This window comes from Puma concolor, chromosome C2, assembly GCF_028749965.1.
Source record: "Puma concolor isolate L17-30 chromosome C2, mPumCon1.1.hap2, whole genome shotgun sequence".
Lineage (NCBI taxonomy): Eukaryota > Metazoa > Chordata > Mammalia > Carnivora > Felidae > Puma > Puma concolor.
This window is the reverse complement of record NC_141675.1, coordinates 45089560-45161648: the sequence shown is the minus strand read 5'-3', so window position 1 is coordinate 45161648 and position 72089 is coordinate 45089560. Positions and strand designations below refer to the sequence as shown.

Sequence of the window (72089 nt, the reverse complement as noted above, 5' to 3'; positions counted from 1 at the left end):
TTCCTTTGTTCTTGATATTTCCTGGCAACGTGTCCACAAGCACATGTTATTAACAGATGGTGGAAGGCATAATTGGGATTTTTATCATAACATATCCTCTATGCTTCCATCGTGCACCAGAGAAGCAGAGATGTATGGGCTAGTTCAGTCTATCACAGCAGGATTAAAAACATCTACTTCAAACCTCCAAAGGCTCTTATGACAGGCTCAGCCACTCAGTTAGATGTGGTTTTCCATCAGAAGTACAGAGCTCACTTCAGCAGACTCATTCATATCAGATTCCTTTTAAGATCAGCAGTTACTCTGAGAAAGATTGGTTTCTCCAGAGCTGAGTTGACCCGGTAAGTTGAGGCATACATCTGTGCTGCAGAGCTGAAATCTTTGAGATTGGCAGAGAGCCCTGAACTTTGTATGGACAACTGTGCCTCAAAACCTGCACAGATGAAAAGGTCTCCTTTGCTTAAACCCATAGTTATGTGCTGAGCGAGTTAAAAAAAAAAAAAAAAAAAAGGCAGGAGCAAGTATGGAAAAGTACTTACTCAAAGAAGCTGTGAGGATTAATTTCAATTTTTTGTTATTGATGTTTCAATCTAGCATATGCCTTCTCAGTTAAAAAATCAAGATTGTTGAGGTCTGCTTCATAGAAGCATATATACAGTGCTTGTTTTCTGAGAGAAAGTTAATTCCTTGATGATTTATGGGTCTCTAAAGAAAGTACTGTCCATAATGTTCATAAGACTCTGGTGCATTTATGTGGCTTGCATCATCCAAGGAATTTGAGGGGTTTTGTTAAAAGTGTCTGCTGGTTGGGAATATTCCACATTTCATCCAAGATGATTAAAATTGCAAGACTGTCCTCTGGCAGATGCCTGAGCATTGCAATCAGTGAAGTTTATATTTGGAGGTCAGTAGCATAGCGAAAGAAGTACCTCCGAAAGATTGAAATCTAAGATGGCAGCGGTTACAGCTGGTGGTTAGGAACTGGAACTCTCTCTGGTATCAGGATGGTTTGTTCAAATCTGATTCTTTCTCCTATTTGCTAAATGACTTTGTTCAAGACACTCGACTTTTCAAATGTTGATTTCCTGATTTCTAAGTGGGCAGGAAAATATTACCTATCTCACAGGGTTGTTGTGAAAATTAAATAATATATGAAAAGTACTTAGCACAGTGTGTAGAATGTGCTCAATAAACGTTAGCTATTATTATTCATACAGTGATACATAGGTACATAATTGTCAGGCACCAAGGCAAAGTGAAAATGTTGGGCCCCTTACTCAAAAAGCAGGGGAAAATGCCATTAAAGGCATTAAAGTATATAGCTTTTTCTTTTATTCCATGCCCTCTCTCTCAACTTGTCATGTTGTTGTTGTCATGTTTAATAAAGATGTTATTTTTTATAGACATTAGGCTTACAGAAAAATCAAGCAGAAAGTACAGAGTTTCTATATACCCCTTGTCCCAATCCCTCGCTTCCCCTTTTATTAACGTCTTCCATTAGTGTGATACATTTATTTCAATTGGCAAACCAATACTGATACATAATTCTAAGTCCGTAATTTATATTACATTTTACGCCCATAATTTACATAAATTACATCCGCTCATTTGGATAATTATGTAGGAGTGCAACTGCTGGATCATTTTGTAAGACTATGTTTACCTTCATAAGAAACTGTCAAACTGTCTTTGCGAGTGGCTGAACCATTTTGTATTTCCATCAGCGGTGAATGGTTCCTGTCGCTCTTACACACTTGCCAGCATTTCATGTTGTTAGTGTTTTGGATACCTACATACCAACAGGTATGTGGTAGTATCTCACTGCTTTAATTTGCAATTCACTAATGAGACAGGATATTGAGCATTTTTTTACATGCCTATTTGCCATTTGTAGGTCTTTGGTGAGGTGTCTGTTCAGATCCTATACCTGCTTCTTAATTAGGCTGTTTTCTTATTGTTGAGTTTTAAAAGCTCTTTGTATATTTTGGACACAAGTCCTTTCTCAGCTATGTCTTTTACAAATATTACCTCCTAGTCTCTGGCTTATCTTTTCATTCTCTTAATGGTGTCTTTTGCAAAGCGGAAGTTTCTAATTTTAATGAAATCTAACTTATCCATTTTTTTTTAATGGATCATGCTTCTGGTGTTGTTTCTTAAAAACTCATTGCAAAACCCAAGGTCACCTAGTGTGAAAAAATAGAATATCCATGTATTGGTATCTGTCCCCATTCCTGGCACAGAGCTCCTAACACCCATGTAAGTTACAAGAAAGAACACTAGAAGCGTCTTTTGTCCTAATATTTGGTCTTTCATTACAGCTCCTGTATCCCTTGGAATTTCCTGGATAATAGGAGTGTCTTCTGTTCTAATGATGCAATTCTCGGTTGCCTTCTGCATAGCTTCAGGATGGAGGCCAGTCACCAGAAAGACCAACCCATCATTAGAAGTTTGGGACTGTCAGGCCCACACCTCATCCAGGAAGCAGAGAGGGGCTAGAGATAGAGTTAACAATTAATCATACCTACATACTAAAGCCTCTAGAATAATCCTCAAAGTGTGGGGTTCGGAGGGCTTCTGGGTTGGTGAATACATCCATGTGTTGGGAGGGTACTGCACCCTACCTCCATGAGGACAGAAGCTCTGTGCTCAGGGCCCTTTCACATAACTTGCCTTGTGCTTCTCTTCCACCTGGGCATACACTTCTATCCTTTATTGTATCCTTTTATAATAAATGAGAGAATGTAAGTAGTTCCCTGAGTTCTGTGAGCCATTCTAGCAAATTATTGAATCCAGGATAGGATTATAGAAACCCCAATTTATGGCTGGTCAATCAGAAACACAGGGGACAAGATGGGGCTTCCGATTAGCATCTGAAGTTGGCGGGGGAAGGCAGTTTAGTGGGACTGCTGTCTTCAGGTAAATAGTGTCAAAACTGAGTTAACATGTAGGGCACCCAGCTGCTGTCCGAGAACTGCTTGAGGTGTGGAAAACTCACACCTGGGATCAGGTGTGAAGTGCGTTGCAGTAGGAGCATGAGGGTAAAGGAGAAACTAAGGGAGATTTTCCATACACCTAGATTTTCTACTACATTATCTTCTAGAAGTTTTGCAGTTTTGTATTTTGCATTTAGGTCTATGAAGCACTTTGAGTTAATTTTTGTGAAAGGTATAAGGTCAAAGTCTAGATTCTTTTTTTTTTTTTTTTTTTTTTTTTTTGCATATGGATGTCCAGTTGTTCTAGTAACATTTATTGAAAAGACTATCTTTTATCCAGTGAATTGCTTTAGTTTCGTCAAGGATCAGTTCACCATATTTGTGGGGGATTATTTATGCTCTCCTTACTCTGTTCCATTTTTCTGTTTGTCTGTTCTTTTGCCAATACCTTACTGTCTTGACAATGTAGCTTTCTAGCAACTCTTGAAGTAGAGTGCCAGTTCTCTGACTTTGTTCTTCTTCAGTGTTATGTTGGTTACTCTAGGTCTTTTGCCTCTCTGTATAAACTTAAGAATCAGTTTGTCGATCCCCACTAAATAACTTGCTAGGACTTTTACGGGGAGTGCATTGAATCTATAGATCAAGTTAGGAAAAACTGACCTGTTAACAACAGTGAGCTGCTCATCCATGAACATGGAATATCCTCTCTTTACTTAGAGCGACTTTGATTTCTTTCATTAGAGTTTTATAGTTCCTCTCGTTCCTTCTATATATTTTGTTAGATTTATACCTAAACATTTCATGTCATGGTGGTTTTTATTTGCTATTTAATGTTGTTCTAAGAAAAATTAAAATTTTATTATGAGTTTTAACATTTAATATCATGCAATGACAGTTTAAAGGGCAAATATAAAGAACATTTAACTCATATGGAGAATCACCAAAATTATACAATTTGTATTTCATATCTTGTGCCTGCCTATGTATTTTGTTCTTGCCAGAACAATGGAAAAGTTGTACAAAATTAGTTCAACTGATTTAATTTCACTTTTGTTTTTTTAATGTTTTCTATTTCTTTTGAGAGAGAGTTTGGGGCTCAAACTCATGAACTAGGAGATCAGGACCTGAGCCAAAATCAAGAATCTGACATTTAACCAACTGAGCCATCCAGGCGTTCCTAATTTCACTTCTTGATACTCACACCTTCTACTAACACTTTCTGCCTTCAGCAAGAAAGGACTGCAAAGAAAAGACTTATAGGTTGCCCTATCTTTCCCTTTCCTTTTCTGTCATCATTTTCAACATATGTCGTTGGCTAGCAGAGAAATGATATGAGTAACAAAGACCACATTAGCATCCCTTGATGGTTCATGTATCTTAGAGTGTCACTGTCTTCTTTCTGAGTTTGAATCAAGTTCTAGTTTGAATAGAAAGCTTGGCCTTTCAGAGCTGTCGGCACTCCTGCTTACTCAGTCATACACATAATGTACTTGCTTTGTACTCACATGGGTCTTGCTGTACTCCTGTGTATTGTGGGTTCCCTGGGATTCTGTACCAGTGGGCATCTTGAATGCAATGGAAATAAGGTGACAAGGGACAGCAGTGGACATGCATATTCCATGTAATTCTTCTACTGATGTGCACCCATTGGACTTCATTTACAAAATAAAAATTCAAATATGAAATTATTAAGAATTTTAATGTGGTGACAGCACAGCATTAAACCAATTACAGGGCCTTCTGAAAGTGGGGCCGACTATATGCACAGGGTATAGGTCTATGGATCCAGCTCTGCTGCTAACTAAGAAGCAGTGGGGATAGAAGGCAGAGCAGCTGGTCATAGAGAGAGGTTAACTAATTAGAGAGTAAAGAAGGCTTCAGCTGGAAGGGACATAACGCTTATATCTGGTTTAAAAAACTAGGCCCCAAAAATGTAAAGTGACTGGCCAGGGGTCACACAGGTATAGAGTAGGATGGGGACCCCTCTTTCCATGTAAGTAGCATTGTTGAAATTCATTATGTGATATTATTTCAGACTTCCTATTCACTGCATTTCAGATCTCCCGGCTTCCAAATTTTATTGAGCTTGACTTGATGCTTCTGGAAACATCTAGATATACATACTGGGAGTCCAAGCTGAAACCCAAAGAAGCTATGACTGTCATAGATAAAGCAATACCTAAGTCAGGATTATTTGTAGTGATAGTTTTTTAGTATTAGACGTCAGTCTGCTAGAAAGTAGAAAAAGAAGCATATTTCTTCATGGAAGAGAAAAGTGACTGGTCTGTATATGTCCTTGGAAGCAGTTTTAGCCACCTGACCCAAGCTCAGATGCAGAGAGAATATGGAATTCAAAAGAGACCTCAGAGATAAACTTATCCAGTGGATTTTAAACTGTGCCCTGTGCAAACCAAGGATCCCACAAAAGCGCTTTAGTGCCACAGACATTTGGCTGAATTTATTTTTAGTTATTCTAAAAACTAAGTTAGAAAATTATCCTCTCAGATGTGTTCTAGATCAAAGTTTGAAGCAATAGAGATCTCAGACTGTGATCTCTTTAATTGTCTCATGAAGAAATGCTATACAGGGGTGCCTGGGTGGCTCAGTCGGTTAAGTGTCCAGCTCTTGGTTTTGGCCCAGGTCATAACTTCATGGTTTCATGAGTTTGAGCCCCGCATTGAGCTCTGCACTGGTGTTGTGGAGGCTGTTTGGGATTCTCTCTCTCTCCCTCTCTCTCTGTCCCTTCCCCACTCACTCTCTCTCAAAATAAATAAATGAAATTTAAAAGAAATGCTGTACATTTCAATTTATGCATAAATTAGGTATACCCCTTTATCTGCTGTTTGTACTGGGGAGTCATGTGAGACTAGCTTATTGAACGGTTCCCTCGCATAAAAGTAAAGTGTGAAAAACATTGATCTGGCCATTCTCTTCCAATGTAAACCCATTAGAACAGTGGCTGAATTCATAATATTCATTCAACAAATATGAGCCATTATTATTTCCTACAGATGGACAGATTGAGTCCTATGTTGGCCAAGTGACTTATGCAACATATCCAGATATTTAGCAGCAAAGCCAGAATTCCAGCCTGTGTCTTAACTCCTGGATCATTTTTTTTTTCACTCTATTGCAATTGCCTCCAGATCCAATCCCATCCCCAACATTGCAGCTAAAATTTTAAGTCTCGCAGGCATAAACTGTCTTTACTATTTTTTTATTCTACCCTCTTCTTGGTGTTGGGCCAAGCTTGAGAAATAGAGGAAGAGAAGAGGAGGAGGAGGAAAGAAGGAAAAGAGGAAGAAGCAGAAAAAGGAGGAGAAGAAAGGGAGAACAGGGGAGGAGAGAGGTCTTCTCTAAAATCTGTTTGCTTATCCCAAAGCCCTTCTAGGCAAGAGGTTAAAGGATGAGTTAAAGGGGTGCCTGGGTGCCTCAATTGGTTAAGTGTCTGACTTCAGCTCAGGTCATGATCTCACGGTTCGTGGGTCGAGCCCCACGTTGGGCTCTGTGCTGACAGCTCAGAGCCTGGAGCCTGCTTTGGATTCTGTGTCTCCCTCTCTCTCTGCCCCTCCCCTGCTCATGCTCTGTTTCTCTCTCTCTCAAAAATAAATAAACATTTAAAAAAAAAAAAAAAAAAAAAGAATGAGTTAAAAAAGTCCCAGATCCCAATCAAAATCCTAGCAAGTTGTTTTCTGGGTATTGGCAAATTGATTCTAAAGTTTGTATGGAGGGGTAAGAGACCCAGAGTGGCCAACATCATACTGAGGGAGAAGAACACAGCTGGGGGACTGATACTACCTACTTCAAGACTTACTGTAAAGCAACAGTAATCAAGACAGTGTGGTGTTTGCAAAAGAATTAAGTAAATCAGTGGCACAGAATAGACAGCCTAGAATTAGGCCCATATCAGTATAGTCAGCTGACCTTTGACAAAGGAGCAAAGACAATGCAATGAGGCAAAGACAATCTTTTCAACAAATGGTGCTGGAACAGCTAGACATCCACATGCAAAAAACGAAAAAGAATATAGACACAAACCTTACACCCTTCACAAGAATGTAAAATGGAGCACAGATGTAAATGGAAAATGGAAAACTATAAAACTCCTAGGTGATAGCATAGCAGAGAACCTAGATGGCTTTGGGTTTGACAGTGAGTTTTTAGGTACAACACCAAAGACACAGTCGATGAAAGAAATAACTGATAAGCTGGACTTCATTCAATTAAAAACCTCTGCTCTGTGAGAGACATCGTTAAGAGAATGGAAAGGCGAGCCATAAACTAGGAGAAAAAAATTGCGGAAGACACATCTGAAAAGCACTAGTATCCGAAATATACAAATAACTCTTAAAATGCAACAATAAGAAAACAGACAACCTGGTTTAAAAAAGGGCCAAAGACCTTAACAGATACCTCACCAAAGAGTATATGCAGATGGCAAGAAGCCTCTGAAAGGACACAGCATATCACATGTCACCAGGGAAATGTAAATTAAAGCAACAGTGAGACTATTGAAATAATCTATTAGAATAACCTAAATGCTGGCAAAGATGTGAAGCAACCATAACTGACACATTGCTGGTAAGAATGCAAAATGGTACAGCCACCCTGGAAGACAGTCTGGAGGTCTCTTACAATACCAAACATACTCTTTCCATATAATCCAGCAAACACACCCCTTAGTAGTTACCCAAAGGAGCTGAAAGCTTACATTTATATGAAAACCTACATAAAGATGTTTACAGCAGCTTTCTTCATAATTGCCAAAACTTGGAAGCAATCAAGATGTCCTTCAATAAGTGAGTGGATAAATGAACTGTGGTACTTTCAAACAATGGAGTATTACTCAGCAATAAAAAGAAATGAGCAGGGCGCCTGGTTGGCTCAGTGAGTTAAGTGTCCAACTTCGGCTCAGGTCATCATCTCGCCTTCCGGGAGTTGGAGCCCTGCGTCGGGCTCTGCGCTGACAGCTCAGAGCCTGGAGCCTGCTTCGGATTCTGTGTCACCCTCTCTCTCTCTCTGCCCCTCCCTTGCTTACAAGCTCTCTCTCTCTCTCAAAAATAAATAAAATGTTAAAAAAAAAAAAGAGCTATTAAGCCATGAAAAGACATGGAGAAATCTTAAATGCATGTTACTAAGCAAAAGAAGCCAATCTGAAAAGGCTATGTGCCTTAAGATTCCAACTCTATGATATTTTAGAAAAGGTAAAACCACAGAGGCAATAAAAAGATCAGTGGTTGCTGAAAGGGGTGGTGGGGTGAGATGGGGAGATGATCAGGCAAAGTACAGAGGACATTTAGGGCAGTGAAAATGCACGCATGAAATCATAAGGATAGACATATGTCATACATTTGTGCAAACCCATAGAATATATAACACCAAGAGTGAAACCATGAACTCTGGGTGATTATGTTGTGTCCATGTAGTTCATCTTTGGTAAAAAACGTACCATTCTGATGAGTGGTGTGGTACGTTTTGATAATATATAATGGGGGATATAGGCTTGTGTGCGAGTATGTGGAAAATCTCTGTGCCTCCTTCTCAATTTTCTTCTAAACGTATCAGTGCTCTAAAAAAAAAAAAAAAGTTGTCCTTAAAAAATGATTTTTTTTTTTTTTTAATTTTTTTTTTTTTTTCAACGTTTATTTATTTTTGGGACAGAGAGAGACAGAGCATGAACGGGGGAGGGGCAGAGAGAGAGGGAGACACAGAATCGGAAACAGGCTCCAGGCTCTGAGCTGTCAGCACAGAACCCGACGCGGGGCTCAAACTCACAGACCGCGACATCATGACCTGAGCCGAAGTTGGCCGCTTAACCGACTGAGCCACCCAGGCGCCCCAAAAGATGATTTTTAAAAATACTTTTTAAAAATGCCCCAGGCAGGACAGGAGAGACATAGAAGGTTGCAACGGAATTCTGCTCTCAGAATCTCAGCAACGAAGCCCTGAACACTTACTATATGAAGGATACTATTGTAGGTTCTATAGGTTCTATAGGGGCACCTGGGTGGCTCAGTTAGTTAAGCATCTGACTGCAGTTGAGGTCATGATTTCATGGCTTGTGAGTTCGGGCCCTACATGTGGCTCTGTGCTGACAATTCAGAGCCTGGGGCCTGCTTTGGATTCTGTGTCTCCCTCTCTCTCAGCCCCTCCCCCACTCACGCTCTATCTCAAAAATAAACATTAAAACATGTTTTTTCATAAAACAAAGTTGTCTTCAGAGCTTAAAGGCTTGTTGCAAAGATAAGACAAAAACGTATAAAAGGTTAAGTGAAAAGAAAAGAGTAACATCCCAAACTAGGAGTTAAGTAAATGGCATTAAATGAAAATCATTTACAAAAGAATTAAAACACTGTCTTCTCAAGTTCGATAACATCTCAAGACTAATAATGCTACACCAAAAATATACAAAACATACTCTCTGTCCCCCATCCAATTCCTGATGTGGGGAGGCAGCAAAAGTAGAGTAACGGGCAAAAGCATGAACTCTGGGGTAAAACTGCCTTGAATTAAATACCGACGCTCTAGCCTGCTGTCTGGGTGAGCCCGAGCTAGTTGCCCAAATTCTCTGTGCCTTGATCACCTCAGCTGTTAATGAGTAATAACATCCCTACCCCAAGAGTTGCAACGATTAAATGAGAGGTACTTTGAACTATGCCGCACACACAGTAAGGCTTCAATAAGTTTTAGCAATTATTATTTTCTTTACTCTTTTGTTTCTGTCATGAGAATTCAGAGTCAAAGAAATTCTTAGAGGCTTCTGGTGTTCCATCCCTGGGGTCACCTAGTCTGTCATTTTTCTCTCTAGTACAGTTGCTGTACTAGCTCCTAACTTTGAGCTACTATGGACTGAGACAAGGAAAAATATTTCCTGTATAGGTAAAGACACTTCCAAGAAATCAGTCGGGGACATCACTGAATCTGGCCTTTGAAGATGATGGCCTGTGATGTTAAGCAAGAGAGGAGGGGTAGGAAAGACTGTTACGGTTTTGGGGTGCTGTGAGAAAACCGATGGCAGTTATTGAGAACGCCAGGCTGTGGGAATGTGCCTGGAAGGAAATCAGGCCTGGCTGCAGACCCTGAGAGAAAGGTTACATTTTTTGTCATCACTCAAGGACCTTGGCTGACAGAGCAGCTGCCATCTTGAACATAGCTGACCTCTGTGCCAGAGAGAACAGAGCGCTTTGAAGACTCTCAAGACAGCAATTAAATGCTCTGATTTATTTCATTTTCTTCAACTTGTTTGTCAGAAATATTCACATGGCCTGAGTCAACCAAAAAGGGCTGGGAAAATGTAATCTGACCATGTGTTAGATTGGGGAGAATTAGAAATACCAGTGAAGAGTTCTTTTGGAAAAGCTGGTAAAATATACATGTTTGTAGACTTGGGGTAGAGAAAAGCAAAAAAACACCTTCTAGATTTTCTAGCAACCAGAGCTCTTTGGTAGATCTTCATACTATATTCTTAATGTGGGACCCATGGACAGTAGAAGTTTTCGGGACTCAGATGAAGCTAATGAATATAGCTGACAGAGAAGGAGTTTGAACTAGGCTAGAAGTGATTGATTCACTATTTGCTGCTTATCCCATTAATCTTCAGGTCAAAGGACTTCCTTATCCATGAGAGATGATTCCCCAGCCCCCCCCCAGGAAGCCCACAGAATTTTGCTGGTGATGGCAACAATATACCCTGAATTTTCTGTGGCAATACTGATTTTAAACGTTCACCTCATTTTCCCCAGAATGACATTTACATTTATCGGACCATGGGTCCTAAATCTGGGTCAGAAACGTGGTCTCTCTTCCAGAGGTCCAGAAGATTGCCAGTTGTTTAGAGCCTGGAAAGCAGGGAAGATCCCACAGCCTCCATGAAAGAATGAATGACCTTCTGACATCACCCTCCAAGTCTACACACTGTGGCACTACATATAAATTTAATATATCCAGAAATTCCACTTTGATAGCTTTGAGTCATTTATACAGCCTGTTGGGAGAGTGTTTTCCAACCACTCTTTTTTTTTTTTAAATATTTATTTTTGAGAGAGAGACAGAGTGCAAGCAGGGGAGAGGCAGGGAGAAAGGGAGACACAGAATCCAAAGTAGACTCCAGGCTCTGAGCTGTTAGCACAGAGCCCGATGTGGTGTTCAAACCCACAGACCACAAGATCATGACCTGAGCTGAAGTTGGGCACTCAACCAACTGAGCCAACCAGACACCCCTCCAACCACTCTTTTTTTTTTTTTTTTTTAATTTTTTTTTCAACGTTTATTTATTTTTGGGACAGAGAGAGACAGAGCATGAACGGGCGAGGGGCAGAGAGAGAGGGAGACACAGAATCGGAAACAAGCTCCAGGCTCTGAGCCATCAGCCCAGAGCCCGACGTGGGGCTCGAACTCATGGACTGCACTGCGAGATCGTGACCTGGCTGAAGTCGGATGCTTAACCGACTGCGCCACCCAGGCGCCCCATCCAACCACTCTTTTTATCTTCCTTCAACAGGCATTTGGTTTATTAGTCCCCTTCATTCAGTGGGCTCCATCTTGTATATACTGATTAAGCCTTGTCTATAAGGTAGTTGTAATTTTCACAGTATCACACTGGAGTTTTTCTTTATGTAATTGTCTTTCTACACCGAACACCTTCAAAGGAGGGTGATAAATAAATGAGAAGAAACTAAAGACCAAAACCACTTTTAAAACATTTAAAATTAGGATTAAAATGTCATTTAAAAATCTACACGACAAACAACAAGAACTCAAGAAATGCTCAAACGAATGAATTTGTGTTTTACTTATTCTTTTTTTGAAGATTTTCTATTTTCTACCTGCATGTTAAAGTGATTATTGCAAAGAACACAGACTGATGAAATCAGCCAGCAGATGAAGCCATCTTTAAGGGCGGGTTTTGCCCCTGCCCCGCAACACCAGGTTTCTTGCTGGTGGTTTTTAGTGATAGTGGGCAGTGATTTGCCCAAATTCAGCCGTCTCTAACCTGCTCCCCCTTGTGGTTAGTGTGAGACATTTTTAAGGTGGCTGCTTTGGGTTTCTTTCCCTTTGTGGTTTTCACACCTTTAGGACCACACTCTCTGACTTAGAGACACAATCATTCACTGATAAAAACAAAACACAAAACTAAATATTTGATTTAAACTCAAATATTTTAACAGTAGACTTAGTCTAATGTGAACACAGGAAGAGCTAAGGAACCAGTCCCTTTTCTTCTGCTTACTAAGGAGTCATCCCCAAGACTGTGAACACTTTGAGGTAGGGGTGAGGGCACAGGAACTGTCTCCTGCATCCCTTCATCCCAAAACACCTTTAGCACCAGCAATGAAATAGTTGTTCAATAAACGTTTGTTGGAATCAACAAGTGGTTCTTGCCACTGAAAGCTTTAGGCAAATGAGAAGTCTAGACCTGAGGTATTATATAATTTATAAATTTAGGAACTTTGAACTTTAAGTCCCTAAGGGGTCTGTGAGTCTGGCATTATTTTAACATCATAATATTCTGTAATAATTGGTCCCCTTTTGACTCTCAGGTTCTTCTCTGTGGGAGCTTCTGAATACCTTTTAGGCTATATAGGATTGTATGCTGTATGTCAAGGTATGTTAATATTAGAGATGGAAAATAGCCCTGTAATTATTAGCAAAGATGGAACTGAAGAGGTTTCTTTATGGTATAAGTATACACGAATAATTCTTTTTCAAGAAAACACATCTATTCCATGAAAAACCAAAGAAGATCATATTTACACATTTTTCCATTTGAAGACATATCAACTCATGGAAAGTTCTAGAAGTATTTCTTCCCCTTGATTTGGAGCTCTATTTTTTTAAAAAAACTTTTTAATGGTTTATTTTATTTTATTTTTTTTTTTTTGAGAGAAAGAGGGAGAGCAATCTGGGGAGGGGCAGAGAGAGAGGGAGACATAGAATCCGAAGCAGGCTGCAGGCTCTGAGCTGTCAGCACAGAGCCTGACGCGGGGCTGGAACTCACAAACCGTGAGATCATGACCTGAGCCGAGGTCAGACGCTTAACTGACTGACCCACCCAGGTGCCCCACTTTGGAGCTCTCTTTAGTCAATTTTCTCAACATATCAAGTTTTAACAACATTTAACTCAAGGACCACAAGGCATTATTTAGTAAATATTCAGTTTATGTTCAAGACATTAGAGAATAATCAAAATGTGAAGAAAAGATGACTAAGGTTCCTCCACCAAGTGTTAAATTTCTGCATTGGCACAATGAATGAACAGTGAAAGAAGTGTGCGATTGTGAATCTAAGCACATTAACAGTTTATACAGACTCTGCCATAAAAGAAAACTATCCAAACTGTCCAAGATCGAGAAGACACGAGAAAGGGTATAAAACCAGTTTGACAGTGAGACCAAATGACAATTCATGGTCTTATTCATCTCTGTTTTGATTCTGTGAGAATCTAGGTCTGTCTGTGGCAGACTAAGTGATGTGCTCTGAGAGTCCTGGAATTTGTGTTCTCCTGAACCCAGGAAGTCTTCAGAAGAGAGAATCTTTGGGAGAGCCAGTCTTTTCAGAATGGAGGTAAAAAAAAAATCTTTTCAAGTTAAACTAAGTTTGGAGGCCTTTGGATAGAAATGGGTAGTTCTGATGAACTAATTTAGGACAGGAGGAATCTCCGATTAGTCACAACATAGGATTTTGAGTAAAGAGAAGGAAAAATACTTTTTTTTAGATAAGCGGATCTTTGTTGTTAAGCAAGGGTTTGCTTTGTTTGGTATTAGAAGAAGCCTCACTGCTAGCTTGTAAAGGTAGGCTGTTAAGTTATAAAGAACTGCAGTTTGAAATGTAAATTGGCACCATCATAAGGCCTGTATTTCCCTTTACTGCAGTCTTTCCAGGAAAATGTGGGTACATGTAAATCCGTGTGGACAAGATTACATTTGCTTCTGGCAGGCGAGCTGGGAAAGGGTAACACCATTAAAAACATGAGGGTCTTATCTTCTGAGAGTATTTTATTTTTGCTAGGTAAAAAATGTAGGAAAAAAAACCAAACACCCTTACCAAAAATCTAAGGATGATACAAGGAATGATCTCAGATCTATTTATCCTTGGAAATTTCTAATAAATTGAATTCATATTGTGTTGGAGCTCTAATAAATAAAAGTTTATTAACTTTCTGATAACAAAGATCTATTTCTTTAGTAACTTTTTTTTTTTCCAGTCTGTTCCTGGGAAAATAGCTGTATATTTATATAGCAGAGCCATTAGTTGTTTTTAAAGGCTTTGTGATCTAACAGAGCCTGGCACCCACGAGACATTCAACAAATATTTATTGACTGACTGACAGTTAACAGATATCAATTTTGGGGATAGAATAAAAATTCCACTTGAGTTACAACAAATTTATATAATTCATCTGAATAGCAGTTTTACCTAAAGTTTTCATTTTTCTTCATTTAGATTTTCTGACCTCTGAAAAATGAAAGATAATTGTAAAAGTCATCCGAAAAAGTTACCTCTAAAACCTTTAGAATATGGTGCTGCATGGGATTTGCTTCAAAACACGCTGGAAGAAGGCAGGGAGGGGGAAGGATGGAGGCGAATGAGACTGGCCACGAGTTGACAATTGAAGTTGAGTGACACTATTCTTTCTACTTTTGAATGTATATGAAAACCTTTCAATATAGAATGTTTTAAAATCAAGACTGGGAAGATGAAGATAAGGACCTCTGTAATACAGTTCCTATGTCTTTCCCAAGTGTTTTTTCCCCTTCTGGGTACCTCCCTTCAAAGACAAATGGGGATGGGAGGGGCATCTCTAGGATCCAACCATTTGATAGCATTGTTTATGTTCCTGGCCCTAGGCCTCCTTTTGAGGAGTTTCTGAACAGAAAGGAAGCCTTCTGGAATGTTCCCAAGATTTATGACTGAGAAGCCTACTTTTTAGTTCCCTTCACCTTCTTTCCTGGACTGGAGGGAAATGACCTTTAGGTTCCACATGGGGTGTTGGCAGAGGAGGTGGTTCTCCATTTGGAATAAGATAATGGTTCCTCTCCTTTCTGAGGAATGGGCTGCAAGGATGTTTTCCTATTGCCTCAAGGTACACTCTAAACGACTCAAGTCAGCTCCTACTGACTGGGCTGCAGTTTTCATTATTTTGGTAGCCCAAGTTGGCCACTTGTCTTTTCTCAGCCTTTGGAAAAAGCAAACACATCTAACTGTTAATATAGCTACTGGAAGAAAGGTGACAGTCTCAGTAACTGAACTGGTATACCTTGACCAAATTGTATTGTGTCCTGTCGGTGTGGGCTGCCACTGTCTTGACCATCTAATTTGTGAGTCTTTTTGGATCCTATTATGCACTTTATTGGTAATATATTTCAACAAAAGAGAGAAGAAATTCAAAGCCTGTCTTTGCTGTTGCCTTGTGAGATCTCACACCCCTCCAACCTGTTCACTTGACTTGTATAATAATTGAACCAGTGTTAGCTTTAATCTTTTTCTCCCATTCACAAATGCTCAAATTTACATATAATACAATGAAATCCAACGTATTTCTAAGAAGTCCACTCTAGGCAGTGTAAAAGGAAACTAACACATTTGTAACATTATAATAACGTAAAAGTTGGTTTTGTTCAACTTGAAATGATGAAATATTGGTTAACAGAATCAAAGAATTTTTAGAGCTAGAAAGATTTAAAAAAGGAAAAAAAAAGCCCCTGGAGATTATTCTAGCTGAACTGTCCTACTTGATACAATAGTTACTGAGGCCCCCCAAAAGCAAAGGAACTTGTTCACCATCACAGTCCCTTCCAAGAGAACTCAAGTTGCTTTTGCTTTCTCAAGAGCAGTTTCTTTCACGGGGCTGGACAAGAGATGCACTGAGCACATCCATGTTCAAAAGTTAGTGCCCCGGGACACCTCGATTGCTTAGTCGTGTAGGGATCCTGACTCTTGGTCTCAGCTCAGGTCATGATCTCATGGGTTCATGAGTTCGAGCCCTGTGTCGGGTTCCTCACACTGACAGTGCAGAGCCTGCTTGGAGTTCTCTCTCTCTCTCCCTCTCTCTCTGCCCCTCCTGTGTACATTCTCTCTCTCAGAATAAATGGATAAACTTAAAATACATACATACATACATATATACATAGAGTTAGTGCCCTATAGGAGCTACAGCAAAGTAAAAAAATGAAGTTGATACTATCCTTGGTTTAGCTCATGCAAGACACATGCAATGGAGTCTTTAGAGGTCTCTGGGAGACAACGTCATGTTTCTATTACAGAAAAAAATAAAGAAGAGTCAGCCATGAAGGGATCCATTTCAAGAATTCAGTTAATGTGTATTTGGGAAATCAAAATATCCTTCTCATATTCAAAGAGGATAATTAGTGTTAAAGTCCATTTTTGTAGAAGTCTGCTTTTAATAATACTTTCTTTAGAGAATAGTCACTCAAAAAAAATTGAGAAAATAGACTTAGCCTCAAGTCAAATATTCTGTATGCACCATTCTGATAAGGTAGAAATGGGGGTAGGGGAGGTTTTTTTGAAAAGAACCAGTAAATGGAAATGGAAAATATATTATCAAGTGAAATGCATTCAACATTTTAGTTCTGTTGAAAGAATATTTGTAAGCATCAACTATATTCTTCTTATGAAGTGTATTATTATTTATAGTTACTGAAGGAAAATAGAAAAAGGCAATTCAAAACTGTTCACATTCACTTATTTTTTTTTATTTTAACTTATTCCAACCACTGTCACCACTTTAAAGGAGACCACTACTTTAAAGGAGACAGAGACCACTTTGAACAACAAGAGTGGCTTTAAACACTTACCTTGTGGTTTGGGGGTAAGTGGGAGAAAAAGGAGGGAAAATAAGGTAGAGGAAAGAGCTCCTTTCTAACAACCTCTCAAAACTGAGATTCTTAGAAATACTTAATTCTTATAAACTTTGCCTCACATGTTTGCCTCGTGCTAAGAAAAAGAGCAAAGGAAACTCTAACAGTGGGCTCTCAAGATGGAAAGGAGAACGGCGATGAAGCTAAATCCAGGAGAAAAATGATGGCTGCACATAGACCCCGGACAAGGAAGCAGGTCATAAGTGTGGGGACCCTTGGAGCTCGTGAAGCACCTGACCTTCAGTTCATCTGAGGATGGTGTAAAATAAATTAACATCCTATATTTCTTATTTGAATTCCAGTTGGCTCAAGTGCACAAACTTTGAGAACTGGGTCATCTGTTCTTCTTACTGCTGATAAGAAATTTCGAACTGAAAAATTTCACTAGGCATAAGCCTGACTATCAATCTTCTAAGAAAATTAAACTAGTGACAAACTATGGTCATTATTATAAGGGCCCTGGAGCATCCTGTACACCAATATTTTCAAAACTTTTTTTTATACATTATCCACTGTAAGAAATACAGACACACATTAATCGAAGTTGCTGAAATAAGAGCTTCATGAGAAAAATATTTTTCCTAAGTATGATGTATTCTGATATTTTCTGTTTCACACTAGTCATTTTTCTTTTAAATTTTGGTTTGCAACCCATTAAATTGATTTTATCACCATCTGAAGAATTGAGACTCAAAGTGTGAAACACAGAGCTGAACAAATCAGGGTACTGGTCGGACTCTAGAATGATAGGAGATTCAAGTATATTCTATATGAAGCAAACAAGTATTGTAGAATCCAGAAGTTAACAAAGTTGTCGTTATTTGCTATAATGTGAAACTTCAAAGTTTTTGTAATCAAGTCTTTTTTGCAATCAGTATGTGGCTCATTCTGGTACGAGATGATTTGGCAGTATGGCTCTTTGAAATATTACACATTGTGCAATAAAAAGAATGATTTCTTACTTCCAGGACATCCAAGTATGAAGTTGGTGCCTGAAATTAGGAAGAAAGTAGTCTAAGGAGAGAATTGCAGGAAGGAATTGACAACAATCTAGAGGTAGTCAAGAGTTGTAAAAAATTGCAAAACATTCACTATGACATCGCACCTTTACCACTGAATTTGCTTTTCCACAGGACAATGAACTTTTCCAAGAATTTCACAATTAAGATATCTTAAATTTTCTCTGTCTAATGTCCCACTCAATGAATGCAGGGTCCCCCTGTGTTATTCTTTCATTCATAAAAATGTATTTATTGAATATCTTCAGTGTGTCCAGAAATCCAAAAACAAGACAAAGTAAAACAAAACAAAAAACCTGGCCTCAGCATGACTACAGTGCATTGAAGGAGATAAAAGTTGACATAATTAGTCATATTAGTCACCCCAATAAGCTGTGAGAGCCTTCTCTTGACTGTCTCTCTTCACAGGGACCTCAATTCCTCCAAATGGCAGGCTATTTTTTTTTTTTTTTTTTTAACTTGAACAGCTCTGATTGTTAGGAAGTTCTTCGTATTGAATTGTTTTCTCAGTGACATTTATCACCAATCCTATTTCTGTCCTCGGTAGACACTTAGTTTAATTTAAAAAAAAAAAAAAAAAACAAAAAACGAATTTGGAGTAAACTTTGATTTACTGGATTGACATCAAGAAAGGATACACATTCCTCAGACACCACAGAATGGGGCCCATTCACTGGCATGGCAGTTTGTGGGAGGGCACCTCCTGGACTGAATCCTAAAATAGAATCAGAAACATTGACTATTTTAGTTGACAGAGACCCTGCAATGGCCAGCCAGCCAGCTTTTATAATTCTTCAAATAGGAAAATAAGTCTGAGAATGAATCCACTGGAATATTTTCTAGGAAACAGGATTCGGATTTCATTAAGGCCATCAGTGGGAAAATAGAATTCACTTTTCAGAAGTTTAACTCAGTCCACTTTGCTGCAACAATTTTTTTTTTTATTCCCTAAGGCTGACATTTGATATGGTTCAGCCCCTAAAATTACCTTAGACATAAAGTTCCTTGCTTTTATGGTGAAGAACGTGTGTCAGGTAGTATCCCAAACTGAGCTAAAGTTAGAAAGAATTAGTAGAAACAACTAATAAATTGTAGTGCAGACTTTTTTAAGGTACGGATCATTATTAATATACTATATCCACAAATTTACAAAGTAGGTTCACAAACCTACTCATTTAAAGCCGCACAATAATCTTGGAAGAAGGTGCTTTACTTCCTTATTTCACACAAGGAAACAAAGGAAGGATACTTTTACCACCGATTAGAACTGGAAGAGGTGTAATGATTTTCTAGTCTCCCTCCTTGATTTTACAAAACTATGAAAGAGTTAAGTAATATGGTAGAGTCGAGACTAGAATTTAGGAAACAGACTCTTCAGGAGCTCTCTCGGCCCAAGGATCTGCACATGTTTATCAGAATCTGTCATGGCATTTTCTAAGTCTCTTTAGTCTCCTTTAAACATTTATAAACGGAATCATGCTATCCATAGTGTTAAACATTTTTCTTTTTCTCACTGAGCGATGACTTGGACAACTTTCCATGTTGATACCTATGTTGTAATCTCATTATTTCTGGAGGGGGTGGAGATTGGTGTTCAGTAGGGACACTCCAGTGCAGCCATACCTATAATTTGTGGCCAGGATCAGTCTTGTCCTTGCCCATGCCATACCGACTCTAACATATTTTGAAGATTTATTCTTAGTCCTTTCTCTGTATTTCAAAACCAGGGCAGCTGAATCTTTCGAGTCTTGAATGTAGGCAATCATCTTTCTCAATGAATCTAGAACTCAAAAACGGCTCGAACTATGTGGTAAGCATACAGATCTTCACAAAGCAAGGCAGACAATCTGGTGTTTTAAGAGCAAGACTGTGGTCTGCCTACAACTGTCTAGGTCAAATGTGGATGTTAATACTTGGTAACAACAGGTTACCTTGATTTTCAACAAGAATTCTGACTTGGACCACCTTCCAAGAGCACTGTAATCATTTTTATTCATTTGAACTAATTCAAAGAAACTATAAGCCTTACCAATAGTCTCCAATATTTAACAAAATAGAATTTCTCCCTCCACAACATCATTGATCACATGAGCAAACAGTTGACCGGAACATCATTTTGGTGGAGCCACCAAAATGGCTGAAAGGGCAATGACTTGATTGATGGCAACAGTGATGTTTGCCATTTGATGGCAGGAAATGGATGAGGAAATATTTTGGAATTTTTTTCTTAATTTTCTCCCCAAGTGTAATTTTAGAAGAGTGCAGAATATAAAGTGGTGGGGTTTTCCGTTTTGTTTTGTTTTTACTCCTAACTTCAAGATAGAAAACTTTCACCACCCTGTGAATTCTTGATGTTTTAATACTTTTCAGTTTCATGTGTTGCCCACACTTGTGACATGCAGAAAAAAAACAAGTCTGTAGCATTTTAAATTAGATTTGAATGATTTTGACTCATATGTCCCCTGAAGATGACAGTCACATAGTGTTACTGTTGAGTGTTTGGGGATTTGTAACACATTGGGAATGTGAATCTCTTCTTTTGCAATAAATGAGAAACCATGATTAACATTTGTTTCTTTTATTCCTGCTATCACCAATCACCCTACCTCCAAATAATCATAATAATGTAAAACTGATGAGTGTTAAAGGGAACGGGTGATGGGTGGTAAAGTTGTTTTATCCAGGGACTGAGTTTTTCAGGATTTCCAATAAATGGAATTTTTATTTACTTTCCGTTGACACATTTGCTCATAGTATAATACCTGCCACCATTTGATGGTGCCCATTATGAAATCTAAACAAATTCACTTAGATAATTCCCACTTATTTCTTGCAACTTTCTCAATTGATGGGTTGGAAGAAATAGAACTAGAAACAGAAATACATTTTGAGGGCCTGAAAGTCCTTTTCTGGGACTGTATTGAGGCAAACTTTAAACAAAATTTATACTCATCTTAAGACAGAAAGCATTCTGCTTACATTATGACAGAGAAGAAGTATATATTGCACCACAAAGAAGTCTATATTGATGGGTGAGGCATCACAAGTAGCTAATAAATACATCCTTCCCTGAATTGTAGGACCAACTCTGAATACTTCTCATTTTCATATCAGCCCACCAGATCAGTCAATGTAGTTTGGTTTAGGCCTTTTTTTTTTCTTTTTTAATTTGAGAGAGAGAGACAGAGAGACAGAGAGAACAGGGAAAAGGGGCAGAGTGAGAGAGAGAGAGAGAGAGAGAGAGAGAGAATCTTAAACAGGCTCTGTGCTGAGAGTGAAGGGGCTAGATCTCATGACCCTGGAATCATGACCTGAGCCGAAATCAAGAGGTGGACACTCAACCGACTGAGCCACCCAGGTGTGCCTTAGGTTTTCTCATTGTAAGTACTTTTATAAAATCAACAGGTTTGCTTTTGATTCTCCCCCTGCTCCCAACAGAACATACTCACAATCATATTATAAAACTGTTCATGGTTTTCAAATGACAGCATAGCCCTCCCTGGAGGTTCTGTTGTACTACCTTCAATTTTCTCCTGTACCAACAAGCTTATTGATAAGATCTCATATTTGCTCTAAAGAGATTACTCTCTTTGATCTAAGGAACTGAATCTTGTTTAAATGAAAGTAAACACCCTTAAGAAGGGTAATGTATAAAGATGGTATCAGTCATTAACACCATAGCATAAATTGTTGTGTTCATGCAATTAACATTTATTGATGGGCCTCTGAGGGCCTATGTCAGGCTCAGTGACAGTAAAGACACGCCCCTGAGGGGCACTGGACCCATGTCATCATTTCATTAGATAATGTTAGACAAGTTGATTCAATTTTGGGCTCAAGTTTGTCATTTGTGAATTGAAGGAATTGAATTAGATTGATATTTTTCTAAGGCTCTGCAGATTTCAAGTTCCCCCTCTGAAAAGGGAAAGGGCTCTGATCAGAGCAGTTCTCGATTATCTTATTTATATACTGGACTTAAAAAAAAATTTTTTTTGAAGAAAGAGTTTTACAGCTAAAATATAGGGAATTAACAATTTTGAAAATAACCCTACTAGATGACTTTTAGGATTTTTAAAACTGGAACTTCCAAGACTTTCAATATTCTGTAATTTGACCCTATTTTTTCTGTTTACAATGGGATAGCCTCCTGAGAGGACATATTCACAGAGGAGGGAGAAGGAAGCAAAGTCTAGGGCACAGGACACTCGCCAGGCGGGTTTCTAGACATTGGTCAGACTAGGGTTCAAGGTGTTTAGTATCTGCCTGGGCCAAGTGTGGGTGTGTGGGAGGTTGCAGCAAAGTCTGATTTTGCCAGTTATTCAGTTTTGGCAAAGGCCAGCCCCAGGGCTCAGTAGAGCATGGACCACCTACTTTGTGGTTGATCCTTCTGAGTGAGAAAAAAAATCCCCCGGAGAAACAGAAGTCTTTACAAATAGCTCCACTTTGCAAAGGTCATCTCTCTCTAGGAAGTGCACTTTCTTCCCCCTTTAAGAAAGAAGTTTGAGCTCATTAATTCCACTGGCCCCATTTCAGCAAGTAACATGTAGTTTTAAAAGTAAGCATAAGAAAAAGGAATTTTCTGTAAAATAATCTTATCTGATATAGAGAAACTCTAAATATAAAACATATTCTGCCTTTAGGTCTTTTCTCCCACCCCCAACTTGGAATCTCTTCTGGAGTTGTTTCAAAACAACTTTTAACAATGTCAAAAGAAATTTTAGGGGGCACCTGACTGGCTCAGTCTGTACAGCGTGCAACTCTTGATCTCAGGATTGTAAATTCTAGCCCCACGATGAGCGTGGAGACTACTTAAAAATAAAATCTTTAATTAAAAAGACACTTTAGGACACTCATTCAAATATTAAAGGACAGTTTCTTAAAATATTAGGAAGTGCAAAATCATTAAATAACTGATTTGAACTAACCAAAACAGAAAGTCTATTAATATATATATTTTTTTAATGTTTATTTATTTTTGAGAGAGAGACACACACACAGCGTGAGCAGGGGAGGGGCAGAGAGAGAGGGAGACAGAGAATCTGAAGCAGGCTCCAGGCTCTGAGCTGTCAGCACAGAGCCCATCACGGGGCTCGAACTCACGGACCGCAAGATCATGACCTGAGCTGAAGCCGGACACCTAACCGACTAAGCCACCCAGGCGCCCCAAATCCTTTCTATCATGCTCAGATAAAACCTCTTCTTGGATTAAGAGTAAGAATGGAAAAGATTGGAAGCTATCTCGGATAGTTTGCCCCTGGAATCCCTTTCACTGATGAACATAGGGTTTGAGGCTTGAGAGAAATTCCCCCCCACCCCCCATTAAACTCTGGACACAGAATCAGAATGAAGTCAAAGGGGCAAATTTACAAGGACCTCAGAGCAGCTGTCACAAACGCAACGAAGATGATGGTTGATAGTTGGTTCTGGGAGTCTCAGTGCCTTCTGTTCGTCATGACTGTGACAGCATAGATGGTTGGAGGTCTGAAACATGACGTCCACCTTAGAGAAAACAGGGAGACATCAATAAAGCAGGAAGAGTTTCCCAGAGATTAGAGGGACTGCGGCAAGCAAAGGTGAGAAAACCCGTGAGGGGCTAGCTTGGTGACTAATGAAACTGTAAAATGAAACTGTCCAAGGTAAAACGAAACTGTCCAAGAGGTGCCTCAGTGACCTTTGAACCATTCAGCCTAGTGAGTGACTTCTGGCCAAGCACAAACCTGGATTTTAGGCTGGTGGTAGATGTAAATTGTTTTGTTTGTTTAAAAAAAATTTTTTTTTAATGTTATATTTAAGAGAGAGACAGAGAGAGAGAGAGACAGAGAGCACAGGGGAGGGAGATACAGAATCCAAAGCAGGCTCCAGGCTCTGAGCTGTCAGCCCAGAGCCGGTCTCAGGGCTCAAACTCATGAACCGTGAAATCATGACCTGAGCTGAAGTCAGACTCTTACCCGACTGAGCCACCTGAATGCCTTAATGTAAATTTTGTTTTTAACGTCTCTTGAGATTTCTTCTCTGACCCATGCATTATTGACAAGTGTGTTGTTTAATCTCGTTGTATCTGGGGATTTTCTAGTTGTCTACCATTAACTGTTCTAGTTTAATTCTACTGTGATCTGAGAGCAGATGATATGACTTCCATTCATTTAAATTGGTTAAGGTGTGTTTTATGGCCCAGAACGTGGCCTGTCTCGGTGAATATTCCATGTGAGTTTGAGAATGTGTGTTCTGCTGTTGCTGGATGAAGCAGTCTATAGATTTCAATTATACACAGTTGATTGATAGTGTTGTTGAATTCAACATGTCCTGATCTTCTGCCTACTGGATGTGTCCGTTTCTGATACAAGAATATTCTCCAACTGTGATAGTAGATTCACCTATTTCTCCTTACAGTTCCAACAGTTTTTGCCTCATGAAGTTTGACGCTCTGTGCTAGGTGCATATACATTAAGGATGGTTGTATCTTCTTGGAGAACCGACCCTATCATTATGTAACACCTCTGTTAATCTGTGATAACTTTCCTTGATTTGATGTCTGCTCCATCTGAAATGAATATAGTTACTCTTGCCTTCTTTTGATTAATGTTAGCATGGCAAATTTTTCTCCATGTCTTAACCTTTAATCTGTATGTGTCTTTATACTTAGAGTGGATTTCTTGTAGACAATATATAGCTGGGTTTTGTTTCCTGATCCACTATGATAATCTTTTAATTGGCACATTCAGATCATTGACATTCCAAGTGATTATTGGTAAGGCTGGGTTAATAGCTGTCATCTGTTGATGTTTTCGATTTGTAGCCTTTGTTCCTTTGTTCCTGCCTTTTGTGGTTTTAATTGAGCATTTTACATGATTTCATTTTCTCTCCTTTTCTAGTTTATCAGTTATTCTTTTTTTTCCATTTTTTAATGGTTGCCCTAGAGTTTGCAATAAACATTTACAACTAATCCAGATCTACTTTCAGATATCACTATACCACTTCCCAGGTAGTGTAAGTACCTTATAATAAAAAAAATAGTAACAAAATAATTCCGCCCTCCAGTCCCTTCTATTATTGCTGTCATTCATTTCACTTATACATAAACATAAATAAGCACGGATACACATAAGATCGATTGATCTATCTATCTATAAGAAGGGGAGCCTGGGTGGTTCAGTCAGTTAAGCATCACACTTCGGCTCAGCTCATGATCTCACAGTTTGTGAGTTCCAGCCCCTCATTAGGCTCTGTGCTGACAGCTTGGAGCCTCGAGCTCGGAACCTGCTTCAGATTCTGTGTCTCCTTCGCTCTCTGCCCCTCCCCCACTTGCACTCTGTCTCTCTCTCAAAAATAAGTAAACATTAAAAAATTTGTTTAATATACGTTAGCATACGAAACTGAATACATTGTTGCTACTATTATTTTGAACAAATTGTTATTTGTTAGATCAATTACGAAAAATAAATTTTTTATTTTAAATGTTTATTTATTTTGAGAGAAAGGGAGAAAGAGAGTGCACACACGTGCAAGAAGGAGGGGGACAGAGAGAGAGGGAGAGAGGGAGAGGCAGAGAAAGAGAATCCCAAGCAGGCTCTGCACTGACAGCGTGACGCCTGATGCGGGGCTCTAACTCATGAACCATGAGAAAATGCATGACCTGAGCCCAAATCAAGTTGGATGCTTAACCAACTGAGCCACCCAGGTACCCCTCATTCTTTTTTAAAAAATAATTTTGCAGGACACAACATTCTAGGATGGTCATTTTTTGTTTTATCTCAGCACTTTAAATATTTCACTGCACTCTCTTCTTGTTTGCCAGGTTTCTGAGGAGGTTGAATGCAGAGTTCTTATCTTTTTTCCTCTATAAGCAAGTTTTTTTTTTCCCCTTCTGGCTTCTTTTAAGAGTTTTTCATTAACTTTGATTTTCTGTAGCTTCAAAATGATATCCTTTAGGTACAGATTCTGGGGCATTTATTTTGCTCGATGTTCTCTGAGCTTTGTGAATCTGTGGTTTATGTCTGGCATTAATTTGGGGGAAATTCTTTGTTTTTGAATACCATTAATGAAGTTGAATAAATTGAAATAATTATCTAATATACAATTTATATTAATTATATAAAACATAATATATAAATAATTATTTCAAATATTTCATCTGTTTCTTTCCCTCTTCTTCCTCCTCCTGATGTTCCTGTTATGCATATGTTACACTTTTTGTAGTTGTCCAACAGGCCTTGGATAGTCTGTTTTTTCTCAGTCTTTGTTCTCTTTGCTTTTCAGTTTTGGAGACTTCTGTTGAGATTGCTTTAAACTCGGAGACTCTTTGCTCAGCCATGTCCGATCTACTAGTAAGCCTATTAAAGGCCTTCTTCCTTTCTGTCACCGTGTTTCTTGATCTCTAACATTTCTTTTTGGTTCTTTCTTAGGATTTCCAGCTCCCTGCTCACATTGCCCATCTGTTCTTGCATACTGTCTACTCTGTCCATCAGAGCCCTTAGCATGTTAATCATAGTTGTCTTAAATTCCTGGTCTGATAACTCAACATCTCTTCTGTTTCTGGTTCTGATGCTTGCTCTGTCTCTTCAAATTGTGTTTTTTCCTTTTAGTATGCTTGGTAATTTTTTGTTGATAGCGAGACATAATGTATAAATAAGGAACTGCTATAAAATAGGCCTTCAGTAATGTGCTGGAAGGAAAGGGAAATCATTCCATAGCCCTATGATTAGGTCTCTGTCTTTTAGTGAGCCTATCCCTCTGGAATGTAAACTTCACAAGTGTTTCTCAGTATTTTTCTCCTCCTTCAGGTGGGACAGAAAGGCCAGAGCTTCCTTTCCCAGGTCAGTCAGGCTTTGATAATACTCCAGCAGTTGCCGCTTCTGTTAACTAGTTTCCCTTGAGAGCAGGCCTTGTTAAGTAGGATAGGATACTCTGGCATTATATTTAAAGGATTCTTTTTCCTTTCCTCTTCCAGGAAGCACAAGGGGTTTCTCTCTGATATTTACTGTGAGAACCTGGTTGAGCTCCTGGAGGTAAATCTTACAATATTGTGGGGGCCCCTGTGTGAGTCCCCCCGGAGTTCTTAACTCTCAAGCTTGTCCCCACTGAGCTGCCAGCAATTCATCAATTATATATATCTAGTTCAGGTTTTCCTATGCTGACACTGGTTCCTGTGGGTGATTTCCACTGCTGAGTCTCTATTCCAACAAGCCAAGGCTCCCTGTATTCTCCTCTCAAATCTCGGGGGCAGATGTTTGCCCTGTGTTCTCCCTTCTCCTATGGATCCAAGAAGAGCTGATTTTTCAGTCTTCAGCTTCTTCCTTGCTAGGACAGAGAGGTGACTTTCAAGAACCAGCTGTAGATCTTGATAAACACTGGTGTCACTGAGAGAACTTTTTATTCAAGGTGGAGGAATTTAAAATATATCAGAAGAAGTCAGATGCCTAGTGATTTTTTTTTTCTTTTCTCAGTAGGCTCCACACCCAATGCAGAGCCCAACATGGGGCTTGAACTCACAACTCTGAGACCAAGACCTGAGCTGAGGTCAAGAGTCTGATGCTTAACCAACTGAGCTACCCAGGTGCCCTGAGTTCTAATTATAAATATTTTGTTCCAACTAGGAGGATCAGAACAAACATGAAGAACTTGGTTGGAGTAATGGATTGGTTGGGAACTAGAAAAAGTCTTGTTGCAGAGTCACCAGGCTGCCAAGACAAGGTGCTGGCCTTTCATTAATCTCAATAATTCTTCTTGGAAAGACAACATTCATAGTGAAGGGGTCTAGTTTAAGTCAGGCATGGTCCTCCACAAGTCAGTATCTATAAAATGATTGTGTTTCTAGTTAGTAAAGAGCCTCAGAGGATTTGCTCTATGGATTGTATTGTGTTATTTTTTTCTCAACAAATCCAAGGTAGGTGTCCAGTACCAATTCTTTCTATCAATTCTAACTCTCACCTGTTCCTTTTTGGAATAGAAAACGATAGAGTATGAGGTTTCCTATAATATTGAAAATGTCTAAAAAGATAGGTTGTTCATTATGGGGGGAAAAATGAAAAAACACAGCGTATTTATATCTTTAAATAAAACACAGCCTAAGAAATAATACAATATTTTGTGTTAAGTTGATGATGCCGTGTATTGCATATCATAGGGCTTTTTTTTGTTATTTACTTCTGCTAAGGCTTGGTAAAGAATCTACAACTCTGTGTTGAGAGAAGGCTGTGTTCTAATGGAGAACGGAAGAGACAGAGTCTGAGAGTCTGATAAAATGAGCCTGTGCCTCCAAGCATAATAGTGGTGCGTTCTGATTTTGCAGTATCTCTAGTCAATGAAGCCACAAGGTGAGATCATTTGGAACATTTTATATTAACTTAGGGGAGGCAAGATAAGGGAGAGAAGCAAAACTTTAAAATACAATCTGGTTTAATCAACATCAGGGGCCCATGAACTGTTTGGGACTCAGACGGAAAAACAGAGAACTTGAAAGTGGCTATAGTAAATGAGCCCAATGTTGCTGCCCTGTGATGGCTTCTATTTAATGGAAAGCTGTGGTTCTCCAAGGTAGATTGCAAATCTGATTAGGGATCGGCCTGGAACAGAGAGTGTACTCTGACCTCTGGGAAAGGGTTTTGCCCTCTCAGAAAACCTCACCACATTCTATGTGTACACTGGGTGACTAATATTTATTATAGAGCCATGTGATGGAACAGTGAACAAAGGTTGTCCCTGGTCACCTTGGGTCCATCCCCACAATTGCTCCTCTCGTGGACTGTGACGTATAGCTCGCCTCCCTCAGCAGTTTTTGAGCCGCCAACAAAAGCTATTTTATAAATACAGCTCAGAACCTTCAGGCATGTGTTAGGATAGCTTATCAGACATATTGCATACTCCCCTCTCAGTTGCAAAACAATTCTCCCAAGGGTTCCTTTGCCTTTGTGACTATGCTTTGATTGGCTGTGAATGAGGTCATAACACTGATTACTTTTCTTGGTGAAGTCAGGGATCTGAGTGTTATGTGCGTGTCCACGTTGCGTTAGGTAATAGGAGAAACTTTATGCATGGATCTTGAGCCACGCTGGACTCATTTACTATGAGCCTCTCATGTGGCAACTCAATGAAATACAAATCAACTGTGTGCCCTTTGTTACTTACAGCTTTTGGAAATAATCTGTTTGCATTGGATCCTTCCTCTTGGACTATCTAAGTTTAGTATTCAGGCTTTATTGTTAACAAGCTGTGTCCTTCTACAAACACAAGGCAAACTACTAGACACAATTTAAAAAGAAATCTACAGACAAAAATCTGTCAAGGCAGAATTATAAGAAAAGTAAGCTTTGTTTATAATTGAGAGTTGAATTGCAGGTCTTTGCAGCTCATTTTGACAAAGCAGAGAATGTGTGGGAAGGAAGCATTTGACTAGATGGTTTTAGAAAAATATTAACATATCTTGTGATCTTGGAGTAGGTTAGATATTTCTCATTTCTAGAGAGATAGGAAAATACTCGTCGTAGAATCCATGAAATGCTGTTTAAATCATAGATAAAGTTGGGGTGCCTGGGTGGCTCAGTCGGTTGAGCAGCTGACTTCGGCTCAGGTCATGATCTCACAGTTTGTGAGTTTGAGCCCCACGTCGGGCTCTGTACTGACAGCTCAGAGCCTGGAGCCTGCTTCGAATTCTGTGTCTCCACCTCTCTCTCCCTCTCCCCCATTCACACTCTGTCTCTCTCTTTCTCTCTCAAAAATAAATAAACTTAAAAAAATTTTTTAAATCATAAAGTTGTATATGTGCAATACTATTCAGCCAGATGTCATGGAATAGACCAAATTTCAGGAGAGGTAAAATTGTATCAAAATGTCTTCAAGGTTTTTTTCTTTGTTTAAGTATAATTTCACTCTGCCCTATATAAAATATATCCCAGAAATTTTGGTTGTACAAAATAAAAACAGTTTTTCACAATTATGTTTGTTATAAATTTGGAGGTAGAATGTTCAATAAAACGTTATAGACTCCAATTCAACAAAAATTGCTTTTAAGAATCCAACGAGCATTCTGAGGCATTGTTTGGCTTTTGGACATTTAATGCTTTCACATCCTCATTATTCCATCCACAGGATAAGCCTAACAAACATTCGTTAATGCTGATAAGAGATATTTCACGTGATTTTAGCATAGCCCTTAGAAGCAACCGTATATTAAAATATTCCTCAAGGTTAATTCTGGTTTCATGGGCAATTTTAGCTGGCTCCGTGGGGTTACCACAAGGTGTATTATTCTTTCAGGGCATTCAGCACAACTCACTCACCTGAAACTGCTTTCCTGGACAAAATTTAAAATGTATTGTTTTTAGGGGTGTCTGTTAAGCATCTGACTTTGGCTCAGGTCATGATCTCACAGTTCGTGGGTTCAAGCCCCATGTTGGGCTCTGTGCTGACAGCCCAGAACCTGGAGCCTGCTTTGGATTCTGTGTCTCCCTTGCTCTCTGCCCCTCCTCTGCTCTCACTCTGTCTCTCAAAAATAAACATTAAAAACAAAAATTTAAATTAAAAAAGTGTTGTTTTGATTACACCCCATTCTGATTCTAAAAAGCAAATTTAATTTATATAGATAAGTGTAATTTTGGATTTCCATTACAGTATGTATTTGTCTAGAGCCATCAAATTTCTTTAGGTAAATATTTATAGATATTAAATAAAAATCTCCTAAAATCTTGGAGCGCCTGGGTGGCTCAGTTGGTTAAACGTCAGACTTCAGCTCAGGTCACCATCTCACTATTTGTGAGTTCGAGCCGCATGGGGCTCTGTGCTGACAACTCAGAGCCTGGAGCCTGCTTTGGATAATGTGTCTCCCTCTCTCTCTGCCCCTCCCCCACTTGCACTGTGTGTGGGTCTGTCTCTCAAAAAAATAAACATTAAAAAAATTAACAAAAAATTTCTTAAAATATTGAACTTAAAAAATCAACTTACTGTAACCATATTTAAGAAGTTCTTTAACGGGATTATAAATCACTGATGTGTACTGTGCTTTGTAGAATCACAGCGTGGACAAGACCACTCGGACTTAAGGATAATCTATGACTCATAATATCAGCTTGTCCTCAGACACTTCCTGTGATGGGGAACTCACCTTTCATGATAACTCTTTGAACTTTAGGCAACTTTCAGAGGAGATTTAGCTGGTTGACCTTGCTCAATAGTTTTAACCTTTCAGGTCTCAGTTTTTTTCACTCGTAAAGGTGTTCAAGACTTTTTTGGCATTCCTACTATGGGTCAGGCAATCCCAGTTTTGGGGGAGGGGGAACCAAGGTAAGGTATAAACAAACAGATAAATGCAATGAAAAAATAAGGCACTAGGAAATTTTAGGCTTTGGGGATATAAAGTTGGATGAAACAGTCTAAAGGGAGAGACTAGGACATACACAGTTATGAAGCAGTACAATGAGTTTAATAAAGTTCACAAGCAATTCTAGGCACTCTGAGAACACTGCCATTTGTTCTTTTAGCAACTCCCTTCCACCCAACCTCAAGGTGCTTATTTCCTACAAAAAATTGACCAATGACTACGCCCTCTGGATTAGGACTTTTCTCCGGGTACCTTCCATCCACTCTCCCTTAGACTATGACCTCCTATCAAATAGGGATTCAGCTGTTTTGTTCAGCCTTTTCTTCCATATCACCAAGCCCAAAGCCTGACATATGGAAACCCTCAATAGATATTTGCTGAATAAATAAATAAATGAACCATATCCAGAAGCTAATGGGGGTGGGGGGGAGAGCTACTAAAGGAAGTTCTATAGAGTAGAGACATGATCTTCCCTTTCCTTATTATCCTATCTGGAAACAATTCTGCTAGCAGTGGGGATATGGATCAAAGAAGACTTGAACTAAGGTAGCTGTGAAAGAGGGTATTGCAATAATTCAAGTAAGGACTGATAGGGGGGTGAAATAGGGTGGTGCCAAGGATACTGGGGGAAGCCTCAACGACTGGGGGTGGGGATGGAGGAGTGAGAGAAGTGGAAGATGACTTTCAGAGTTCTGGTTTTAGATTTCTGATCAAATCAAGGCACGTGGGAGGAAGAGCAGTTTCCAGGGGGAGAATAGGAGTCTAACTTTGGACATGTTGCATTGAAGTTGACTGTGGACAGTGAAATACGGAGACAGCCACTGGTCAGTCATTAGAAGAGGTCTGGAGCTGACTTTGCAGCAATTGTCGTGGATGCCTCGATACCTATTCCACTCTTCTCTCAATGTGATTTTGGAAATTGATCTCATCTTTTTATTTTTCATTTTTTTTTAACATTGATTTATTTTTGAGAGACAGAGTGTGAGCGGGGGAAGGGCAGAGAGAGAGGGAGACACAGAATCTGAAGCAGGCTCCAGGCTCTGAGCTGTCAGTACAGAGCCCGACACGGGGCTTGGACTCACAGACCACAAGATCCTGACCTGAGCCGAAGTCGGACGCTCAACCGACTGAGTCACCCAGGTGCCCTGACAATTGAAAGCATCTTAACTGAAGCAGCTGAAGATATAAATCAGGTGGTCACCAGCAAATGGGTGACAGTTAAATCCAGGACATTAAAGCAATTACCTGGGAAAAGTGGCTGACAATGGAATTCTGGGCAGCTTACTCTTAACGACTGAATACAGTTCTGAATTCCAGCCTCTGATTCAAGATTCGTTTTTTTTTTTTTTTAATTTTTTAATGCTTATTTATTTTGGGGGAAGGGGCAGAGAGAGAGGGAGGCACAAAATGTGAAGCAGGCTCCAGACTCTGAGCTGTCAGCACAGAGCCCCACGCGGGGCTCAAACTCATGAACTATGAAATCATGACCTGAGCCGGAAGTTGGACCCTTAACCGACTAAGCCATCCGGGTGCCCCAAGATTCCTTTTAAATCAAACTCAATCTCTCTGAGTCTGTCCAACAAGTAGCTCTGTGACCTTGAACATTTTACAAATCACTTAGTCGTTCTGTGTTTCAATGAGCTGAAATGTGAATTGAGGGTATGTATTTAGTCTGTCGATATGGGCAGATTCAGGTTTTGTATGGTTTGAAATGTACAGAATTTTGAGAGGCCCTCTTAAAAACTGGGCACAGAATCTTGGAAGGATTCCAAGTGTAAGCGAGGGGTCTTTATAGGCTTCAAGGTACATCTTCCTCTGCTTAGCTTCCGAGTTATTTTGTGGAATGAGTGAGGTAAGGCAGGTATCATGCTTAGCGCATGGTAACTGTTCAAGAAAGGTTAGCTGGCATGATTAGGAATAATTTAATACATAATTTAGATTTAGATTGTGGAAATACACACATATATGTAACTTTTTGAATTTTTGTATTGCTGGTTTTAAATCTGTTCTCACTTCTGAGCAAAGTGTTCTTCCTATCTCCTTCCCCCTCACTCTACCTGTGGGACCAACTTAACCATGAGGCGCAGTGGGAACAGTGCCTTGGGCTTACAGTGCGTTTAGAAGCACACAAAAATATTTTTATTTGTTTTAAAGTCAGAAGGAAAAGGGGTGCCTGGGTGGCTCAGTCGGTTGAGCATCCAACTTCGGCTCAGGTCATGATCATGTAGTCTGAGTTCGAGCCCTGTGTCGGGCTCTGTGCTGACAGCTCAGAGCCTGGAGCCTGCTTCTGATTCTGTGTCTCCCCCTCTCTCTGCCCCTCCCCTGCTCATGCTCTGTCTCTCTCTGTCTCTCGATAATAAATAAACATTGAAAAAAAATTTTTTTAAATAAGCAAAAAAAAAAAATGAGCTTTCATTCTTAAAGAAAAATTTGATACATAACATAAGCATAGCTATCTTTAATCCAATGCTATAGTGAAATCTAATTTTTAATACTTTCTCATAGAGGAAGAGGCCCACAGAGGCGAACGTTCCCAGGGCACACGGAAGTCAGAATACAGCCGTGCTGTCCGCTTCTCCCCTTTGTGTTGCCTTTCCTCTATTTCCATGATCTTTCCCCCCTTTGTCTTTTCCTCGCCTCTCTCTACTCTCCACCGTTTTACTTCTTGTTATTCTCCCACCTCTCGCATTTTCTGGCCCCCGTCCCTATGAGTCTCTCCCATAAAATGAAAAACTAAAAAATAAAGACAAGCATTCTCCGTGTGTCAGTTTTTCTTTCCTGTCTCAGCTGCTGATTTCCTCAGGTTATCATCTTTCAGAGTGAAGACACAGAATCCCTTTAAGAATGGGAGACTCAGAACAGAGTTTGAGACATACCTTCTCAAACGGCAGCCTCTTGAGAGCCTGATTCCCACTCAAGAGTGTTCCCGCTCCACATTTTTCACACCAAACGCAGTGAAGACAACGAACATTAATTAGGATTACAGAGCCAGGGAGGCTTACCGCACTGTGACAGCTCACAAGAAAGAGAATGCCACTTCTTTTTTTGGATGCCATTCTGAGTGTCATGTATGTATTAATTCTTGAGCTCAAGCCAAGTTACTTTGGGGATGAGATGTAATCTGTTATTTTTAGGTCATACTGGGTAGGGGGATAGGCTATTCTCGGAGGTTCGTAAGAAGGTGGGTTTGGCTGATTTTAGATGATCAAGTTTCCTATTATGCACCTCCCTTCAAAAACTAATTTTGAAATGTTATCATTCATTGTTCATGCTTATGAAGAACACAATGTTGGAAGCATTCCTTAGTTCAAGGGGATTTCACGCCTGGGTAGTTTTCAAGTTTTATTGTTTTCCAGCTTACTTGCCTGACTTAGGATCCCTACTGCTTCTTAAATTTCACAAATTGAATGAAGTAAAGAAAAAAGCATACACACCAAAAACAAACCAATACTTAACTCTTTCTTCTAACAACCCCACCGCCCAGAGGGAGATGTGCTTATGTGTAAGAAATCAAGTAAGAAATAAAGTGGCAAGTTTCCTGTTTCATGAATGGCTTGAATTCTAATTATTTCTTACAGACAGCTTTAAAACAAAGACTTATGAATAATGTACAGATCATTAAGATTGTAATCTCTAAACCCTGGCATATAATATAAGCCTCTGATTCACCATATGAGTTCACGCTGATTACTCAGGATGATTTCCAGATGTTTACTCTCTGAATGTAATTAAATTTTGGTAAAAATTATAACTTAGCTGCTTTACAACAACAACAGCAACAACAAAAAACCTCTCAACAGAAACATGAAAGAAGTTTTCACTGGGACATGTTTTCCCTACCAGAGTCTTCTCTCATGACATAAATCTCCTTCTTCAAAAATCTCTGGGTTCCCTCAGCCCACTCCTGATTGTAACCAGAGAAGAGAGCATTGCTCGAAGACATGTGATAGATTGATCACCTCAAGTCCATCATTTGGGAGGAAATTGCCCCAGAATTTGCATAACAGAAAGAAAACTGGTACAAGTCAATTATTGAGTCTGTATTCACAGACTTAAAAGGAAATGGGAAAATACTACAACGGGCAATAAAATTAAATCTTCAGGGAGAATGAAAGTATCATGGAAAAACAGGATATGAGCATTGTCTTTTTATGTGTTGGGAATTGAAATGATAAGTTTGAGAAAATCTGTGCAATGCGTCTACTGGACAGCTAACAAAGACACAGATGCCCCATGATGAAAAGGAACAAAAGTTAGATACACAAGAAAGGAGTTCAAAGGTGCATATTATGTTGAAATCATCTAAATATATCAGAAAGAAGGAGACGGTAAGATAATCAAATACAGAGTAATAAAGCAGAGGGGAGACACTGAGAGACGACCAAAGAGGCGGAATAATTTGACAAGAGAGAAAAGGATGGAGAGGTAGAATGAGAGCAAGCAGGAGGCAATGGTTCTGTAATGACCTGTTTCTCATGAAAAATGCATTATCCTAGAAGGGAATGATTTTTCTCCTCCCTCACACTACTTTGATTTGTGTGTCTACAACACGCCAAGCCCATGGGGATGCAGCCGATGGATTCAGAGTTCCAGAATGATCAACCAGAGACTGCCATTCCAGACACCAAATGCAGTGTAAATAATTAAATATCAATGCAAGTCAACTAACATTTACTGAGTGTGCACTCCCAGAACAAAGCACACATCAACATTCTGACAGAAGTTTAGGATCCTGACAGCAAAAGCAAAAACCAGCCTTGTGACTCTGGGGGAGGGGGACTGAGAAGGGTTAATGTAACTCAGCCCAGAAATTCTTGACCTTTTTTCGGAATAATAGACTTTGCATATTTGCTGAAAGCCTCAGATTTTGACCCAGGAAAATATACATTTGTGTGTACTAACAACATTTTGCTTATATCACAAGGTTTAAACGTCTTCTGAAGTCTATGTTCCCCCTACTTGAGGATCTTAGAGTTCTGAATTTAATAGAGATACAATTTTTAATATGCCACTAAACTACTTGCTGATTCAGTTCAGTTACGATCTTAGGAATAATTGGAACCACGGAATTTAACTAAAGAGTGAGGCACAGATGTTGTCTCTGTGAAATCTTTATTTAAAAAACTTCTTCCTCAATCTTTCAGCAGAATATGAGTTTCAAAAAAATTGATTTTCAAAATGTATACACAAAATTACAAAATCAATACTTGGAGGCGTCAGGGTAAAAGGAAAACAGGTAAGAAAAAAAAAGGGGGGGGGATGTAATCCAGGGGCACCTGGCTGGCTCAGTCAGTAGAGCATATATGACTCTTGATCTCAGGGTTGCATGTTCGAGCCTCATAATGGGTGTAGAGATTACTTAAAAAGATTTTTTAAAAAAACCAACATAATCCGGAGACAACAATTAACAGAGCATATAGTCTCATGGTAGACATAGTTACAGTTTTGTAATTTCCCCAGTGGCCAAAGCTGAGACAAGAGACTTGCTTAATTACGAGATTTATAATAAGCCATAAAATGGAAGTTAATCTGGTTGTTGGATTATTGGTTAGAGCATGTTAGGCTGCAAGTAACAGAAAACCCAACTAATAATGGTCCATATGAATTGGTGGTTATTTTTCTCACATAACAAGAAGTTCAGAGGAGGGTAGTGGTTTAGTCATGCAATCAACGATCCAGGCTTTTCCTGTCGTCTTTTCGACTACCCTTAGGGTGTCAATTTTCTTCATTCTTCAATTCTTCTTAAATTTTTTTTATTTGGGGAGGGGGGCGGAGAGGGAGAGAGAGAGAATCCTTAAGCAGGCTCCATGCTTAGCGTGGAGCCCAAAGTGGGGCCCCAACACGGGGTGATCCCATGACCCAAGGTTCATGACCTGAGCCTAAATCAAGAGTTGGACACCTGACCAACTGAGAAACCCAGGCACCTGAGATTTTCTTCACTCAAGTAGTCTCATGGCCTCAAGTAAAATGAAGACTACATTTTTTTTTTTTTTTAAATCAGGAAGGCAATTGCCAACCAAGAATCTTCCTTGCAGACTTCTTTTTATGTTTTATGGCCAGAACTGGATCATGTGAATACTCCTTGCCCTTGGAGAGGCTAGGAAATTGAGCATCTACCTTTCTGGCTTTTATAGAAAAAGGAGAGCAAGTCAAGTCTTAGCGAATGGCTTTTGGTCAGTGTCTTCTTTTTTTAAATTTCTTTTTTCAACGTTTATTTATATTTGGGACAGAGAGAGACAGAGCATGAACGGGGGAGGGGCAGAGAGAGAGGGAGACACAGAATCGGAAACAGGCTCCAGGCTCTGAGCCATCAGCCCAGAGCCTGACGCGGGGCTCGAACTCCCGGACCGCGAGATCGTGACCTGGCTGAAGTCGGACGCTTAACCGACTGCGCCACCCAGGCACCCCGGGTCAGTGTCTTCTATACACAAAAAGAACGGTTTTTCTTACTGTTGAGCAACCGCACTCTTGGATGTTCTCAACTGGAGGACACTGTGTGATACCTCAGATGGTGCACTAAACATAAACCCCTGGAGTAAATGCACCAACAATTTCCATCATGTTCCATGGTACTTAATGTTTCTCTTTGTAGGCTGATGGCTTAGGCTAAGGCACAGATCTGGAAAAGGGAGCTCTACAAGGAATCAAAACAATACATCAAGTTCACAGCCATGTTATGACCTGGTTTAATCCAAGGGTAACATTTAGCCTATCTAGAATACTGTATGGGCAGCAATGCCCTTGAACCACTGCTTTGTAAATATTATTTCTCACAACTGGCCTTTGAATAAGAATAAATCCACAGGGAGTTAAAGCCTGTAATCTCCAGCACAAACCTACCTGGAGCACCAAAGTCTGCATTGCTGATAAGGGCAGGTACTAGTAACAAAGGAGGGTTAAGTGCTCCTTATACAAATTCAGAGGCATAACAAAGACATATGCCCAATGGATAAACATTCATTGACTCGAGGAGATGAGCCCCAAGAAGAGGTAATCATTCTTTCTACTATATTCCCTTAACACTTGGTCTATCTCAAATTTTGTATGTGCAACCCAGATGTATGTAGCTCTATTGCTGGCTATGAGCCTTCTTATTTTGTAGCCCCAGACCATGTTATTTTCATATAACAGACTTATGTATGTTTTTAGAAATAGCTAGGAAAAACCATTCCATTGAACAATGGGTGGTGGTTGCTTAGGTTATAATTGGAAGGACAGCTTTTCACAAAGAAAAGAGCTTACTTCATCTTTTTTTTTTTCCCCAGGAGTAATTACTCGAAATAAGCATTATTTAAAGTCTTACTGATTGAAGACCGGAGTAGTAGATGCAATGCTCTGGGCACTAGAGGAGGAAAGCTCCCGGGAGGGAGGAGGTAGTTTCCCTGGAGGAGCCTGCGACTCAGTCAGGGAGGAGGGCTGGGGGAGGAAAACATATCTCAGAAAGGAAAGCAGAACATTTACAAACACTTAAAAAAAAAAAAAAAAAAAAAAGGGGAGGGGGCTGTGTTGAATTCTACATTGAGTAGACAAAGATAAAATTTAATTATAATGCTTTTGTATCTAATCCATGTTTGATAAAAGGATTAAGGTCTATGACTTATTTTATAATTGGAGGGGTTAATAAATAAAAAGAATTGGCAAATGAGATACCTGATGTGAAATCTTAAGATGTACCTGTGAAATATATTCTTCATCATTTTTTTAAAGTTTATTTATTTACTGAGAGAGAGAGAGAGAGAGAGAGAGAGAGAGAACAAAAGAACAGGCAGGGGAGGGGCAAAGAGAGAGGGAGAGAGAGGATCCCAAGCAGGCTTTGCACTGTCAGCACAGAGTCTGATGCAGAGCTCAATCTTGCAAACTGTAAGATTATGACTTGAGCTGAAATCAAGAGTAGGATGCTTAACTGACTGAGCCATCCAGGTGCCCCTCTTCTATATCATTTATAATCAAGCTACATCTTTTGCTTTGTTGGTTTAGAGTCGAAACACAGAAACACGATTTGCTAATTGTTTCTTTCTGCTATAGACCCTAAGGAGGTATGCCCATTTTATTTGGGGTTTAGCAACAAATGGAAAATAGCATCATACAAATTACATACTTAGTTGCAAGAACAACAGGAAAAGGAAGATGAACCAGACATGTGGGGAGAACAAAATGCTTATTTATTGTCACAGAAAGTTAAAGAATTAAGAGGTGGGATGTCAGCTGGGGAGCATGAAATTTTAGGCAAAGTTCAGATTTCCTATGCTAAGAAACAAAGTGATGGTGCTTTAAAATTTTTTTCATTGTTGGTTATAAAATTTTTTGATAATAACTGTCTTCAAGGTTTACATCTATTCACCTAAACATTATGGCACTATGGGGGATCAAAAATAAATACGAAATAATCCTTGCTCCTCCATGACTCATGGTCTACTAGAGAAGAAGTGATGTTTATATAAAAAGCTGTAATAGAAGGTAGACGGTTTTAAATCCCATGGCAGAAAAGTAGATCAAGTTCCAGGGATTCTGATATGAAGGATTATCTCCAGCTGTAAGGCATCAAGAAAGGCTTCATAGAGGAGGTGACTTGTGAGCTGAACACTAACAGATCAGTAGCACTTCAATATAGGGAGATGGAAAGACCAACATCCTAGGAAGCAGAAACAGTGTAGCTAAAATGTTGGTGGCAGAAAAGAGAGGTGTATGTATAGAGAATAAAAAACAATCCAGTTTTTCTGGTCTATAAGAGCTCATTTAGTAGAAAAAAAAAAAAGGTTGAAAATATGAATTGAGGTCAGATTCTAGAGAGTCTGTCAGTTTTGAATGAAGGCAGTTGAACTTTATTTGGCAGATAATGAGGAGCTATCGATGGTATTTTTGGGTACTTGATAGAAGCCGAACATATGTTTTTCAAGTGGAACAGGTATCAGATGATGGGAACTCTGCACACTCTGAAGTGCCTAACATAGTGTTAGCATGTAACAAATGTACAATATTTTAAAATCGTCTATAAGGGAAGCCGTCTAAGAAAGTTATTGAGAATGTCCAGCGTCTTAGAGGGAGCCAACGAGGGCTGGACCATATGCGGTCTGTTGGCACTCAGTATTCCCATCCACCCCTGTTCTGCACACTCCTGCATCACAGGGCTGGACGGCTAACAAGTGCACTTCTCAGGCTTCCTTCTGCTAGGGTTTGAGATGCTGCCTCGTGTGAGATGTTGAAGGCGAAACGCAAGTGGAGGCCATTTTTATTTTTACAGCAGTCGTGGGTTCTGGCAGAAATGAGTTTTTGCCGTGGACAGACTTCCCATCCCACTGTCTAGTGACCAGCTTCATGAACGCGGGGCAACTGTGAAATTGGCAACAGTTCCTTGATCTCAGGGTGTTGACAGTGACCTCCTAACCTCTGGTTCACAGCTACCTGGTTAGAACCTCCAAACCTAGCAGCAGCGTGATCCTTCCACCTACCAGGGCCTCCTCCCTTGCATTTCTGCGGCTCTTCCAATGATTTTGTAGCAGCCAATTCCATGTGTCAAAGTCCTTTTGAATTGACTTAAAATGGACCTAAAATGGGTCCTGTTTCCTGCAACGAAACGGACAGGAGCAAGATGCAAGGAAACTTGCATAGTAGAGGAAAATAGCCATTCAAGGACAACTCATTATGGGATGGAAGAAAAGAAACTCAAGTCAGGGGCACCTGGGTGGCTCAGTCGGTTAAGCGTCTGACTCCTGATTTTAGCTCAGGGAATGATCTCACAGTTCATGAGATCAAGCCCTGCATTGGGCTCTGCGCTGACGGCATGGTGCCCGCTCAGGATTCTCTCTCTCCCTTTCTGCCCCTTCCCCACTCATGCTCTTTCTCGCTCTCTCAAAATAAATTAAAAACATTAAAATAAATCTTAAAAAAAAAATTCAAGTCAGAGATCCTCTTGCACTACAGAGGGCATCGATGTGCCTTCCAGTCTCTGAGGGCAGGTCTTTGTTCTCAGTCCTCTCTTACAAATGTCTCAAAAACACACACTTTTCCCCAATTACAAAAATAATGCATGTTCGTTGTAAAAAAAAAAAACTTGGGAAATATGGAAACTTATAAAGAAAGAACTAAAAACCACCTGTAATTACACTAGAGCTATTTCTCGACTCTATAGGGATGAAGTTCAGCTATGACCCTATAGCCGTAGCTCAAGTAAAGTAGACATATACGTCTTTCTCACAGAAACAAATCAACTAGGGCAAGCAATCCAGAGATGGTATGGTGGCTCCATGACCACCGGGAACCCAAGCTTCTTTTCCCTTGTACTTACACTCGTTAAAATGCATTCCCACTTAATTGTCCAAGAGGACTGCTCTCGCTCACCCTATCATATCTGCATTTCAGGCAGCAGGGAGGAAGAAGTTGAAGAGCCTGCTCTTTAAGGAGACCATATGTGACATTTTGCTCACGTTCCTTTGTTCCCAATCGCCACGCCCATTTGAAGATCAAGGTGTGAAATGTAGTCTGTATTCTGTACAGCTATGTACTCAGCTAAAAATGATGGGAGTGGGGGTTGTTCGAGCCTAAGGAAAGAGGCAAGAAAGGACATGGGAGGACAGTTAGCACTCTCAGTCACATAACCCTAACTATCCCTTCTCCCTCCTACAAGCTCACGGTTTTCCTCTTCCTGACTTCTCAGGTCCCAACATCACCCCCATCCCTGGTGATAATCTTGGTGCTACTGCTGATGTCATTTTTTTGTCACTTTGCCCACTCCCCCTCCCTGGATTATTTTGCTTAGAGTACTTCCCTTAGCATTAGTAACTTTACTTTTAAAATTCTTTCTGGGGCACCTGGGTGGCTCAGGCGATTAAGTGTCATCCAACTCTTGATTTCAGCTCAGGTCATGATCTCACAGTTTGTGAGACTGAGTCTTGCATCCGGCTCTGCACAGTGCAGAGCCTGCTTGGGATTCTCTCTCTCTGTCCCTCCCCTACTCAAGCCCTCTCTCAGTCTCTCAAATTAAATAAATAAGCTTTTAAAAAAACAAAACAAAATAAAATTTTTTTTCTCCATCAGCTTAACCCTGACCATCTGACCCTCCCCCTCTCATCTTTTAGGACTCCTGCAAACGTAATACACAATCTGTGCCTCAGGCCAAACTTCTATAAACCCTCTTGTAAAGTCACCTTGACCCGGTTTCTAGATCCTTTTCCAGGAAGGGCTTCAGACTGTATTGCCCTTCTCCTGACCCATCATTTTATTTTGCCCTCTAAAAGCCCCTCTAAAAGTTCCTGACAACATCTTCCTTGAAACTTCTTTCGACGAACCACAGCCCTTTGACACTTTGCACAAAGCTCCAACCAATGTCCCTTCTGTGCCTTTCCAGGGCTACGCATTATTTTCTGTAGTATAAACTGCATCTCTTCTGATTTGCAGCCAGTATTCTTTCGGAGCCCTTTAGTCTGTGAGTTTTCCCCAAACATCTTTTTCTCTGTGCATTTTTTCTCCCTTTCACATTAAAAACTGCTCAGGGAGTGGGCCCTCTGACCTCAGAAATATACGAAAACAGATACTTTATTCATGCATTCTGTTGATGAAGTTTCTCTCTTGGCTCCCTTTAGCCTGAGCAAGACTCGGCGAACATCTTTCTGCATCTTCTGGGACTGTCACGGCTCTTATCTGAAACACTTTGGTTCTCCAAACTTAAGGCTTTAAGATGCAACTGTAGTCAATCAACTTCCATGCAACTCCCTAGAGAAATGCCCTGGCTGTGCAAGCTCCCGCTGCCTAAATAAGGTGAAGATGCTTTTCCAAGGAAGTTGAGGATTCTACCTCAGTGTAATTCTGTGAGTGCAACAGGGCAAGGAAAGGAGACTCTTCTGGGCCTCCAGCAATTACAATAATCTAGGTTATGTTGCTGGAAACCCTCAACTCTTAGTGGCTTTAAACCAAAGAGGTTGATTTCTTGTTCATGCTACTTACCTCTTGTGGCAGGAGGAGGGGGGGGCTGGTGGAGAAGCTACCATCGCAACTACTGGTGGTCCCCACTCCGAAGAGGAAAGAAAGCTCTGGAGCATTTTGCATCAGTAATTCAATACTCCAGCCTGGAAGAGACCCTTATCACTTCTACTCATTAGCTGGAACCACATGGCCCTATCCAACCACAAGGAGACCAGGAAGTGCAATCCACCTTGTGCTTGAAAGGGCAGAGAACTGGAAATATTTAGAGAACAGCACTAATTGTATCTACAGAACCTAAGAAAAGTTGAGCCGATTGTGATAACTAACCTTCCTAGGCCACTGTTTGGCCCAGGCTAACTTGAGGCCATTGCAATCCGGATTTCTAAACCTTGTGTTTCAGTCAGAGGAAAGAACTTTCAACATTTTGCTCCTAATTACCCTGTATCCCTCTCAAATTGTTCCTACTTCGAGGTAAAATGTTTTGAGAACCCTGGCGCAAAGTCCCAGGACTGTCTCTGCTTCCTCGCTAACATCCTTGGCACTTGGGCTCTCCTTGAGCATCCCCCCGACCCCCACCGCCAACCCCAGCCTCCCCTGCCACCCTGAGAGCTGCTTGCATGCATCACTGTTTCAGTGGATGGCAGCAATACACAAGGGCACCTCGTTGTTGGAAAGGAACTGCCTTCTGCCTGCCAAGGACAAATGCAGACACACAAAGCTGTATCAAGCAAGACTTCACATCAAAGGGAACCCTGCCTGGGCTTGCCAAGAGCAGGGCTGCTTCTGAGCCTCTCCCCTTAGCCTTGTTAGTATTCTTAGGGCCCAAGGGGCCCCTGGTGCTCCTGGCAGGCCCCCTCATTTACCCAGCACTCCTCTTCACTCCGACACCTGAAGCCCAGGCTCTCCCTGAATTTGGCCTCGACCACTTGACAGAGCAGAATGCCAAGTGTTTAACAACGTTGAGCGATTAGGAAAGAAAATTCATGAGAAATATTTACTCTGTGAGCTCCATTTGAGTAGGAGAACAGAATACTTAACTTCTTTGGTGCAACAACACATAGAAAATCAAAAAGTTCCTGCCTGAGGCCTCAGGGAAAAGAGCACCAGAAGGAAAGCTTACCTACTGACGAAGCAAGGATGCTTTAGGAGCAGAGGTTGGGAACGCTGGAAGCAAGGTTGGAAATGGAGACTGGCCAGTTGTAGGCATTTAGACCTGGTGAGAAGTGGTGAACTAAAGATCCAGACAAACTTTCTACTTTAACATCAACATAAGAATTCAGGTCCTGTTACTTTAAGGAAAAGAAAAGGTCTTTGTTTTAAAAGAAGGATGAGGGAAAAATTGAATAAGGGACTGATAGCGACAGAGAAAGGGATAAAAACTTTTAATTTAGAACACAGTTAAGGCCTTCTGTTCTGGGGGCTGAAGAACGCTTTTGGAAAGAGACATTAAGTATCAAAATACAATGGAAGTTTTAAAACACTGTAAAGTCACATATTATGAGAGCTGGAAGGGGAACTTGGAGATGGTCTTTTCCAAATGATTTCTTTGAGTTAAGAAAATCTGAAACTCAGGGATGTCAAGGGGCTTTTTCACAGTCACATAGCTGGTTAGTTGCAAACCTATAGTCAGAGATCCTGACTCTCAGGCTTGTAAGAGAGAGCAATGCTTGGCATGGCATGTGATCAGAGTACATAGGTCTACAACTACATCAGGTACAGTATTTCTAACGCAGTGGCTTCAACCCTTTGACTAAGAACTTCCACTGTGGCCAACCCGACCACCCTGTTCCAACAGCTTCCCAGAATAGTAGTAATTATAGCAAAAAAAAAATTAAAAAATAAAAAAAAATAATGGATAGAGCCCAGAGAAAATGTCACATTTCTAGAAGTGGGAGGAGGTGGAGATAATACATTTACATCATTTCCAACTTTCAGAGCACTTCATGTGACCATGGGTCCATGGAAAGAACTCAAGCATTCCACGGTGGGGAAAAAAAGGTTACATCTTTTATTAACCTCCCACTGAAGGAAGCATTTCCTTCATTACAAATGTAGGCAACAAACCACAACACTATTTGCACTACTTGTCTTTGTCACTCACAGAAGTAATAAGTATTCTCATATTATATTAATTGTGGTGGAGATCTTGAAATATCTTTACCCTCATTACCACTCTGCAATTATGGTAGATCTCCCACTAGATCTTGTTATTTAGTGTTTAATAAGTGAGCACGTATATTACTATGCCACAGATTTTTATAAATATTTTGATAACAAAATTTCAACATCAGATTCCTTTATAATTATGTGTTTTATTTTATTCAGTTAAAGGTATTATTCTGAGAAGGCATCTGTAGATTTCACCTGGCTGTCAAAGGGGTAATTGGCATAAAGATTAGCAACCCCTGACATGTGAGGGCTAAACAAGTGTCAGGTTGCTGTTGGATACCCATGACACTTGGTCCCACATCCCTGCTCCATCGCCCTGTGGGCTCAGAGTGACAGGGATGCTCACGTGTCATTCTGGGTTGGAGAACTGCCAGTGCCTCCTGCCACAGCCCGTGTTTGTAATTTCAGGGCACACCAGCCTTTGAAAGCTGGTATGACTACATTACAAAATGTGACAGGAGAGACTCCATTGTTGGCATTATTATTAAAATTAAGGCTGATAGGGATTTTGTGACATTGATTTTAAGAGGGTTGTGTTCACACGTCCCATGGAAGTTGACTTTTCTCAGGGAATTGGCACTCCAAGTTCTACTCAAAAGGAAACTAGTTTTCTCAAAGATGGGTAAGCTGGTTTGGCATGATAAATAAATACTTCAAGAGAATATCAAGGAACCATTTTCCATCTCTCAAATATGCAAAGAATTTTTAAGATGATAATTCTCAGGATTGGCAGAGTGTAATGAAATGGGTATTTTCGTTTTCGTAAATTTCCCACAAGACCAAGAGTTGGCGTAACTTTTCTACATGGTAGTTTAAGCCCTGTGTTTTAAGTATTTTCACCCAGTAATTTCACTTCTAGGAATTTATCCTATGAAAAGAATATAAAGATTTTCTTACATATATTTTTATGAATATCCTTGAGACAGTAAAAAATCGGAAACAGGAATGCCAACAATGGGAGGTTGGTGAAGTAAATTATGCTACATCTACATGACAACTTATGACAACTTAATGTAGCTAACTTAAAAAAAGAAAAAAAAAATAGCCGTTCCGGGGCGCCTGGGTGGTTCAGTTGGTTAAGTGGCCGATTCTGATTTAGCTCAGGTCACGATCTCACAGTTCATGCAATCGGGCCCAGCATTGGGCTCTGTGCTGACAGCACAAGAATCCCAAGCAGGCTTGGGATTCTCTCCCTCCCTCACTCTCTCCGCCCCTCCCCCGTTCTCCCTTTCAAGATAAATAACCAAACATCTTTTAAAAAAACAAAAATAGCCATTCCAAGAATATGTAACGATATGGAAAAATGTGTAAATATAATGTTCGGCTTAAAATGCAAGGCATAAAACTGTAGGTGTAAGATAATCCTGTTTTTTAGTTGGAAAAACATTCGTCGGATTTCTTTGCAATCTTACTTATGTACATATGCCTGTAGAATATATAGGTGTTTAGAAAAGCTAGCAGGGACTGTGTCTAAGTGTTAGTGTTGGCAGTCTTTGAATGGCGATATTTTAATTATTTTTATTTTCTTTTTATACTTTTTTGTATAATGTAACATTAGCTAAAGCTGTAAGACATTGTTTTTACAAGGACGTTTTGAAGAAGATGAGCGGGTGCCACACGAGCTGATCTGTGTTTGCAGTGCCTTCTTGTTGCTCCAGACAAAAGTTTGTTTTGCTGGTTGCTACTGAGTGTTATTTTTCTCCTAACCTTTGCTCTCTTTCTCCACCATTGGCTTCCAGATGTCTGATTGAACCAAGTTCGGGGCACTCGACTCATGTCATTCTTTCCTCTCGTTTGGACAGAAACTTCAGAAACGACACCCCGGCTGCCAATCTGATAGTCGGCACCCACATGAATGTCAATCAGAAACCTCTTGGCATAATGAAAAATAGTCCAATTGGGAATTTGAAGCTTTTGTAAACACAACAGAGGATTGAGGTTAAAATAGGGTGCGAATCTGGGGAGGCATCTGCCCCTCTGCTCTCTTCACCCTGGACTGCGCCTGCATAGCCGCACTTTGCGCTTGTCCAGGACCAGGAAGGGAGATGAGAAAACATCTTGCGGAATCACTTCACCTTTCACTGATATTTGGTTGAAAGGGGTACAGTTTTGACTTCCAGTGATTATTTAGCATGTAGTATATAAATCAGCTGGAAAAAAAAATCTGGAGAGATGAAGACATGTTTTCTCCTGGTTTTACCTTGGAAGTGCGAATTATGAAGGTAGTTTTCCATATGTACACGTTTAAGGTTCTACTATCTTGCGGTGCCACTTAGAATTTTGAAACCACTAGAGCCTATTCCATTCCTTCTCTCTTTCTTAAACTTGGATCGATCTTCTCCTGGGTGAAGTTTAAAATAATAAAAACCGAGAAAACCATTTACTCAATGCCTCCGGTTGCATAGCAATCTAAACAAACAAGCCCCTTTCCTCTGTTGAGAACTTCCAATAAAACAAATCACAAAGGTTGTGTTTTAAAAAGATGATTTCCAAGCCTTTTTTTTTTTAAAGGAAGCTTTAAAAAATAGAGGCCAAAGATTGCAGGCAAAAAAACTCAATTGGCTTTTTAGTGAGTCACTTCACTTCTCATGCTACTGAAGGGATTTGAAAACGTTTTTGATTGTGGTGAGGCCAGAAGGGCTGAGCTGGATACAGGGATACCAAGCCGACCGAAGCAGGAAAAACACTAAGAAATAATAGTTACCGTCAAGTCTTCAGTGTCGTCTGTGTGCCAGGCTCTGGGCCATGTCAATGATCTGATCCCGTAACAAATCTTCCATGTGGGGTGTCTTCCACTCGCACCCCTGGGTCACTCCCTACTCTTCTCCATCCTGCTCTCTGCCCAGGAACGATGACCTATACGGACTGAACAGAGGGGCCCTTGCCCAGGGCACTGGCAGGAGAGAGGAGGGAGGAGGGAAGATGGGGTATTGATTTTCCTGGCTCCTTCCCTGCTCGTTACAGCAGGTTGGCTGTGTCCCTCCACCCAGAGCCACAGCTCCTGCCAGGCAGCCTTTCCCTCCCTGAGTCCAGGAATTGGACCTCACCCTCTGGCCCTTCAGAGCTCGCGGTGGGAAGAGCTGCCGGCTGTTGCTAGCTGCAGAGGATGACTCTACCCCTGACGGCAGAGTCCAGCCCTAGCAAGACCTCTGGGAAGAGTCTCTCTGTTAACCCTTTTCAGCCAGCCATTTTGTGTAGGTCATTGGTTTTCCACTTGTCTGTTTTCCCTGCCACCACCCTCAGGGAGACCAGTGATGGTTCCGGTTAAGAGGACTGCACCGGCCCCCTAATTGACTCTTACTTTCCAGCTTAGGAAATATACTCTTGCAGAGCAAACCTTTCAAAGGCACCGCTAAGGCCCTCAATCAACCCCAGTCCCCGGAGGAAAGTATTCAAATCTGCCATCTTCAGACTTTCCTGAGCTCTTGGCTTTGGTCAACCAGTTCGTGCTCTATTTCTCAGAGAGATGATGCAATTTTCTCCTTCCACATGATTGCTCACACAGTCAATGGGCCTTTTCTACCCTTCCAAAATTACACTCATCCCTCAAGGTCATCTTCTAACCCCACCTCTTCCAGTCAGACTTCTTTCCCTGATGTTCCATTTGGAAGTGAACTCTCAGCAATGCCTTCCCATGCGATGTGTTGGGAAATTGTTCAGCTATCACTTTGCTATACATCTTCTGGTGTCTTTGGAAACATTAATTTTAAAATTATTTGTCTTTTCAAAATCATGGGCTTTGGTGCTAAGGCATTTCCGCCTTAACTATAAGTTCTGTCAACATTGGAAACTCGTACAAGTTATTAACCTGGCACAGTCTTCCTCACTCAAAATGAAAGAGTTATAGTAATATCTGCCTTATACTATATTGTGAGGACGTTTATCTATCTATATATATATATAGATATATATATTATGTATGTATATATACATATATAAACATATAATCTCTATATATGTATATATTATATATAATATATAATACAATGTATGTATATGTTATATATGTATATATGTTTATATGTATATATGTATATATATATACATATATATATAATTCTTATTACACAGTACGGCAAGTAAATATTTTACTTTTTTCCTTTTTCTTCCAAATAGTGCTCAAAACTAGCTAAAATTCATTGAGTGCTTATTTATTATGTGTCATGTACTATTCAAAGCATTTCATACATTACATGTACAATTATACTCCCTACTTTCCAGATGGAAAAACTGAGGTACCAAGAGGTTAGGAAACTTGTCCAAAGTATACCAAGGGCATAAGATGGGAGCATGGATTCACAACTAGATGGTAAATTTTTTGAAGCAAAGATCTATTTTATACAAATTTCTTTCTTTCACGAGGTCTAGCGTGATGTCTTACATAAAATATAGTCAGTGTTCAATAAATGTTGATTTCATTCCAAGAGGCAGAGGCAATTAGGCTAGTGTCGCAATAGGCAGGGGGCTAGAAACACACTTGGGCAAAGCAGCAGCTGTCTGCACGAAGTGAGCGGTACCGTGTGCAGCCAGGAAGGGCTAGGATGGGAGATTCTGGCAATTGAGAAAGGCGGCTGCTGCCGGAAGTCAGAGAGCGGCCAGCGAGGGGCTCGGCAAGAAAGAACCTGAGCGGGGAGCTCGGCCACAGTGGAAAGTTGCTCAAATGAAGCCTCGACTCCTCTCTCAGCAGTCCTCCCGGGTCTGAGGAGACAGTAAATCTCACTCCATCCTGTGGTTATGCCACTGGAGCATCTTTAAAAATACTTAGCCCCAAGCTGATGAGCCCTTTCCTGCTGCTTTTCTACCTGAGCCAGCAACCTCAGAGCTTTCTGGGATTTCTGTTAAAAACACCCAGATCCCAGGAATCATTCCCCACCGACACAATTGTTGCTCACGCCAAGCACGGGACATATGGCCGAGCATCTGGGAGGGGGCAGATTAGCCAGGAGTGCTGGCGAGCGGCACATGCTTTCATTAGGATGAATGTGTCACAGTAAATCATTTTGTAAAATGTTCCCTCCCTTCTCTCTGCATAGCGAAACATAAAGGAAGATGAATTACCCCAAGCACCATAATGCTGTTTGAATATGCCAAGGCTTGTGCCTGAGACACTTACTGACATTTCCTTAAATATCTTTTTAATATCTTGGCCAGGTCAGGCATACCAATGGCATTACAGAGCTTGCAAATCAATGCCCCAGCTGTTTTGGTTTTTTAATAAAACTGAATGTGATCTCTTTAAAATGATTGCCTTCCGCCCCCCTAGCTTTTTTACAGGGCTTTCAGAGAGCGGGACTGTGGGAGCCCTGAAGTCAGGAGTTGGCTCTGAAAGAGTGGTTGTTCCTTTGGCGGGTGGGGGTGGGGTGGGGGGCAGAACTCAACCATTTGCTGGATTGTTGTCGTCATCTTTTCCTAGTCCCCTGCCTCACAGATCCCGATCTACACGATTCCCAAGACCAATTTGCGGTTTGCTGTTTTTAAGAAACGAATTGACCAAAATCTTGCTGAAAAATCTAGAGGTTTCAACTTCTAAAAATTCATCCCATCGGTTTCTGCATCTGGGATCAGCCCAAGTGATTTATTCATAATTTTATTAGAGATCCTTTTCCAGGGAAATTCTTTGTATCAACATAATGGAAATTGAAAGAACCCCCTACCAAGAATCCGACCATATGCATGTGACTTTTGCCCCCTGAAAAAAAATGGGATATGTAAAACTGTCATCAACAGTAACCATCTTGGCCACTGGATATCCACAGTCCCCAGTCACAACAGGAATTCCTCATGCAAATAGGGACGTGGTCCTGTCAAATTTGAGGTCCCAGTAGGAGGAAAAATCCAATATAAGTGCCTATAAATCAGAGTTTTATAATATTAGTTGACTGCTACTTATGTGGGTCATAAATGTGACACCACAATAAACAGTCAAGTTTCTTTGAGGATATTTGAGCACTCTTTTATTGGCTTTGAGGAATCACAGCACCTCCATCAGGAAAGCCTCATTTGCTTTTGTGCTTTAATGCTTTTATTTTCTGTAGTTTGTACAAAATGTCTAAGCTTTTTCCCTTCCAATATTTTGCCTGGGCTACATTAGTGCAAGTCTGTGTTTTCCCTGGGCCTGTAGAACCACAAGCCAAATTAAGACGAATGGGGAGCCGGAGCCTCAGCTGGGCCCCCAGAGAGGCCTCCTCCCTCTGCCTTCCCCTGCGCCGACTTCTCACAAACCAGCTTCGAAGCAACTGAAATTTCCCTTTTTGATTTTTTTTTTCTGACCACAGGCAAAGTCCTGTCTCCTCAGTTCTCTCAAAGTTATCCGTTCCTGAATTTTACCCTTAACCACAGTGGAGGAAAGGGAATAGCTGAGGTTAGGAAATATGGAAAGAATGTTAGCAATGTACCACTAAAATATACATTAAGAATATTTTCAGCAAGTATAATCCTCCACGTTGAACTTCTAAATCTAGAATTCTCCTGTCATGTGACCATCTTCACATTTATGTGCGCCCCTTTCAGCCTCAATTCAGCCCTTCTTGAATGAACTCTCTGTCAAAGGTAGGACTGATTAAAAATAGACAGATTAAGTTTCCAAGTTTTCCTTCCTATTCAACATTTGGCTGCACCAATTATAAATGTCACAGCGGTTAGGTTAAAATAGTTGTCTTTTGCATGAGCCAGGACATGAATATCATCAGAGATTTTTAATAGGCAGGAAAACAGAAGTGAAAATACACACAGAGACAGTGCCTTCAATCGAACATTATTTCTGTTAATAGAAATTCAAAGTCATGAGTACTTTTGCTTTAAGATTGTCACAGAATATTACAATTAGAAAGGGACTTAGAGATCTTTTCATTCATTCCCCCATTTTATGTAGGACAAAATTAACAATAGTCACCATGGCCATCGTATATGTATCCCCTCATTTGGTCCTAACCACCCTAGAATGGGTCATCCCCATTTTGCAGAAGGGAAACAAGGCAGAGAGAGGTGAAGTAACTTGCCCAAGGCGAAATGGTAGAGGGAGGATCTCAGGTTCCTAATTCAAACATTAGGTCAGAGAGCCTCCAAGGCCTTGAACCCTTGTGTCCACCAACTGGCCTCTTTGCTCTGCTCTGGGGCACGTGGATGGCTGCTGGCTGCCCGGCTTTGCCGGCTCCTTCTGTGTGACACGTCTCCCCCTCACACTATTTTCAGGTTGGTCTGGAGTGGCTGTCATGATCCAAGATGAATCTGCCTTGGTCCCAAGGGCCGTAGCCAGCCTCCCCTGCATCTGTTGCTAATGGCATTTCCAGATTTCTCCCTCTTCGTGAGCCCCCCGCTTGGCAGCCTTGCATGTCCGTGAATCTAACGTGTATAGTCGTGCTCCTCAGCTGTTCCAGTCTTGGCAAGAAAGCAGTGATGTCTGTGGCCAGGTTAACTCTGAGGGCAGATGCATTGTGGAAGAGATGGCATCTTACAGGGGTTAGGTCTCTGGTCCATCTCTGCAGGGCTGAAGCTACCTTGGGAATGCAACGTGTGTGATACTGATGGCCCCGGACACGCCCAACACTCATACATTCTTTCTGTGTAAGAGAATTTTCCTTAGAGGTGTTTTTCCCTCCCCCCCCCCCTCTTTTCTTAGTGATATATTAGTCACTTGAAGGTCACGGTCTTGTTCAACTTTTTTCTCTGTTAGCTAGCAGAGGGCATTCAACTTTGGAAACCAACAAATGGTTGTTACACGCAAAAAAGAACAGCCTGTAGTAAAGCCCTCTTTTCTTATTTGATGTGCATGGTGGATTTTGGCATTTATCAGCTACCCATGACAATGCTGTATCCCAACTTCCCTTTTAGGGAATTCTCTCTCTCTCACAGCATGAGACTTTAGCAGTCTGTAAGTTCAAGCAGCCACTGTCCACTCTGGAAGCTGAAAGGGGAGGTCCCTGTCTCCTAGGGTAATAACAAATGTGTAAGGAGAGAATTCAGAATAGCATCTAAAACATGGAGTAACTGCTAAATACTTGTCATTCTTCTTCATCTTGATCTTGCTTGCCTTCTCTTTTTGTTCCTATTATTTGATGACTATTCCTCTATGGCAGCCAGCAGTCCGAACTTGGCCACTCAGACTCTTTCCCCTAGTGTATTGAATGTTGTAGGATTGACACAGGACAGGAGGTAGGGTCTTATTTTTTTAATTGTGAAATATTAACAACACTCCGGGAAGAGTGCATAAAACCATATGAAAGGTTTACAAATAATTGAAAGCAAGTGTCATGTAGCACCACTGTCAGGATTTTTTGCCTCCTGAAGCCTTCTATGCGCCCCTCACCAATTGAAACCCTCTTCCTTGCTCAGGGATGGCTCCATGGGTGTGGCAACCTGTGCAGCCACACAGGACTTCATGCTCAGAATCGTCCGGGGCTTCGTTTAATGCTCTGCGGTTGCCATCTTGAAACTCTATAATTTTTGAAGAAATGATTCTGCATTTTGCACTGGGCCCTATCCTATTCTTACTTCTAAATAGGCTAATCCTATTTTTACTTCTCGAGGTAACTATTATCCCAACTTTCGTGAAAATGATTTTCTTGCTTTGCTTTATAATTTCACCATCTACCTGAGCATCTGGAACTCTTTCATCCCAGTGGCATGCTCTGACATACTGCTCCTTCTGTAAAGGCTTGCCAGTCCCACGATTCCGGTTTCAAAGCCCCCAAAGATAACCTGTTCCCTTTCAGTATTCTCCCAATAATTTTACTTTGCTTAGATTTGCCGGTATTGATTTCTGTTGCTTGCAACCAAAGAAACACAACCGGTACTGTTTGTTACTAAAAGACACTTGATGGAGAAAGTGTATAATAGGTTTTCTTTTCTGTTCCTTTCTGCACACACCCCAAAGTCCTATGAAGGTTCTACACATTTGAGACTAAAAACCAGCTAACATTCAATCGGACACATTCTTATCTTCCAGCAGAAGAAATTAAAACTTGAAATTGTGAAAGCATTTACTTATATTTAGGAAAATATCATCTTCAGGACAGGGTATGAAGCCCAAAGTACCTGCCAAGGGCACTTTTTTTCTTTTTGGAAATATTACTTCAGGTTGCTAATGGGTCGCCACTTTCTTGGAGACTACCCCCCCCCCCAACATGTGGCTGAGATAGGGCTCTAAATCTCTGGCAACATGTGTATCCTATCCCCCTAACCTCAATGATTGGTGCAGGGATAGGCATGTGACCTAAATGAACCAATAATAATTCTCTCTAGAAGTTTTCTGTTTGAACTATCAGGGAAGTTGATCTCTTATCTTTGGAGATCCTGGAAAGATACAGGTTTAGGATCGCCAAGTTGTGGAGATTAAGGTCAACACATAAGAGGCGGTAAGCAGAAGCCATAAGCAGAAGCTGTGAGGTACTCAGGGATTTGGTAGTTGGTTATGGCATAAAAGCAGAGGCAGAGAAACGCCAGCTACCAGACTGCTTTGAGCCTCTTGGGTTACTGTGGGGTCTAGAGGAACATTTAGTGTTCCATGAAGCTCGCCTTTGTCTGTCAAGATGGTTTCCTCTGCTTCCTTACTTCCTGGCATGTCCTCAAGTCAACTTCCAACACCTGTCTCAGCCTCTACCATCAGAACTCATGGCTGTAATGAAAAACAGTTACAAACCCTGGACTTGGTCATCTCACTTGAGACCCTTAAAAGAACCCTTCTGCAGACTCACAGGGCTTAACCAACCACTGTTCTTACGAACTAGGGAACTTCTCTAGGCTCAGTCCCTGATGAGGGAAAACAGCTCAAAGTCAACAACATCAAAATGGTAACCTAATGAAGGGGAGCTGAGAGAACTGCCTACAACATTGGGATATTGACCTGATGAGTCCTGAGTTCTTTTTTCTTCATCTCCACGCTCTCTACTGTATTTCAGGCTATTAGAACACTTCATCTGGATTAAGGCTGCTCTCCCTGCTTGCAGTCTGATTCCCCTCAACTCCATAGAGCAACCAAAGCAGACATTATAAAGTAATATTAAAGCAGCTTCCCATTGCTCTCAGGATATGGCCTGAAATTCTTAGCATGATTTTGATACATTTTTAATCTTGGTCCTTGCTTACTTTTACTTCCCCAGTCTTGCTCCCACTTCCCCACCTCCACCCCATAGCTTACATTCTCTGTTCCAGAGCCTCACCCTCTTCGCTGAACTCACTCTTTTGCCTTTCTCACCTTTTATGCAACTTTCCTCACTTCTTTAAAGGTTTTAGCTTAATGACCCTTCCTCCAGGAGATTTTTCCCTCAGCCCCAAAGACTGGGGCATTGAACGCATCCGTAGAGTTCTTCGTTTTAAATTAGGAGAACCCTTTAACTCGTCTGTCTCTTGTAAGTTCCTTGAGGGTGACTGGCTCATGTTTGGTGCACAAGTGCAGGTATGAGATCAGAAGAAACATGGAACGCTTCTCTCCTGCAGCTGGAGCCCAAGGCTATGGAGAGGGTAAAAGGAGACCAGAGGGCTGTGCTAGCTGCTGGGACAAAATGTGGGCCAGGGGTCCCAACCACTGGTCTAATAAGGTTACTAGGAACCATGAATTACTTGGTGAACTACCACCCCAATCAGTTTCATTTAAGGCAATCTGGCAAACCCAACCCATCTTCTTTCCTTGAGTATTTTAACTGGCAGAAACTAACAGCCCTTCCCAGCCAGTCAATACTTCCATGGCGGACAAATTGACGATCTCATCATTTCTAATAAAAAACAAAGCCAAACAAACCAAAAAAGTAACAAAAATCACAAACTAGGATGCCTGATGAGCTGTACTAAAATCCTGGCTTGGGAGCCCATTAGTTGAAATTGGACTGGTGGCAGCAGGAAGTGGAAATTGTTAAACAGATTCCTTAAAATCTGTTAAAATAGGAGGAAAGATAAAGAAAACCAGAACGGTCACCTCTAGCCTGGCCAACATGGGAAGAGTTGATAAGTAGAGGACAGTAGATTTTCATCAGATAGGAATGTTGGTTTGTTTTCTTTCTCCTTTTAAAAGATTCCCTTTCTTTAGGAGACCCTGATATAAGCAAACAGACACTGGAAGGTAACAGCTTGTTCAGAGAGCACCGAGCTGACAAAAAGATTCTGGGAAAGTCACCTGAATTCTTGGAGCCCCAGTTTCTTTATCTGTAAAATGGGAATAATGATGACAACCGAGCTTTCCTACCTGCTGAGAGATGCCTCAGGAGAGAGTGTTTTAAAACAGCTTTGCAAAAACCAGAGGCCTCTGTAAATGCAAGGTGGCTTTAACCTTACCCATCATGGCCTACAGAAGAAACAAAGCCAAGGAAATGGAGTCAGTATGCATTAGATTTGGGGAAGTGTTTCTGAACAAAAGTGAGAGGATCAAACTTTATGATAGCCATAAGTAGGAGGGAAGCACAGAAATCACATTTGCTTTCAAATTAATTATTTTAAATAAATTCCCTTTATCAATTGTGGTCTATTGCTTTGGGGCATCCCAGACGGTTTTATGCAATGTCATGTTGTATTTAATGCTCTTTTGTTCATTGTTTTTATTATTTTTTAATTAAAATTTTTTTTTAACATTTATTCATTTTGGGGAGAGAGAGAGAGAGACAGAGCACGAGTGGGGTAGGGCCAGAGAGAGAGGGAGACACAGAATCCGCAGCAGGCTCCAGGCTGTGAGCTGTCAGCACAGAGCCTGATGCAGGGCTGGAACCCACGCAATGTGAGATCATAGCCTGAGCTGAAATCAGACAGCCAATCGACTGAGCCACCCAGGAGCCCCGTTTTTGTTCATCAACTTAAATCAGTTGGCAAAATAGTTGTAAGAATGGAGGTTCCCCGCTCTCTTCAGAGAGGGGACACCAAAGGAATGTTCAAGAATGTATTTCTATCTGGGTCTAAAGTAGAGGTGGACATTGGTAGCAGTCAAAACCCGACTCAGGATAACCACATGACACGCACGTAGCTACATCCTCTTACCATAGCAGACATCGGCAATCAACCACAGCACCTTTTCCCTCCTTAAGCCTGGAGATGGCCTCAGAACCCTTCCTAACTCAACGGTAACTTGATCAGGTCAGGGTAAAATCCATTTGTCATGCCTGGTCTAGAGCCGAAGCGTGACTCTTCATAATCAAAGTGTTAAGCAGGTATTAAGTTATGCCTTAATTCCCCGTGGAGGAAATTAAACCAGCAACTTATGAGTTTGTGACCTATTCTTTCATTTTCCGAACACTTATTGGTTGTGCTTAATTCTAGGCGAAGCAAACAAGTTAGCAGAGTTAAAACGAAATGCCTGGGTTGTAATTCCATAGACGTTCCTCTCTCTTCATGCAGCTATCCAGGATATTTGATCCTTCTGATGCCATTAGCTGTTGGCTTCAAACAACTGTGAAGAAGAGGAGGAAACCTGACACTTTAGTTGGATGATGTTTATACAGATGCAGCTTCTTCCTCAGCATATTTGGTTAGGAAGAGCTCAATGAGCTCGAGGCTGAATCTCAGGAATGTGTAAATAAAGTGACATTGACACAGACCTTTAGGAACATTTACAAGCCCCATTCTAACCCCACTTAGAGCAGAGGTTCTTAATCTTTATTGGGCATGGACCACTTTGGCAGTCTGGTGAAGTTAATGGAGAGCCCTCTCAGAGTATGGTCTTTAAATAAAACAGTAAAAGAAAACACATGGGTCATACAGGAATCTGGTTGTACTGAAATCATTATTGGAATATTTTTTAAAATCGGTGATATAATAACGTATGTGCGTTTTAGAAAATTTTCTTAATGTTTATTTTTTGAGAGACAGCAAGAGCGAGCACGAACAGGGTAGGGGCAGAGCGAGAGGGAGACAGAATCCCAAGCAGGCTCTGTGCCATCAGCACAGAGCCCAATGCAGGGCTCGAACCCACAAATCAGGAGATCATGACCTGAGCCGAAACCAAGAGTTGGACACTTAACCGACTGAGCCACCCAGGTGCCCCATATGTGCTTTATTAAGCAGTCAACAAGACCTAACTGCAGGTTGAATAACTACCATAATTCTGGACTAGAGAAGAGAGCAAATATTCTGAGAGGTTTGGGACAATTGTCATGTTCTATAAAATTATCTGTAATTTCTTTAATTTTTTTTTAATGTTTTTTTTTGAGACAGAGAGAGACAGAGCATGAATGGGGGAGGGTCAGAGAGAGAGGGAGACACAGAATGTGAAGCAGGCTCCAGGCTCTGAGCTGTCAGCAGAGCCTGACGCGGCTCGAACTCACGGACCATGAGATCATGACCTGAGCCGAAGTCGGAAGCTCAACCGACTGAGCCAGCCAGGCGCCCTAAAATTATCTGTAATTTCTATTGGTGGCTAAGTCACAGGTACCGACCGCTAACACTGCTGTGGTTTGTGAGCACATACAAAAAGAGTTACGAAGTTTCAGAAAGAGGTTAGTAAAAATGAAGACGGATTTTTGTGTCCCGCATCCAACTAATTGAAGAGCCCTCTCAATTATGTCCTCGGATCCCAGTTACAAACCTCCGACTTCAACAACTTTGGACTTGGGGATCTCCAGGCTTAGGAGGGGCAACATTCTTACCCCTAGTGCTTCATTTACAGAACACTTTATGCAAAAGAAAACAGTTCTACACAGATTGCTTTGCTCTGGTGTGTGACTGCCAGGCTCTCTGCCGCCAGTAGAGAATCTCTTCTACTTTCAGAGTGTTTCCCTCGAGGGTCACACACAGCTTAAACACATTCTCTGGCATAGAAACTGTGTGGATGTGCGGAAGTGGGGGCTTAAGCAGGTTAAGTGACCTGACCTACAGAACTAAACAATGGCAAAGCCATCATACCCTGCAGCCTCCTGTTTCTAGAGTCAGGAGGAAGTTCTGTTACTGACGGCCATTTTCTATCCCTGGCAAATTGAGGGTTAAGAAGGCCAGAGGCTCTTTCTAGATCTGACTTGAACCAGAGGTCCAGGAAAAGAATCTCCCAGATAATCAGGGACTCCTCACAGTCTGGTTGGGTTTATTTGACACAGCACCTACCCTTGAAATTTTCTACAGGCTTCTGCAGGGAGATTTCAAAGAGATAAATGACCCCCTACGCCCACCAGGTGTTGGTGGAAGTACTCTAACAGTATATTATCGAAGCATTGTCAGTGGTAGATACTTCTGTTTTGTGGTTGGTTTTATACTAGGTCAAATGAAATCATGGGGTATATGGGTAGGGGTGGGAACTGGGTAAGAGGAGACATTAAAAAAAATTTTTTTTTAATGTTTATTTTTGAGAGAGAGAGGGACAGAATGTGAGAAGGGGAGTGGCAGAGAGAAAAGACGGAGAGACACAGAACCCGAAGCAGGCTCCAGGCTCTGAGCTGACAGCACAGAGCCCAAAGCGGGGCTCAAACCCACGAATCATGAGATCGTGACCTTAGCCAAAGTCAGACGCTTAACAAACTGAGCCACCCAGGTGTTTTTTTTTTTTTTCTTCTTTTTAAGAGGAGACATTTAAGAAAATATTATCCTTGGGTCCAGTAGCCTCTGACACATAATTTACATTCATGTTAGAATTTCGGTTATATTTTTTAGGTCAGCATTAAAGTTGATTAATGATTTATTTTCACTGCAATTTCACTTTTTTATTTACTCATAGGTAATCACAAAAAGTCTCCCTAGAGTGACTTAATACTAGGAAAATAACTCCTGAGAGTAAATCAAATAAACCCTCTCCCTTCAGCAATAAGGATGCCTGCAAACAAGTCCAGTACTCCTAGGACACTGCTTACTCAGATTCTTGGTGTTGGCATTATTCATGATGGCACTTGCCGAGGTGAGCTTCTGGGGCATCTCAGTTTCTCCTGGATTTAGGTGATGTTGGGGAGTGATGGGAAGGAGAAAAGACCACTTTCTGGGACTTCTTGGAAGAACTTGGGCTTTTGATTCAGTTGCTTTTTCTCCCACTGGAAAGAAAAAGTTACCCAATACATGCTCATGTAAAAATATAAATAATACAGAAGTGAATTAAATAAAAAGTTAAAGTCCTTTTTCTTTTGCCATCTTCCAACCCCACTCCTCTCCCCAGAAGTCGAGTATCTTTCTAGAACCTTTTTCTATATATAGGTAAGTACACAGAAAACACATAAATGTAAATAAAACACATATCTCTTTACATAAATGGGAACCTGTTAGAATTATGCATATTTTTATGTTCCTTTTTTATTAACAGTGTTTCTTAGATCTCTGTGTTTGCACACAGAGAGCTATCTTATTCTTTTAGATTTTTTAACGTTTGTATTCATTTTTGAGAGAGAGAGAGAAAGACAGAGCGTGAATGGGGGAGGGGCAGAGAGAGAGGGAGACACAGAATCTGAAGCAGGCTCCAGTCTCTGAGCTGTCAGCACCGAGCCCAACACAGGGCTCGAATCCATGAACCATGAGGTCATGACGTGAGTCAAAGTCAGACACTTAAGTGACTGAGTCACCCAGGCGCCCTTAGATCTTATTCTTTTTAATGACTACATGTGGTCCATAAGGTAGCTGGGTATACCGTATTTGTGTAACTAGTTTTCCATGCATGGACATTCATGTTGTTTGCAGGTTGCGTTTTTGTTGGTTTAGTTGCTATTAGAAACTGTATTCCAATATTATTCTACCTCTTTTAAGCTGCTAAAAACCCTCCTTCGGTGTGCCCTTGCCCTCTGCAGGAATCAGGGCTGAGTGAGAAGAATAGAGAAGTCAGAGGATGCAATCAATCCCTTTTCTTCCTGCTCGCTGATCGCTTCCTTTCCCCTTTCCATCTCCCACCTGAGTTCGGTCCAATGTACAAAAGGAGAGCTCCCCCTGCTGGGAATGCCCTTCGCTTCCTCCCTCTCACCTGGGTAACTCCTTTCATCCTGCAAGCCCGGCCTCGGCCTCGAATTTTATCTTCCAAGGCCAGGCCCCACCGCTCTGGTAAGTGGGCCCCTCCTCTCTGCTCTCTTGGCTCCGGCTCCATCCCAGATCATTTTAAAATCGCCTGCCTGTACACCCAGCCCCTGAGGGGAGGGAAGGAACTCACTGTGGTCACCGTGTGTCTTCAGCTTCTAGTAGCATGATTAGCATGTTGCCCAGAGACAATACAGGTGACCTGAACTGCGGGGCCTCCAGGTGAGCAACTCCTGACATAATGTACGCTTGGTCTAGTTACCTTTAAATGTGTGTTGAAGCCGACATTAGATTACGAATCATCTGGATAGCATCTGAGATGGAACCAGGTGTCCAGACGAAGAATAACATTGCAAAAAGGTTATAATAACACACACGGTTGCCAGCATCGGTCAGTCCCCTCTGTGGCCTTCCTCACTCTCATGACATCCATGGGGATCATTCTGATCTCGGCAGTAGGCTCCAACAGACTCAAGAAGAGCAGTACCTGTTCTGCAGGTTCTATTTTAAATTTTTATTAGCATTTTCACCCATGCCCTGCCTGCTATCTCTCAGGCATGTTGCTCCCACACAACCGGTTCAGTTATTCCCTTCCCAGCAGCAGCCCTGCCCATCCTCACGCCTCTGTCAGGGCTGCTGGGATGTGAAGGGCTTCCCGCTCCCAACTCTGTGACACAGAGACGGCCGGCAGGCAAACAGCTGGGGCCCGAAGGGGACTGCATTTCTGTAGCCTGCTTGACCTGGGAAAGCAGAGCAGGAGAGGAGGGAAGGCAGAGAGCACAGAAGGGCTGGAGAGAGAGGCAACCTGAAGCAGCTGGTGGGTCAGACCCCAGAGTTGAGGCTGACATTTTGAATCCTGAAACTCCAGACTATAAGGTATCCTGGGGATCAGCTGGTAAGTATTGGAGCCAATGCACAGCTTGGGTGCGGGCAGGGAGGACACTGTCCTACGTAAAGCACAACGCATTCCAACTCCACCCCTTCCACCAGACTGTTGCTTCCTAATTCAACCTGCGTAGAAATTCTGGGGTGACTTGGGAGTAGGCCACAATTTCCCACTCTGGCTTACACAGCTGGCCAGGAGGAAACTCTTATCTATACAGTGGCCCCAACAGTGAGGGAGGAGGGAGAGGAGGGTGGAGGAGGAGGAGGAAGAGAGGAGACGGTGGAAGAAATGGTGTGGACTGGGGCTTCCTCCTAGCCTTCATTCTGCAGACTCAAACTGACACCTAGAAAGGTGAACACCCGCCCAAGTCACTCGGATGCTAAACCCGTGATAAGCCTCCACACTGGTCTCTGCTCTTTTCCGTGTCCCACGTTTCTGAGAAGGTAGAACAGGCATCAGCCACACTTCTGGGATAATCTAGGTCTCGGGGAGGGGTGTAGTATGGCTAAAATGCCTCTTCGGCCAGCCTTGCAATTCCTCATATACAGAGTCTCATATATCAGAGAGTTTTACTCTCTGATCTCATGTTTGGTTCTTTTACAAATGCAGACACCCTGGGGAGAAGCAACACAATCTCATCAGGAATCATTTCATTAAATCTTTTCTGTACAGGGGCACCTAGGTGGCTCAGTCGGTTAAGTGTCCAACTTCGGCTCAAGTCACGATCCTGCGGTCTGCAGGTTTGAGCTCTGCATTGAACTCTGTGCTGACAGCTCAGAGCCTGGAGCCTGCTTCGGATTCTATGTCTCCCTCTTTCCCTCTGTACCTCCCCTGCTCTCTCTCTGTAAAAAATAAAGAAACATTAAAAAATTATAAAAAAATCTTTTCTGTAAAGCAGATTTGAGCAAAGCTAAGGTGTAGACTAATAAAGGCCTGGGGAAGCTGTGTGTGTGTGTGTGTGTGTGTTAAGGTTTCCAACACTCTAAGGGAATACAGATGCCCAAAGGAAAGAGAGGTTTCAAGGTTTACTTCTTGCCTAGAGAGTATCTGACTCTTCCCCCGAGACAGTGTGTGCACAGTCACTCTGGCCACAAAGTGCAATATGGAGTCACCATAGTTCACATCCTGGGCTAGCTCTCCTACAACTAGAACCTCCCACTGACCCACATACTTCTTGGCAGTGCACAGGAAGGTGAGTCTATGCTGATCAGCTGATTCGTTCTTTAAAGTGGAAGACAGCCAGGGAGATGCGTCAGCCACTGTCTTTGGCAGCAGAAGGTGGGAGAGCCTCCCTTTCGAGCAAGGTGCATCCTGGGCCAAGAGCTCGTTTCGGGCTCCTGAAGTCATGTGCTTGTTCCCATGAAGTAAGGAGCCCCCTTTCCTTCCTCATAGGTGGACTTACAAGGTCATTGCTTTGCTCCAAAGGGGTCTCTCTAAACCCTGGCAAGTGCTCACATTCTGGTGGCTCTACCTTTAATGGTTATTTTAGGTTGCTTCTAAGCTTTGTCAAGTCTCCACACATCTCCTAAGAGAAGTCCAGAATGGAAAATAAACATGGTACTATGATAGCTGAGCATGTCGGGAAGACTGTTTAGAGTCTGGCCCCCTCATTTTCTTCGTGTCCCTTGTGAGGATGAATAAAAGAAAGTAATGTATCCAAAGCTCTCTGAGCTCCTTGGGGAGAGGGATTACGAATGCCCAGATTCCGTGGTTATACAGGGCATTTAATAATACACTAACAGCTAGACTTTCCCCTCCTTGGCAGAATTTGATTACATGAATCTCCCAAAGGTCTCCTCTGAAATAGAATTTTCTAAAAGTCAACAAAAGTGGAAAACATTACAGTCTTCCAATAATGACTGACCCCAGGCGAGGTTCTGCTAAATCTGGGGGAGGGGCTGCATTTCCTATGGGACTCACAGAATTTTCTTCCTCTCTGGAAAGTCTCAAAGACTGGAGCGGTAATGGGAAACACAAGAGCGAGTTTGACTACTGAGACTTAATAAGGCCTGACATTTCTATGCCTAATCCTCATATATATTCCATTATGGTGATTTTCAAGACAGACACTAAAATGAGTCCCTCTTATGTACATGGCAGGGGGCGGAGGGGTGGTGCAAGGCAAGGGGTGAAGGAGGAGAAACTATAATCGTAAAAATAAGAAAAATCACAATTAATCCCAACCAAATTTCTGGAGAGGCCAGCACTGACTTCTAGTTCTCAAAACACTGCCCCTTTAACTTATCTGCCAGGTTTCAGTGAAATCCTAAACTATGTTCTCATATACTTAAAATACGAAATCCAATGTAAAACCAAATGTTTTAGAAGTAGAGACGCAAAATGACATTGTGGAAAGCTGGGAGAAAGAAGGTTTGGTAAGTCGACTCTTTAAAATATCCGAGCCTGCCTGGGCCTGGACAAGGGAGGAATTTGGACCCCAGCTGCCCAGCTTCTCCCTGTGGCTGCTCAGACATCCTTTGGTGGCTCTGGTGGCAAAATAAACAAAACAAAAACAAACAAAAAAAACCCCCAAAACACGAAACAAAACAAAAACCAACATATAACTTGCTGCACAAAAACTGAGCTGCTCCAAATTGTAACCGTTAGAATGTGCAGAAAATCGCGACTATATTCACGCTGGCCCCATCAATGGAAGATTACATGTCTCATGTAAAGCTGCAGTACCGTCCACCCTCAAACAGGAGTAATTTTGTGCTATTTTTGGATGGTGTGGTTCTTTAAAACAAAGTGATAAATTAAAGTGGCCTCAGTAATGCAGCAAAAATGTTCAGCTGTTTTAAGGCAAATGGAAAATGTGGTCTTCGTGTACAAAGGAGGAGTCAGCAGATGGAAAGGTTTGGAGTCGGCTCTCGACTGAGTTCAAAAGAATTTCAGCCAGTCAGTCTGGTGTTGAACTTTGGAAACTATGCTGTGCCCCAAATTGTGGCTGGGCACGAGGAGTTATTAAGGAGAATTGTTTTTTTCTTCTGGAATTTCCAATTAATAGAGAATTCCTTGAGGGCAGGCACAATGCCTGTTTTTTCATGATAGGACCCTGACTTGCCTAGCCATGTTAATGGTCCACCTTCTCCGGCTCTCCCAGACCACTCAAATGGCTCAGTTTCGGTCACTGGCGGCATCCGTCACCTCTTCCAATGTTCTCCAAATCCAGGCCCTGCTTCTCCGCATTTCTCTTAGCTAAACCCTACATCCCACGCATCCTTCAAGGTCCAAAGTAAACCCTCGGTTGTTTCTTAAAGTCTTCAGCCTGTGCTGGCCCCTCCTTTTTTCCTCTCCTATTGCACTTAGGGTTGGATCCCGGGGAGGAGTTTGGCTGAGCAGCAGGGAGAAGGAGAACATCCAAAATAGCAAGGGCAAAGGCAGAGTGGGTACACCCCAGTGATGCTGAGGACGGGGGAGAAGGGGAGAGAATGAGGGGAGGAGGAAGGCGGTCTTAGAAGATGGATACAAGTTAAAGTCTAGGTCACTCCGTGCCTGAGTGGGTCATTTGGGGGCAAAGGAGGTCATGTGCTGGAAAGCTGGGTTCCTCTACTTGCAGAGACCTCCCTTTGGTGAGTGCCCATAGTATCCGTAAGTCAAATAAGTGAATTTATGCTAAACCCATCAAACCTAAATCAAAGTGGTGCATTGGCATGAGGAGGGGACGAAGTAAAGGGAGTTTCAGGAAGTCTTTCTGAATTAGGGTCTCCCCCACAATCCCCTCCGCAACACCAAGTTCTTTTGTTGCTGTTGTGCTGTATCAGTTGGAGCCTGGAGAGGTACATGTATGCATGGGTGTCTGGCTCCCTCCCTAGGCTGTATGCTCCCTGGACAGGGATGTGGTTGTTTCACTCACTGTCGTATCCCCAGGGCCAAGCCCAACACCTCAATACATATGTGTGAGATAAATGAAGGAGTTCACCCTCGATGAGCTGGTAGCATTTAAAGAGCGCTTTACAAAGAGTGTTCTGGCAATGGTGTGCTGTGCTGGGCGGGGGAGAGGGGGAGAGGGGGAGAGAGGGACAGGCTCAGAACCACAGCTTCCGTAGCATATCTTCTGGACTTGAGAAATTTCTGGGATTTGTTGTTGCGTTGTATTTCTTGCCTAGGAGAAAACTCCTCTTCTCAGTCCTAGCAGGATCTTCCCGGAGAGCCCTCCATGCAGCAGCAATTAACTTCATCATGTTTGGTTCAACATGATTCATCTTAATAACAAGATTTATTGTGTGCTTGGTGTATGGTAGACACTGTCCTAAGGACTTGACAGGTTGTTAGTCTGAGTTCTCCAGAGGAACAGGAACAATAGGATATATACACACATGTAAAAAAAAAAGATTTATTAAGGAGATTGGCTCACGTGACTATGGAAACCGAGAAATCCCAAGGTCTGCATCTGGCAAGCAGGCGACCCAGGAGAGCCAAGGGTATAGTTCTAGTTCAAGTTGCGTCTGAAGGCAGAAGACGACTGATGTCCCAGCTTCAAGACCGTCAGGCAGGGCGAGAGAGAGATCTTCAGTGGATGGGAGGACACCCACCCACATCAGGGAAGGCCATCTGCTTTACTTAGTTTACTGATTCAAATGTTAAGCTCTTTCAGAGCAAGCTTACAGACACACAGAACAATGTTTGACCAAATAAATACCTGGGCACCATGTGGCTCAGTCAAGTTGATACATGAGTTATCCATCACACATGTGTTAGTTCAATTAACCCTCACAACAATTCTATGAAATAGAACCATTACCCTCATCATTTGGGGGAGCCAGGATTTCAGCCTGACAATAGGTTTCAGACACTGTAGTATTATGTATTTCACCCTGCCTTGGAAAACCATCCTAGGGCTTTCCTTCACACTTGCAAGTGATTTTCATTTTATTTTATTGAATAAGATAACTTAGCAACAAATAAAAATTTTAAAAATAGTTCATTTTTATGTGTTACTTTCTGGTTCTCACACACTTCTACATGTAATTTCAAGCAGAGCCTGGTTTGCCTCAAGTTTATACGCAAATTTAGAAGTAATGATGGCATAAACTGTCACCCTCACCTGGCCCTAGTCATGAGTAAAACCAGCATGAAATGATTACCAACTAATTGTACTAATTATTCTTTAATGAATGCTTAATATACAACATTCGCTCGGTTTGTGGTTCACTTTCCTGAACAGGAGCCAAAAAAAGTGAGTCTATGAGTTACCATAGAAGATATTTACATCAGATTCTCTTCAGATCAAGGGAATATGAGAGATGTCAAATGTTGGATCTGAGAGATAGGAATACAGATAATTTTCTCTTGGTCTCCCTTTTTTGCCCTTTTTTGCATATCCTAATGGAAACCTCTGTAATTCACCTTAGGTTTTTTTAATGTTGTACAATTATAGCACTAATTAAAAGAAGACAAAACTGGGCCGAACCGCCCATAAGAAACACTTCTATGGCTGCAGGACCATCAGGGCTGGTGGTCTATATGCCACCCATGCTCCCAAAGACCCTTTAGTGGCCTTTCTTATGCCTCAACCCACAACAGGGCCAGAACATATTGATGTGGGATCCCCACATCAATATCCCAACATACTGGTTTTCTCTGAGATTAGAAGTTATTTCGTGACAGGCCAAAGAACAGAACCCAGGCTTCCTGATTCCCCACTCTCTTATCTGTTAATTATATCCCAAATGAGCCAGCTTCCTGAATTTTTTTTTTTCTAGGAAGGTTTATCACATGCATTTTCCTGCTTTGTATTGGGTTCACGGGTTCATGGCTGTAGGAACCGAAATACGGTAATTAGGTGCAGGGTAGCAAAAATACAGTGTGCCCTCGCCCTCCTCACCCATGGTGGACATCATTGATGGGTCAGAAAACGCTCTTCCTTGAGCTCAGCTTTCCTTCAGATCCTTCTCAACACAGTGCTCCAGGTAACCACTACAAACAGCTGGCTCCAGATGAACCTACTTGCTCTGCCTGGGTAGGGTGGGGATGTCAACACTGATTCTTTTTCTATCTGGACTTGCTTCTAACACTAATCATGGCTATAAAACCTGTACTTCTTGCTCACTCTGCTTGAGAGAACAGATTTTGAACAGGAGTACTCAAGCTGGAAGCTACTTTCATCCCAAAGCAGGTTCCGGACACAGGAGAGCTAGGGAATCCCATCTAACCTGTTTATTGTGCATGCTTAGAAAGCCTTAAATGATCAGTTCAAGCTCCCACAGCTGGATTCAGGACAGAGCAGAAACCAGCCCCCGGCAAGCAGACGCTTCGTCCAGTGCTCTTCGCCACTGCCTATCTGACTCTGGGCTTTATCAGACAGAACAGAGAAAATGTTCCTGGGATCGGACATGTGTAAACACTCCTCCATCACCCTGGCCATGGCCGCTTGCCAAAACAGGAATGAGGCCAGATTTAGTGGGTCCTTCAGCCCGGTGACCCTGGTGGAAACAAGCCCCTGATATAGAACAGAGAGAGCCAGAGAAAAATGTGCTGTCCTACAAAGAACAAAGCCTGGGATGATTCATTCTCCTGATCCTGGTGATTTACCACTGGATGCCGGTCACTCATACATGGCTGTCAGCAACTTTGCAGAAATTCTAATCTGGATGCTTGTCCTGAACACATAATTCCCTAGTTACTTCCTCATGGTTCCCAAACATTCAGAGATTTCCTGGGAATGCTTTCCTGGTTGGCCTGCTAGTACTTTGCAAGAGACTTTTTTAAATACCAAATAGCCGGGGGGGCCTTGGGTATAACTTGCTTAGCTTCCCTGGACCTCAGCTTTCTCATCCCTAAAAATCAGAAATTGGACTAGCTTGACTTGCAAGTCTCTTCTGGCCTTGAAGTCCTAGGACAAGACACATTTGAGGAAACACTTTTAGATAGAAAACTCAAACAAGTGTTTCCTAGATCTTAAAACTTGGCTGGTTACCTATGTATTGACGGGACCAGGCAGATAGGTGGGCATAGCCTCTGGGGAGGAACCCACCATGTTCCCACTTCACTGCATTTGGTCTCCAGCCACTCCATGGAGGGATCACTAATGCTCAGATCACTAGTGATTTATTTCTTGCCAAAGTTAGTTAAGCACTTATAAAGAAAACTAAATTATATAAGCACCATGAATGTATTATGAAAAACAACACAGAATATGTATGTATCAAGTCTTATGTATATAAGTGAACATCTACATACAAACAATATGCCGTTTGTAAGGGGACATATTCTAAGTGGTTTTTTCCTAGGTGTGTAAATTTTTATAGAAATGGAATCAATTGGAACACATTACTCAGTTAAGATGCTTTTTGCACTGAACAGTAAGTAGGTCTTGGAGTCCTTTACCATGTCAGCTCATGAATCTTTTTAAATGGCTACAGAGGATTCATTGTGTGGATCTATCATGTTTAAACTACTCCTTTTTGTGAATCACCTCCCCATTGGTGGATATTTAGTCTGCTTCTAGGGTGTTGCTATTTCAAAAAAATATTGCAATAAATAATAAATTTTTGCAACAAAAATAAATTTGTGCCCATATATTTGACCATTTCTCTAGGATAGATATACCTAGAAGAAAAACTATTGGTTTTACAGAAATGCACATCTTACATTTTGAAAAATTCTGCCAGATTGTCCTTCAATATGGCAATACTAATGGAAGTAACCATTTCCCCATCATCTCATTGATCTTTCATTGTTGTTTTATATTTGCATTTTCTTTAGTACTAGCAAGATTGAGCACATTTGCATGTTTTTTTTTTTTTAGCCATGTATATTTCTCTCATGGATTGTCTATTTATGCCCTTTGCATATTTATTAGATTGCTTTTTGTTATCAATTTATAAGAATGTTAAAAAAATGTTTTTAATGAGCTCATGTACTCACCACCAAGGTTTGATATTATTGACTCATGGCCAATATATTCTCCTGTCCACTTGTACCACACGCATGGATTGTTTTGAAGCAAATCCCCAATATCATACCATTTCATTTTTAAGTAAAGCTAAAAGATCAAAGCTCTTAAAAATATCCAAATCATATCCAAAAAGAAAAATAATTTCCTTAATATCACTAACCATCCAGTATTCACATTTCCTTCATTAGCTCTTACATTTAAAAACACAAAAACAACAAAAAAAAAAACACCTCAAGGTCAAATACCCAGTAAATTTCCTAATCTCATAAATCTTTAACAATTTGAATTCAGGCCCAAAGAAGGCCTATGAATTTTAATTGGTTAATAGGCCTTGTAAGGGGCGCCTGGGTGGCGCAGTCGGTTAAGCGTCCGACTTCAGCCAGGTCACGATCTCGCGGTCCGTGAGTTCGAGCCCCGCGTCAGGCTCTGGGCTGATGGCTCAGAGCCTGGAGCCTGTTTCCGATTCTGTGTCTCCCTCTCTCTCTGCCCCTCGCCCGTTCATGCTCTCTCTCTGTCGCAAAAATAAATAAACGTTGAAAAAAAAAATTAAAAAAAAAAAAATAGGCCTTGTAAGTCTCTTAATTTGTAGATTCTTTCTCCTATTTGTTGAATTCTGGTTATTTTTCCTTAGAGTTTCCCACAGCCTGGATGTTGCTGATTGCATCTGATAGTATCATTTAACATGTTCCTGTAACTGTGTGTTTCTTGAGTATTTGTATCTAAGGCTTGCTTATATTATTCAAGATGGAGGTTTTGACAAGAATACCTTATAGGTATGTTGTGTATTTCCAACAAGGCCAGGTGACTCTGGCTGTCTCTTTGTGAGGTTAGCAGCCATTCCTGATTGTGTTAGTCTGGGCCCACCCAGGAAACAGAAATCACACATGAATCCAAATATTGGGGGGGGGGGGTGGTAATATAAAAAATTATTAACTATGATAGGAGAGCAACTATGAAGAAGTAGAAATCTCTACGTTACCCTAGGTCTTGGTAAAAGGAGATTAGAAGTGGGGTTCCCTGAAGGCTGGGGAACTTAGCAGGAGCAGTTCTGGTTGCAGCACACTAGATGAAGGAAGTTAAGTTCACTGGGCTTCCCCACCAGAGCTAGTCCACAGTCATCAGGCAAGCCAGAAAGAACCCATGGATGCAAGCAAGCACGGATGCAGGATGCCACTATGGGTGGAAGGCCTGTTGTGCAGCATTTACGTTGGGAGGACGGTAGGAAGCAATGTTCTCAGGCCCAGGGTAGCTGATGGTGGAGAAGAGCGCACAAGGGGAGCTGGGGCTCTGCAGCGGTGGGAGGCCTGGAATGCACAGCGTCCACATCACAAGTGCTGAGGTGAAGGTGGTCACTGGGCCCAGGCTGGGGCCCTGAGGTCTCTCTCTGAGGGACTGCACATCCTAAGCACATGGCTGAAGCAGAGCAATCACTGTTGAGGGGCCATGCAGCTAGAGCAGGAAAAATACGCAGATATGGACTGAGAGAAGCCCCCCTCCTCCAGCGACGTCCCTCCTGCGCCCTCTACTGACAAAGCCTAACATCGCACTCATTGTAAAAGATGCTTCAAGAGTCCAATCCATTATTACAGAGCAGGTACTGAAGGGTGGATGGGAGGGCTGAGAGGAAATAAATTGTTAACTCACACCTTGATCAGTAGCTCAGTCCTTTATTCCATTAGGAGTTACAAGATAGTTAAATTCTAATTCTATCTTTGTTCACTAGCTGGAAGGCTCCTAGAGGAAGAAACTTCCTCCAGCTCTTTGGTTGCCCTGAGACACAGTATGTACAAGAAACTGGCTCTTTCTCCACGGTCACCATTTTTCCACTTCTCGCATATTTTAAGTCTTTAGGGCCCTAGTTTTCTTTGCTCGTTCACCAGGTCTGATGTGAACGCTCGCTAATTTTGGCTCCCCAGCATCCCCTTCTCTCTCTGGTCCAATGCCTGATTTCAGGTCAAAGCTATTATATTAGCATCTCTTGAATCCTGACTCTGCCTATAAATCCCCTGAACAGAACAAATAGGAAGTGGACCTTTTCATTCACAAATCACAGAACAGTCACAAACACCTTATGAAATGGGTGTCCTCATCACGGCTCCACAGATGGGCCACCTGAGGGCTTAGAGGAGAGAAGCCAGCACTTCCAGGTCCCCAGCTGGTAATGGGCAGAGCCGGGGCTAGAT

The 72089-nt window shown here is 41.3% G+C and overlaps 1 long non-coding RNA gene across 2 annotated transcripts; it reads right to left on the bottom strand.

Moving 5' to 3' along the window:
- Positions 1-22092: 22092 nt before the first annotated feature.
- On the bottom strand, positions 22093-62813 carry LOC147577227 (uncharacterized). 2 transcript variants are annotated; one of them, XR_015255774.1, is made up of 4 exons: positions 61383-62813; positions 59983-60156; positions 23203-23328; positions 22093-22314 (listed from the first exon to the last, which is right to left on the bottom strand). It is a non-coding gene; the product is annotated as an uncharacterized LOC147577227 (long non-coding RNA). The 2 variants fall into 2 exon arrangements; XR_015255773.1 differs by lacking the exon at positions 22093-22314 and having other exon boundaries at positions 22792-23328; positions 61383-62809.
- Positions 62814-72089: the final 9276 nt, after the last annotated feature.